Source organism: Monodelphis domestica, chromosome 3 (assembly GCF_027887165.1).
Source record: "Monodelphis domestica isolate mMonDom1 chromosome 3, mMonDom1.pri, whole genome shotgun sequence".
In the NCBI taxonomy this organism is placed as follows: Eukaryota; Metazoa; Chordata; class Mammalia; order Didelphimorphia; family Didelphidae; genus Monodelphis; species Monodelphis domestica.
In genome coordinates, this window is record NC_077229.1 from 166951278 (window position 1) to 167023366 (window position 72089).

Below are 72089 nucleotides of genomic sequence, written 5' to 3' on the forward strand. Positions count from 1 at the left end.
ATACTGTTTCTGGTTTTGGTACCAAAGAATATATCATAGAAATAAGCTTTTTCTATTTCTTTGTTCTTAGAACAAGGAAATTTTCATCCTCAACTCTTTTAGAAAGATAGGAATTTCAAATACCCAATCATTGAACTAGAGAATTTAAACCCTTAGTGGTTTTTCTCTTCCCACACAGTCTGTCTGTTCTCAGGGTATTGGTGGTAATAGGCATTTTCTTTCCAGAAGGTTACTAATTATCTTAAGAGTCAAGCTCTTTGGAATACAGAACAACACTCGCAGTAAACTAATACCTTTAGTCTATAAGCCTTTTTTTTTTTAAACCCTTACCTTCCGTCTTGGAGTCAATACTGTGTATTGGCTCCAAGGCAGAAGAGTGGTAAGGGCTAGACAATGGGGGTCAAGTGACTTGCCCAGGTTCACACAGCTGGGAAGTGTCTGAGACCAGATTTGAACCTAGGACCTCCCATCTCTAGGTCTGGCTCTCAATCCACTGAGCTACCCAGCTGCCCCCTTTAAGCCTATTTTTAACCTTAATTTTCTGTTTACTAAAAGCAGTGTGTTTGCCAGGAGCCTGAATCTGACAGAAATTTCTCATCATTTCTACTCAATATCTGATTCCCAACTATACCAGTCAGTATCAGCTTAGAGGTTATCCTTCCAACAAACTAGTAAGGACTCTACAAGTTTGAGGGCCCCCTATCCCCAGTTTTTCCATTCCTGATTCTTTTTGGTCTCTCATGAAAAGAAATAAGAGAGAGAATCCCTTCCCCCACAAAAGCAGAGCCCAGGGGACAAAATTGTCTTTTTTCCAGCTGGCCAAATTCCTGCCTTTTATGCGCACATAAAGCAACAAGTCCTCATCACCCTACTCAAAGAGACAAAAATATCTTTATTCCTTTCATCTTTCTTCCTTCTAAAACCCCTACACTCCCATTCCCACTAATCATCACCACAGGCCCTTCCATGACCCCTTCTAGAATAATTCGTTCCTTATATGTTGTGGTCAGAAACTGTTCTCTTCACAAGGAACAAAGTTAGGGCCACATTTCCTCTTTAGTTTCTAATACCATTCCTGAAGCTGTCCAGCTGTCTTTAAGGAATTATATACAGATTCTGGTTCAAGATTCTCAGATGATTCAGTCCTAATGGCTTATCTACTTTGGGACATAACAATACAGGGATATTTGAGGAGAATGAACAATTTGGCAATGCCTGGGTTCCTGCTGGAAGTGTCCTATCCTAAGCCTCGTTAGTAAGAGCGGCGCTAATGCAGCAGTTTGAACATTTAGACTGTCTGTGCTCTGGGTTTTTACAGAAGTGGGGCAAGTTCAAATCTTTGGGCTTCTGCTTTGGACTTTCTGCTTAATCAGTAAAAGTGGAGAGAAATGGAGAATATGGCCAGGAATCTCCAACATCACTGACCATATTATTGATCTTCCCAAATGATTGCAAGTTTCCATTTGTACAAAATTCATGCTTCTCAGAAATGGAAGGGGATTCAGAGGTAATGAGTTATTGGGCCAGAATAGACTTCCTGCTACAACAAGCCTGACAAGTAGTCATGCTGCCTTTGCCTGAAGACTTCTAATGAAGGAGAACCCACTTCCTTCAGGGCAACCCATTCCACTTTTGTATTGTTCTAATTTTTAAGGAGATTTTGTGTACATCTACCTGAAATATGCTTCCTTGAAACCCCCATCCCTTGCTTCTAGTTTTGTCTTCAGGGTGCCAAACAGAACAAGTCTAATTTTTCTTTTGCATGATAATTCCTCAAATACTTAAAAGGAGCCACCATGTTTTTCATCCCCCAAGTCTTCTCTCCTTTAAGCTAACTATCCCTATTTCCTTCAACGGATCCCTATAAGACAGTCTCTAGTTTCCTCACTATCCTGTTCTCCTCCAGATACTCTCCAGTTTGTCACTGTCCTTCCTAAAATGTGGTGCTTACAAACTGAACACAATTCTTCAGGTGTGGTCTGATTGGTGCAAAGTACAGAAGAGCCATCTCCTCCCTCTTTTTTGACATTGCCATGCCACCTCGCTAAGTCTAAGACCACATGAGCTTCTTTGGCCAACTTGTAACTCTCGATTCATATTGAGCAGACAATCCACTACAACTCCCAAATCTTATTCAGATGAATTTCTATTTAGCTATGTCTCTTCTATGTTATACAGGCCATTTTAAAGAATTCACATAGAGGGCATTACATAGTAAATGTTATCCTTTTAGATCTTATTCATTTGTAGCAGCTATCAGGTATGGATAAACATCTCAAGAATAATAAAGTAAATAGATGGCATCTGGCACACATCAACTAGTATACCACCTACCCTTTCAATGAACTCATTCTCTTATTTACTTTTAATGTCTTAAGCTTTAAAGTGATCTAGACATCTGTTTGGGAAATTTATTTCTCGTAGATAAACTTGTAATATTTCTCATTAATTAATTAGCTCTAGTTCCCAGTTTACTAAATATTAGTTATTTCATGACCTATAGAAACCTCATTTTCTGTGAGTAATTATTGTTTCTATATAATTAAATATTTAAATGATCAAATATATTAACATAAAATTGATCAAATAAACACAAACATATCATTATATATGTCTGTGCATGTGTATACAAACATTTGTGTTCTGTAAATGCATATGTGTGTTTATGTATACATATATGCATGCATACATATATATTTAAGGAGAGAGATAGTGGAGAAAGAGGAAGAGAAGGAGGGAAGAGAGAGAGAAGAGAGTTAGAAGGAAGGAGAGAGAGAGGAGGAAAAAGAAAGAGAGGAGGAGAGGGGGAGAAAGGGAAGGAGATGGAGAGAGAGGGGAAGAGAGGGAAAGGAGGAGAGAGGGAGAAAGGGGAGGAGATAAAGAGAGGGAGGGAGAGAAGGAGAAAGGAAAGGAGATAGAGGGAGGGAGAGAAGGAGAAAGGGGGAGAGAAAGAGAAGGAGAGAGGGGGGCAAGAGTGAGGGAGAAAGGGAGGCAAGAGAAGGAGTCTGGAAGACCTGACACATACTATTTGGCCACCCTGGGCAAGACTACAAGTTCCAGAGAAGGTGGTGACCTGCATTAGTAGAGGGAGTTTCTCTATTCAGGAGCTCTCTTTACCAATAAAACAGTAGCTCTAGTCCTAGTCCTCTAGAAGGTTTTGTTTTATCTGAAATCTGTGGAGAATAAAGAGGGAGAAAGTAGAAGGTATTGTGAAACTTCTTGCTCATACATGGAATATAGTGACAGGGACTTGCACTGTGATTTCATTGGTATAACAAACTCCTGGGTAAACCACTTCTACCCATACAGGTCAGTACCTTCTCTGCAACTTATAATCAGAGAGAGTAACCTACAGCATTCATAAGGGAAGGGACTTATCCAGTATCATACATCATTATGCCTCAGAGTTGGGACTTGAAACCATGTTGTTAATTTGTTTCAATTACAAATTACAAAGATTGTTTTAAAATTAACTTTGTTATTTTTTACTACCCAGTAGTATTCCATCACAATCACATGCCAGAATTTGTTTTTTGATTCCCTAATGGATGGGGATCCCCTCAATTTCCAGTTCTTTGACACCCCAAAAGAGACCTGCTATAAATGAGAACAAAGAAGTTATTTTCCTTTTTCTCTCATCACCTTTGGAAATAAACCCAATAATGGTATTGCTGGGTCAAAGGGAATACACAGTTTTATAACACAATTCCAGATTGCTCTCCAAAATGGAAAATGGTAGAATAGGATTACCTTACTCCCCAAATTCCCCCACAAATGATTAAAAGTGGTGTCTCTGGTTGAATGTTAAAAGTGGCAAAAATAATTAAGAATATGGAAGAAACAATTATCCAACAGAAGACAACTTGGGAAAGGGCTGGAAAGGCTCTGGGTGGCAGTCTGACAACTTAATCAACAGGCAGCAGGGCCTACAGGCAGTTGTGTAGGCCGCAGCCTCTATTTCTTTATAAGATTTCAATATAATTATATTACTTACAGTTCTGAAGAATAAAAAGTTTCACCTCATCTTCTTCTCTCCGTGTTCTCCCTCCACATGGTCTTCAAAGATCCTTGTAGATCGAAGGAAACACATCCTGCTTCTCCCTGACTCTGGAGGGAGAAGTGCTTCACAGCCAAACATTTCTCAACTGTCAATTTATAATGGACAGTTAATCAGTCAACATGCATTTATACTAAGTCCTGGCACATACAAAGAAAGGCAAAAAAATAGTCCTTGCTTTCAAGAAGCTTAGAGTCTAAACAATCACTCTAGTGCAAATATCAATAATATGGAAATAGGTCTTAATCAATGACACATGTAAAACCCAGTGGAATTGGGTGTCAGCTATGGGAGGGGGGTGGGTGGAGGGGAGGGAAAGAACATGAAATCATGTAACCATGGGAAAATATGCTAAATTAATTAATTTAATTTAATTTCAAAATAATAATAAAATTTAAAAAATAAAATTACTTGTTCAGTCAAAAAAGGAAGCTTAGAGTCTAATGAGGGTGGGTGTATATATAATGAACATAATCAACTATATACAAACAAAATATATGCAAGATAAATTGGAGTTCATCAATAGAGGGAAGCCACTAGCATTAAGGGGATCAGGAAAGATTTTTTATAGAAACATGGATTTTAGCCAACTTGAAGGAAGTCAGGAAACACAGGAAATAGAAATGAGGAGGGGGCTTTCTAGGCACTGGGGACAGTCCATAGAAATGCCTTGAGTCAGGAAATGGAATGCCTTATTCAAAGAACATCAAGAAATCCAGTGTCACTGGGCAGAGGTATAATAAAACTGAAAGGGGGAAGGGTTGAAGTTATGAAGGCCTTTGAATGCCCCAAAGAAGCTTTCCTATTTGATTCTGGAAGTGATAGGGAGCCTCTGGGGTTTTTTGAATGGGTGGGGAAATGATGACATGGTCTGCCCTGTACTTTAAGAAAATTAATTTGACAGTTGAGTGGAGAATGGACTGGAGGAGAGAGTCTTGTGGGGAGATGATTGGGAAGCTATTGTAACAGTCTGGCAGCAAGATGCTGAGAGAGTGTCAGAGAAGAGACATGGGCTTATCAGGGAGATGTTACAAAAAACAGTGAATGGTGGGAGTAATCCAAGGTTGATGCATAGCAGGGCAAAATTGGTGATAGGATAAAGGGGCAAGGGACTCAAGAAAAGAAGACAATGTTTGTTGAACTGATTCACCCACTGGTCAAGAAGGAGAAGGAAGAAAGGAAAGCATAGCCAGTGCAAATGAGATATTCCAGGAATGAACTATAGGGTCAAGGGAATGGAGGTCATCATGATTATGGAAAGCATATATTGGGTTGTAAGGCAAAGAGAGGTGTAGAATGACAACAAATAATGATTGGATAAGGAATTTCAGAATTCATTAAGATTTAAATTTAACAAGCATTTATTAAGAACTTGCCATGTGTCAGGCACTGTCCTAAGTACTTTATAAATATTATCATTTTATCCTAACAACAGCCTTGGGAGGTAGATGATAGATAATTATTTTACAAATAAAGAAACTGAGGCAAACAGATTCAATGACTTGCCTGGGATCACACAGCTAGTGAAACTAATCTAGGACTCAATTTGAACCCTGGTCTACCTCATTCCAAGTCCAGGGCTCTATCCCCTCTGCCATATAGCTGCCTCATTAATGTGGAAATGGATGCATTTATGGGTGATGCTAAGATTAAAGGTGTGGCATCTCTTTATATAGTACAGGTAAGGTGGGGGAGTAGATCCTGGGGAAATTAGAAAGTTGAAAAACTGGCATGTTAAGGTCTTTGAGAGTATCAAAATATGTATATTGGTGGTCAGGAGTTGGAGAGGAAAGAAAGATTACAAGCTAGTTTCTAAAATGTTTTTGTTGTTTTTTAAGATCTTTGATTTTATGTGGCTCTTAAAGCCACAGAAACAATAACTAAAGCCCCTGTGAGATAGGTATTTAAAATAGGGGTGCTACATTGATCTCTTTCATAATTTTTCAGATCTTGACTATTGTACAAAATGTTAGCTAATATTCTGACTTTGTTTCCTCTGCAAATTTAATAAGCATCCTATTTAAGTCTTTATCTAATTCATTCATAAATATGTAGAATAGCCCCCAAAGCAACCTCATATCTTTGGGCATTCCAACAGAAGCCTACCTCCACGTTACCATTGATGTTTCACATTATTATAGTTACTACATTTTACGTCATTTAAAAATCCTTCTATATTATCCATGCTACAATGTTCTCCATCTTGTTTATTAGAGTTATTGGGAAATGTTTGCCACATGCCTTGCTCAAATCCAGGTAGCTATTTTTATAACACTCTCCTGACCTATCAGACCAATAATATAATTTTAAAAGAAAAAAATGCAGTTAGTTTAGGAAAATCTTTTGATGAGTCCATGCCAAAACTTTTAATGATCACTGTTCCCCGTTCTAAAATTTCTCAAACTAGCCCTTTAATCATGCATTCTAGAATTTTTCCAGGAATTAAAATCTTGTCATAGATTCAAAGGATCATATATCTAGAGGACAAAAGGACCTCAAAGATCATCTAGTTCATCCCTTGCATATTATAGATGAAAAAAATGAGAGGTTGTCACTTGTCTAATGTCAAGTATTATAGGAGGCATTTGAACTAAGCTCCATAGCAGAGCCAATGCTTTCTCCACTCTATCTCATCTTCCTCTCTTTCTTTTTCTTTTTTTTTTAACTCTTCCCTTCCATCTTAGAACCAATACTATATATTAGTTCCAAGGCAGAAGAGTGATAAGGGGTAGGCAATGGGGGTTAAGTGACTTGCCCAGGGTCACACAGCTAGGAGGTATCTGAGGTCAGATTTGAACCTGGGACCTCTCATCTCTAGGCCTGGCTCTCAGCCACTGAGTAACCTAGCTGCCTCCCTCTTGTTCTTTTTTTTTTTAATTGTGACAATTGCCTAGCCCTTGCTAGGAATGCTTGGAATAGCTACTTGGTATTGATTCCAAGACAGAAGGTAACAGTTTAAAAATGAAAGAATTAGGAACTTTTATCGATGTGATGACCTACCACAATTTCAGAGGACAATTGAAAAAAACATGCTCCTTCCTCTTGAGAGAGATATCAAGGACTCAAGAGTAGAGAATAAGAATTAAAAAAAAAAGCATGGCCAATGTAGACATTAATTTTTATTACCTATATGCACTTATAATAGGGTTACATGAATCTTTAAAAATTTAGAGGACTGACTATACATGTTTTAACAGAACTTGTTTTTCTTTAGTTCTTAAACTGAGGGTGGGTAGAGTTGGTGGTTGGAAAGTGAGAAGGCAGATTTTCGCTGACTGAAAAAGACAAAGTATAAAAAGAAATAAATCATTGCCAGGAAGGGGGTGTCCATTAACTGGTGAATGACTTGTGCTGAAATGATGAAGGCAATGGTTTCAGAGACTCCTTGGAAGACTTATATGAACTCATGAAGAGTAAAGTGATTGAAATCCTAAGAATGATTTATACAGTAACAAAAACATTGTAAATACAAAGATCTGAAATCAATACAATGACCAACCAAGTTTGATTCCAGAGGACTCAAAATGAAACATATTACCCCTCTCCTGGAAGAGAGGTGAAGGACTGAAGACTGCAAACTGAGACAAGTATTATTTTGGGGACATGGCTAATGAAGATATTAGTTCTGACTGACTGCATATATTTGTTACAAAAAACAGATAAAAAACAAGGACTATTGCCAGTGTCTCAACAGTCATATTTTCCACTATGTTCAGCACTCTGGGATGTAATTTCTCCAATCAATGTAACTGGAATTCATTGAAAGTAATTGATGTCCCCTTTCTCTATTCTGATTTACTTTAGGCTTCAATTGCTTGTTGAAACAAGTAATTTTACTCCTTTCTGCCCAGTCCAAAGATCATTCTCCTCCAGAGAAAAAGAAGCAGGCAAGATAAGAGTTATATAATTGCATTTTCTCTTCATCATTTATTGCTATAAATTCATTCACTTCAGAGACTTCTATCTCTTAGAGTGTACTCTTGTTCCTAACATAACCTGAAAAAAAAAAAAAGGCCCTTTTTGGTGGTTTTTTTTTTTAATTCTTTAGCAGCCTCAATCTGTTTGGAGTTTGAGTGATTCTGTGTTTAATTTGCTGATTGAAGCTAGAAGTTTCTGTATTCATCCTAGAAGGTCAAATGTCTGTTTGCCTCCTGGAATATCTGCAAGTCTTAGACAGAAAAGCCTAATGCAGGGGGGAAAAAATCAAATCAGGAAACAATTAACTGGAATACAATTAATTAGAACTCTCAATTCCATCTTTATGCAGTAAACTTTTAGGAGAAAGAGGTAAATAATGAGCAATTAAGGCTATCTCAGAGATCATTCAACAAAACACTTACCAAAAGGTTTTGATGGCTTCCCATTGCCAACTAAATTCGATTAAGTGAAAATTTATTAAGTGCCTGCTTGTAGAAGGCACTGCAGTGGCACTGGGGATGTAAAAATAAAGCAGTCCTTATCGTGGTGATAATTATATCCTAGTGGAAAGAAATATAAACATATTACAGATAAGTGTAGTATTTGAGGGACTAGATTTGTTGTTTCATCAATATAGGGAATTAATTCTCAGACAAGAAACTCCCCCTACCAATCCAGTTGGCCAAACCAAATGTACTTTTCATTGTATAGTCTTGAGAGGCACATGGAACAGTGACACATAAAATAATTTATCCAAGATCATACAGCCAATAAATATGAGAAACAGAAGTCAGACTCAGGTCTTCCTGACTGTGAGGCCAGCATTCTATCTAGTATACCTATCTGTTTTACAAGTTAAGTCCAATATGAGGTATCAGCATTTAGTCAATCAGCCACCAAACATTTATTAAGAACCAACTATGTTAGACAATATGCTATGTGCTAGGGATACAAAAACATGAAACAGACCTTTGTTTCAAGGAGAACATTCTATATGGAGATAACACATATACATACAAAGAGATACAAATATATTTTTAAAAATACAAAGTCTCTTGAGGACAGAGAAAAGATAGTTGTAACTGGTGGGCATTTGAATAGAACTTTGAAGAAAACTAAAGTTCCCAAGAGATGGAGGTGAGTGTATTCCAGGCATGGCAGGAAGCCTGTGCAAAGGCAAAGAATGGAATGTCATTTGTGAGGCCAGTTTAGCTATAACAAAGAATGTGTAAAGGGATGGAATATATAATAAACTTAGAAAGGTAGGCTGAAAGTAGGTTGTGAAAGGCTTTAAATACCAAATAAGACTTTGTATTTGATTCTAGAGGCCAGAGGGAGCCATTGGAATTTATTGCTCAGGAAAAATCAGACCTGTGCTTTAGAAATGCCACTTCGGCAGCTATATGAAGGATAGATTGGAGAGGGAAGAGACTAGAAGCAAGGAGACTGAAATAATCTTTCTGGGCAAGAAGTAACGATCTGAACTAGGATTGTGATCATTTAAGTGGAGGTGAACAAATCAGATTGAAGAGATATTATCAAAGTAGAATTGACTAGAATTGGTTGGATATATGAAAATTAGTGAGAATGACTCTGAAATTGTGAACCAGAGTAAATGAAAGGATGGTGATACCCTGGATAAAAAGAGGGAAATTTAGAAGATAGGAGGTGGGTGGGGTGAGAAATGAGTTCTGTTTTGATCATGTTGAGTTTGAGATGTTCAAGGAACATATAATTTGAAATGTCCAGTAAGTAGTTGATGATTTGGACATTTCCAAATCATTAAGCTTTGGGACCAAGAAGTCAGAGAGATCCAGAGAGAGAGAGAGAGAGAGAGAGAGAAAGAGAGAGAAAGAGAGAGAGATCCAGAGAGAAAGAGATCCAGAGAGAGAGAGAGAGAGATCCAGAGAGAGAGAGAGAGAGAGAAGAGAGAGAGAGAGAGAGAGAGAGAGAGAGAGAGAGAGAGAGAGAGAGAGATCCAGAGAAACAAAGATAAACAGCCAGAGAAAGACAGTTAGAGAGACATAAATAGAGATAGAGAGAGAAAAAGAGATAGAGAAAAATAGAGAGATAGGGACAGAAACAGAAAAAAAGGGACAAAACGAGGCAGGCAGAGATAGAAAAAGAGATAGGAAAGGAGAGAGAAAAGGTGACAGAGACAGAAAGTCAGACAGGGAAAGAGATAGACAGAGAGAGAGAGAGAGAGTGAGAGAGAGAGAGAGAGAGGGAGGGAGGGAGGGAGGGAGAAAAAAAGAAAAAAAGAAGGCTCAGGACAGAATCTTGGTATATACTCTCAACTGTGGAGAAGGGAGAGTGACTATGAAAGATATGGATAATGGTTCATCAGGAGTGACTGAAGAGTAGATGGGATGGGGCATGGCAGTGTGTGTGACCAGAAAGAAAGTGTTGCCATGAAAAAAAAATCAGAGAAGAAAATAACCAGGAGTGATTAACAGTATCAAATGCTTCAGACAAGTATAAAGTTACTAATGATCTCTTAATTGCCTAGTCTAAAGGCCTTTTCTCAATTCTTATCTTTCTTGACTATTCTACAGCCTTTGACAAGACCAATCACCCTCTTCTCAGATTCTCTCTTCTCTCTAGGTTTTCATTACCCTGCTATCTGGTTTTTTTTTTTTCTACCTATTTCACTGCTCTTTCTCAGTCTCTTTTGTTTGTTCTTCATATGTCATGCCCATTAACTATGGGGGTCTCCCAATACTATCTTGAATCTTCTTCTTTCTCCCTCTATATTATTTCATTTATGACTTTATCATCTCCTATGAATTTAATTATCATCTCTACACGGCTGTTTCTTAAATGTACTTAACCCTAGCCTCTCTGCTGACTTCCAGGCTGCCATATCCAACTGCTTTTTAAAAATCTTGAACTGGATGATCTCAATATGTCCCAAATTGAACTCATCGCTTCTCCCCTTAAATCCTACCCTGTTGCTAACTCTCTTCTTACTGTTGAAGGTACCACTAGTCTTCTAGTCACCCAGGTTCTTAACTTAGGTATCACACTCAACTCTTCACTTTCTCTCACTTTCAATATCCAATCAGCTTCTAAGGTCTGTTGTTTCTACTTTCATAACAACTCTAGTATATGCCCCCTTTTCTTCTCTAACACTGTCACCATCCTGATGCAGGTCCTCACTCATAACCTCATGCCCAGCCAATTGCAATAGCCTTTGACTGGTCTCTCAGCCTCAAGTTTTCCCCACTCCAATCCATCCTTTTTTCATCTGCCAAATTGATCTTTCTAAAGCTTAGGTCTGACCGTATCACTCATCTATTTGATAAATTTTAGTGGCTATCTCCTCTAAGATCAAACAAATTTCTGTGTTCAGAGTTCATTATATCCTTGTTCCTTCCTACCTTTCCAATTTCTTATACCTTACTTTCCTCTATGTACTCTTTGACTTAATGATACCAACCTCTTTGCTTTTAATTGAACAAAACACAGTGTCTTCTGATTCTCCAAAATTTCCCTTATTGTCCTCCATGTTTAGAATGCTCTGCCTACTCATCCCTGCCTTGTAGCTTCCCTGACTCAGATGGAATCCCGCCATCTACAATAAGTCTTTTCTAATTCTTTTTTAAAAATATCTTTACCTTCTGCCTTAGAAACAATAATGTGGTAAGGGATAGGCAATGGAGGTCAAGTGACTTGCCCAGGGTCACACAGTTAGGAATTTTCTGAGGCCAAATTTGAACTCAGGACCTCCCATCTCTGGGCCTGGCTCTCAATCCACTGAGCCATCCAGCTTCCCCTTTTATTCCTTCTTAATCTTAGTGCTTTCCCTCTAGAATTAACCCCAATTTATTCCATCTATACCTTGTTTCTACAGAGTTGCTTGCATGTTTCTCCTCCATTTGATTGTGAGCTACTAGAGAGCAGGGACTGTTTTTGTCTTTTCCTGTATCCCTAGTGTTTAGTAAAATGTCTGCTACATAGTAGATGCTTTAAGAGTCTAGTTGGCTTGAGGGGCAGAGCCAAGATGACAGAGAAGGTACACAAAACCACTCCATTTCTACCAAATAACCCTTCAAACAACTTTGATATAATACTTCAAAACAAATTCTGGCTGTGTGACCCTGGGCAAGTCATTTGACCCCCATTGCCTAGCCCTTACCACTCTTCTGCCCTGGAGCCAATACATAGTATTGACTCCAAAATGGAAGGTGAGGGTTTAAAAAAAAATTCTGGAGCAGTAGAACCCACAAAAAAATGGGGTGAAACAAATTTTCAACCCCAAATAACTTATAAGATCAGCAAGAAAGATGTATTACATTGGGGTGGAAGTGGAGGACAGACCAGCTCACCAAAGCAGGTTGCACCTTGACAATCCAGCACTGGCCTCAGGGGTGCCTGAACCAGCATAGGCTTCTAGAGCTCTCAGCCACAGATACTAAGGGGTGTTGGAAAACTACTCAGAAGGAAATTACAGGAGTCCCTTTGCTGGCTCTAGGTGCAAGACTCTGTCACATTGCCTATATGCAGATCTAGGTCACAATCCTGAGTCTTGGTCCCAGGCCAAGGAGAAGCAACAGCATACATCAGTGCTTATGGCTACAAGGGAGCAAAGGATACTGGTTACAGTTCCAAAGCAGAAAAGAGGGCTTATTGTTGTTCAAAGACCAGAGCATAGACCAGGACAGTATTAAATACACCTCTCCTTAAAGCTTATCTTTCTTACAGGACAGTATTAAATATACCTCTCCTTAAAATCTTAGAAGAACTGAAAGCTTATAGATCCCCAGAGTTAGCTTAAAGAATCTAAAGTTTGAAAGAGCACTCCCTTCACCACAGGAATGGAGAGCCCACTTGTAATAGTTTTGTTTTTTTTTTTTTAAGATAAAAGACAAGGAAAAGACTGGAAAATGAGCAAACAACAACAACAAAAAAAAAACTCACCATAGAAAGTTATTTTGGTGACAGGGAAGAAAAAAACAAAAACTCAGAAGTAGACAACAAAGTCAATATTACTGCATCCAAAGCCTCCAATATGAATTGGTCTCAAGCCCAAAAAGAATTACTGGTGGAGCCCCCAAAATTATTTTAAATCACATAAGGGAGGTAGAAGAAAAATTGGAAAAGAAATGAGAGTGATACAGAAAAACCAGGGGGAAAGAATAGACAGCTTGGTAAAGAAGGAACAAAAAATACTGAAGAAAATAATATCTTAAAAAAACAGAATAGGCAAGTTGGTAGAAGAAGTACAAAAATCCACCAAAGAGAAGAACTTCTTAAAATGCAAAGCTGGCAAATGGAAAAAGAAGTACAAAATTTTGTTCATTAAAGAAAAGAATTTCTTCAAAATTAGAACTGGGCAAGTGGAAGCTAACGACTCCATGAGACATTAAGAAACAATCAAACAAAGTCAAAAGAATTAAAAATTTGATAAAATGTGAACTATCTCATGGAAAAAACAACTGACCTGGAAAATAAATCCAGAAGAGAGAATCTAAGAATTATTGTGCTATCTAGAAGTCATGATCAGAAAAAGAATTTAGACATCATCTTTCAAGAAATCATAAAAAAAAAAAAACCACAAATCTCTAGAACCAGAGACAAAATGGAAATGGAAAGAATTCACCAATCACCTCCTGAGAGATCCCAAAAGGATGCCACCCAGGAATATTATAGCCAAATTCCAAAGCTCATAGAGAAAGTATTACAAATAGCTAAATAGAAAAAATTCAGATATTATGAGGCCACAGTCAGAATAATACAAGATTTAGCACATTCTACATTAAAGTATTAGAGGGTCTGGAATATGATATTCCAGAGAGCAAAGGAGCTAGGACTTCAACCAAAAATCACCTACCCAGCAAAACTGAGCAGAATCCTTCAGGAAAAAAAAAGAGTATTTAATGAAATAGAGGACTTTCAAATATTCCTGATGAAAAGATTAGAGGTGAATAGAAAATTTGACCCTCAAATATAAGATTCAAGAGAAGTATAAAAAGGTAAACAGGAAAGGGAAATCAAAAGACATTCAGTAAGATTTAAACTGTTTATATCCCTTCATAGGAAAATGACTCTTGTAACTCTTACAAATTTTATCATTATTAGTTAAGTTAGAAGGCATATATACACAGACAAAGGGCAAGGGTATGAGTTGAATATGATGGGATCATATATTTTAAAAAATTAAGGAGTGATAAAAAGGAATGTATTGGGAGAAGGAAGAATAGAGAAATAGAATGGGGTACATTATCTTACATAAAAAAGGCATGAAAGCTTTTATAGTGGATATTTTTTTGAAAAAACAGTTCAAATGCCACCTCTTCTATGAAGATTCCTTGATTTTCCCTAATTGGAAAGTCTTTCCTTCTTCAAAACTCCCACACTGCTCTTTAACTGTCTCATGCACTTTATTCTCTACTTTTCATTACAATAGTAATGATAGTAGTCAACATTTAAAATGTCCCTAAAATCTTAGGTACAAATCTAAGCTATTAGATTTTTAAGCTATTGAAATTACAAAAGTTTTAAGCTATTGAGACTACAAAAGTTTAAAACTACACTAAGACTTTGGGGGACACCCTGTATATCACTTTGCATTACAACAGCTAGAGGACAGCTAGGTAACTTAGTGGATAGAGTCTGGAGATGAGAGGTGCTGGGTTCAAATTTGACCGTAGACATTTCCTAAATATGTGACCCTGAACAATGTGACCCCAGTTGCCTAGCCCTTATGCATTTTCTGCCTTGAAACCCATACTTAGTATGAATTTTAAGACAGAAGGTAAGGGCTTAGGAAAAAAAAAAACCTAGTGTTTTCTCTACCATTTCTCATTCAATCCTAGTAATAACCTTATGAGCTAACTACTACACTTGACAGATGAGGAAACTGAGGCTTTAAGTATGTGTCCTTAGTCACATGGCTAGTATCAGAGGCCAGATTCAAATTCTGATGTCTAAAATTCTAAATTGAGTTCCAATGTTCTTTTTCTATCCCACAGTGTTTTGCACTGTATAAGTGTTAAAATTCATTTTGTTAAATTGTAATATACCTAAAATAATATATTACATTATTATATATTATTATATGTAATAATACAACATACCCCAAATACCTAATACACATATAACCCAGATTGAATTGTTTGCCAGCTCTGGGAGGGGGGGGGGAAGGAGGGAGAAAATTTGCATCACATAACTTCTGAAAACTTTTGTGAAAATTTATTACATGTAATGACAAAAAATAAATTAAATATCTAAAACACTGAAGGCCAGAATTACTGAGGCCAGATCTTCCTCAAGAATTGGGGGAGCGGGTGCGGGTGGAGGGGCTGCCTGTCAAAACTGACCTCCTGCAAGCACACTCTAAATGTGTGTACCCCCCAGTCCTAGTGGGGACTCTGCACGCAGATTGGAGCCTAAACCAGCAGATGGAGCCCAGCTCACGGAAACAACCAAGAGGCGGTAGGGATAACGCCTTAGGGAAGAAACAGCGTTTTTTCTCCCCAGCAACACCCGTACAGCCACGCATCCTGGCGAGCAAGAGCTCCTCCAGTCAGAAGGCACTTTCTTGTTGCTTCCCAAAGGGCTCTGGGCTTTCCCTCCCGCCCCCACGCTCCAGGTGCCAGAGAAGCTACTTGGAGGGAAGGTGGGAGGAAATTAGTCTCTGCAGCTTCATCCATCCCTGCATCCCAGCATCTTTTAGCTCGCCTCCCCGACTCCCTAAGGGACTGGCTGGCTAGGTCCAGGGAACTCGGGGAAGATGCCTCTGCTTGAGGGGGAGATTAGTTGAGGATGATGTCAACTGAAAAGAAACGAGGGCCAGCCTACCTACTGCCCCCTCTTCCCCCCACCCTCGTCGGCTGCAGAAAGTACCCCGTCTTTTATGCTTCCATTAGTACCCAGGACCTATAGTCATTCTTACCAGCAGGTGGTGCTGGGTGGTCAACTTCTACGAGCCCTGGAGAGGAAGGCGGGGCTGAGTCAGAGGACTCCCCGCAAAAGGATGTGTGTGAGCGCGCGTGTGTCAGTCAGTCAAAGCACCCCCACGCTCAGACCCACCTGTTCTTGTCTCCTTCCTCTCTGTTCCCCAGGGCTTCAACACTCCTCCACTCAGCAGGGCGCTGCGGGGGTGAGGAGAATAAGTCCTAACACATAGTTTGCAGTGTATCCAGGGGGAAGGGAAGGAAATTAGAGCTTCAAAACATCGGAGAGAGCTGGGGCCAAGGAAGGAGGTACAGCCAGCCCAGCTCACAGGCACATCTGGTGTTCTCCAGGGACCTCCCAAGAAACCAAGGCTAATGGGACGGTGGGAGGCAAAGGTGGCCTCCTCTCACAGCAGATACACAGAGTAGCTGATGCCTAAAGTCCTGACCTTTCAACATGGCTTGCTGAGGGAGAACTCCTAAGGCTTCGAGGGAGAATCAGAGCTTTTTCTTTTTTTTCAATGGGAATATGCCTGGTTTAGATTCTGAGACTGTGATGAGCCAAAATAATTCCAAAGTTGTGGTGGAAAATGGGATACTACGAGAAAGAATTCCAGTTCCCTCATGCTTTACTCTCTCTCCCCTAACTCCAAGGAGTACCCGATTAAGAGGGGTCATTTTCATAGGGCTTTTTCGTTAGAGACTAAAATGTGGTATGTTGGTATTCACATGCCCAACTCTTCATGACCTAATTCGGGGTTTTCTTTGCAGAGATACTGGAGTGGTTTACCATTTCCTTCTCCAGCTAATTTTACAGATGAGGAAACTAAGGCAAACAGGGTTAAGTGATTCACCCAATGTCACACAGTTAATATGTGTCCGAGGTCAGATTTGAACTCAAGAATGAGTCTTCCTGACTCTAGACCTGGTGCTGGGCCCCTAAAATGTAGTGTTGTAATAAGTGGTAAAAGAGCCAGATCTGGAATCAGAGGATAGGGGTTTAAATTCTGTCTTTGCATCTGGTCACTTGGGTGACCTTTTAAGCAAATCATCTTATAACTGGGTATCATCAACTCCTTTATCTGTAATTTTTTTTTCTATTTTCATGTTGCCAGGCGCAGTACTAAGCACTTTACAATATCATCTCATTTGATCCTCATAGAAACCCTGAGAGGTAGGTGCTATTTTATCCCCCATTTTACAGAAGACAAATCTGGAGCAAAAAGAGAATGTGACTTGCCCAGCATCACACCTCTAGTAAGTGTTTGAGAACAGATTTGAACACAGGTCTTTCTGACTCTGCGTAGTATTCTATCCATTGTACCACCCAGATACCAGCTTGAATTAGAACATGTATTAATTATAACATATTTATTGATAATAATAAATTATCACATTTTATTACATGCTAGACACTGGGCTAACTAAGCTGAGTATACAAATAAAAACTAGAAGATGGTCCCTGCCCTCAAGAAGCTTACATACTAATGAAAGAAAGGAGCATCTAACCACATAGGATATGATACTTTTCCCTGCAAAGGGATGGCATGGAGGACAAAGAATAAAAAGAAAGAGATAATAGGAGAGCTGAGGCACAGAGATAGGGTCAGTGACTTTCCCTCAAGTTATTAATAAATCAGTAACAAAAGTATAAATCCCTGCCATTCTCTTTCTAGAATTACTATTCTCACCAGGTCTCATCCTCTGTGGATGAATAAATTAACAAAAGATGGCTATTTCAAACAAAGCAAAATAAAAGAGAAAGTAGAGGAGACAGGACATTAGCATCAATTATAAGCCTTAAAAGACCAAAAGAACAAGGTATATTTGGACAGGAAAACTCAGGTTTCCTCCCTATTATTAGGAGTCCATTAATATATTTGGAGTCCATTAGCATGTATAATAGGGTATGGCAGCACAATGTGGCACCCAACACTTCTTCCTCTGGATTGGCTCACTCACCCCTAACTGCAATCAGGTTGGCAAGTCTGGGGAGTTTTCCTGGAAGCAGAGAGATGGCCACCAGTCCCTACATTTGGCTACTGCTTATTTTTAGAATCCTAGTTAATGGTATGGAGGAAGTGCAAGTATAAAGTTAGGACTGGAGGGCAGCTAAGTGGTTTAGTGGATTGAGAGTCAGGCCCAGAGACAGGAGGTCCTGTGTTCAAATGTGACCTTAGTCACTTCCTAGCTGTGTGACAATGGGCAAGTCACTTAACCCCCATTGCATAGTCCTTATTGCTCTTCTGCCTTGGAACCAATACATGGTATTGATTCTAATTTGGAAGGTAAGGGTTTAAAAAGATAAAAATAAATAAAAATAAAGTTAGGACTATACTTCCTGAGTCCTCACCAGTATGCTTCCATTTACACAAATCAGTCACAGGGACCCCATTAATTCTTCAATATGAAACATTTATAGAACAAGAAGGCAAAAGCAAGATATAACATTTATTAAATAGAAACCAAAATAATCAAACATGATAGCTCACTCATAAACCTTGGTCATACTCTGTCATCACTGTACCCTATCCATGAGGATAAGAAGTCGTACAAGCAGAAACATAGCAGTGAGGTCTGAATGTATAAATAAGGAAGTCAAATCCTTTCTATATATGATGAGCAAGTCATAACATTGTACTATTGGCCTGGATATCTGTGATCTTTTTGGAGAAGAGTCTTACCCCATGTATTACCTGCTAACTAAGAGCTCTACTTTTCTGAGATTCTGCTCTCCTGCTAGATAAAGTCATGTCTCTGCTACTCTTGGGTCACTGAAGAAGGGTTCAATCTCTTAACTGACAGCCTTAAACCTAGAAGCTTCCAGTTCTAATTCCTTACTAGGACAGAGACACTCTTTTGATGAGAATAAATTTCCCTTAGTCCTAGGATCTGAAAAACTATTCAGGTTTTGCTCATTATGGATTTTGAGGAGCTTCTCTTTCTCTCAATATTTAGGGAAAAGGAACTCTCAATATTTAGGAATAAAGAACAAAGATTTTGAGGGGTTTCTCTTCTTTCAAACTACAGATAAAGGTTCTTAAGCTGAAGACCATGGAGTTGCTTTAAAAAACATATCTCTATAACCATGTTTCAATATAATTGAGTTTCCTTTGAATTCTTATATATCTTTTTACATGTGTTTAAGAACATTATTTTGAGGAGTCCATAGGCTTCAGCAGACTATCAAATGGTTCATGATTGGGGCAAATAGGTGGCACAATGGGTACAGTGCCAGGCCTGGACATGGGATGACAGGTTCAAATCTGACCTCAAACACTTCCTAGTTTATGTCATCCTGGCAAGTCACTTAATCCCATTTGCCTAGTCCTTACCTGTCTGTTTTAAGAGTTGTTACAAAGACAGAAAGGAGAGCAAGGATTTAAAAAAAAATGGTCCATGGTACAAGAAAGGTTAAGAATCCCAGCTTTGGATAATGCTAAATAGTGAGTTTACCTTTTCTCAGGCAGCATTTCAATCATAATGTTTTTTTCCTTCTTCTGTCTCCTGACATTTCATTTCTATAAGCAGGTTCTCTTGAAGACTTCTCTGATCTCTCTCCTGTAATAAGCTTTCTTGGTTGCTGATTCCTGATGTTTTGATATAGCTTCAAATGTCTCAAACGAGGGTCACTTCATGTGTAGTGACCAATCTCATCACTATGAGAAGACACAAATAGTTATTATTATATAATATACCACTAATTCTCAAACAATTTTTTGATACTTTCCTAGCAATGAGCTCTAAGATCTTGAAAAAAAGTCACAATCAAATTAGCTGCTAGGAAACAATGTGCTGAAGCCAGCTCTATAATCAATCAGTATTTTGTGCTTTTGATAGGCATGCCTTCTCTCTGGTCCCCTCAGAAATCTCCCCTCAAGCACTTTTGTCAGAGGAGCTGCTTTTTTTTTCTTAGCCTAATCTGTGTTTCTCCTTAAGCAGCTTTTCTCCATGTGTCCCTTTGAGCAAATAAAATTTCTGCATAAGAAAGGGTATATTATGTGCTACTAGCTTGAGCATATACCATGAATAAGGTACATTTGGAGATGAAACTTCTGCATTTTCCTGCTAATGGAGTTCTATTAGGCTTTAGATATAACTTTTAGATATATACCCAACGCCAGTTATTCTTGGGAACCAAACTATTTTCTTAGAAATAAATAATAGGCTCGGTCATCAATTGAAAGCCTGGATAGTCAGTCAAAAGTGTCAGCTCTAAAGGAATATAATTGGAGATTTGCCAAAGTCTCTTTAGAGTTTTTCCTCATCTGGCACTCACAGGATGGAGGCCACTGAGGGCTTGCACCCTTACAAAACGGAGAATATACTTTGGTTGTGGCCCTGATTTCTCACTGTGAATCTAGAGATGATTGATTTGGACTCAAGTAAAGCTGCCCATATTAGCCTCCCTATCAGCTGGTCCTCCCATCTAGTTATTTATTCACAGAACTATCAGACTGGCTGAGTTAGTGAAGTATCCAAGAGAGAACTCACCTCTTAAAGTTTTCTCGGGCTCAGACATTCCCTTCCCATCTCTCCTTCCTCTACAAAAGGCAAAAAGAGAATTTCTGTTTATTTTCATATAAATAAATATTACTCAGAAACGAAAATCACATCTTCCAAACAACACAAAAGTATAACTCTCTATCACTATGTGTTAGGAAGCAATTGTCATTTAGCAGAAGGCTACATTTAGAATCAGAACATATGATTTCAAATACTGACTGGACACTTACCAATCTAAGTGGCCTTGGGCAAATCATTTAACTTTGTAACCTGTGCTTACCCTTTTATGAAATGGGGATAATGACCCTCAGTACACTCACAAGATTATTTTGGAGATCAAATAAGATAATTTTTGTAATGTCCTATGTAAATGACAATTATTATTGTTAAAGTGCAGCCAATTCCTGAGGGAGATGGTTGAATTGCTTGCCTAAATCTCTTTTAATAATAGGACCTGTCAACTTTTTGATTATAAGGAATAGTTCTATATGAGGGAAAAGGGAAGGAAGGAAATCTAACACTGTAAAAAATAAATTATGTCAATAAAAAACTATTTAAAAATAATATTAAAGGTCTAGGAATTGCCTGGTAATTGTGATAATTTGAGTGCCTGGGAAATGATGGGAAGGAGTCTGCAAAGGAGTGGATTTTCTGATGTCAGTTCTGGCTCTGAGACTTAAGTCAATTTTCATGTCCCAGTGTCATCTTTTTTTCCCTTTATTTTATCTTTATTTTATTCTAATAACAAATTTACACATAGTTTTTCCAAAGTTGCATGATTCATATTGTCTCCCTCCCCTCTTCCTTCCCCCCCTCCTGGAGTTGACAAGCAATTCCACTGTATCCCAGGGTCTTCTAGCCACAATCTTGCTACTTGAGTAGATTTTACCTGTCCTCCTACTAAGTCAAAGATTAAATCCTTCTATCCACTTCTATTCTTCGCCTTGTCCAACCACCTTTTTCCCGATAGGGATTCACTATGGTGCCCCAGTAACAGATCAGAGTCCAAGATTAGGGCCAGGGAGCTATGGGAGTGGTGGGTGGGGAAGGTCTCCGCATGGATCACCCTGGGTTTCTCTGCATTAGCTAAATTATGTTGAATTCAGGCCACAGCACTGAGCCAGACTCCCTTAAAGAAGAGCAGGTTTAGCTATGTTTAAAGAAGTCAAGATCCTTGATGCTTTCACGCTTTCACGGAGAACTTGTCCTGTAAAACAGAGGAGGATCGGTCTCATACTCTCCCCTATTCCTGCCACTCCTTCTTAAGAAATCCTAAAGGGAATAACTCCCTCCCCAATACGGAGTCCACTTATGAAAGTAATTATGAGTGGACTGTTCCTCTGATAACTGAACAGACACAATAATTCTCCCGATGAATAAACTCCCAACCCCCTTTCTCTAAAAGGGGTCTAATTGTACTTTCCCCAGACATTCAGTCAAGGTCAAGGGGCCCCAAGAGACCTTGCCTCCCTCCCTGAGCAGCCTGGGGGCCTCCAGTTCTAGGACTTATTTCCTCCTTTTGTTTTCTCAGGGCCTCCTCGGGCTGCTGCTGGGGAGCGGCTGCCCGCCCTACACCCTCCCTTCGTTGACATTTTCTCTAGGAGGTTCTTTGCAGGAAAAGCGACCTGGGAGTGGGGTTGCTGAGGGGGCAGCGGTACTCCTCGGTCCCACATCCCTCAAGTAACCTCTCTTCTCCTTTAGTCTTCCCATCTCCCTGCTCCTGCCCCAGGGCCTGTTCCCCTGACACCCCCACACCCGCAGACAACTCCGAGCCCAGCTTTCTGATGAGTCAGCAGAAACACTGGTGGCTCCTGCCATCTGTTCGGATGACGCACCGTGAGTCACGGTCTACAGAGGAGCCACACCAAGCCCAAACCCCCGCCTGGTTCCCAGAGTCTTTCAGAGGAGAGGAGGGGTGGGGAGCTGGGCCACCGCTTCTCCTCTTCCCCCTCCCCTCCCCACCCTCCGCCCGGTCCCCCTTTCTCCACCCTTCCTCTCTGCGCATTCCCCCACTCCTCCCTCTCCCCTCCTCCTCCACTCCCTGATGGCCAGTCTCCAAACTGACATCAGCCCCTGGCGGCCCATCTGCCCTCTGAGTCAACAGTTTCCGAAGCTCTGCGGGTTGCCAGGGCCTGGGAGAAAGAGCTGCCCGAGGGCCCAGGTGGGGGAGGGCAGGGAGGGCGTGGGCGGCAGGAAGGGCAAAGCTGGGAGCCTTTACCAGAAGTCACGTCGCTAGGGGAAAGGAGGGAGGATGGGTGGACACCACCTGCAGAAACCTAACCTGGCCTGGGCTTGGCAGATGAAAGGGGGAGCGAGAAAGAGGGGGGAAAAACAATCCTTCCCCCTCCCTGCAGCCTCTGCACCATCATTGATCCAGGAGCTCCAACCCTAAGCTCAGGACCACACAATACATCAGTGTCACGAGTGGCAGGGTGGGTGGGAGGGGCAGGCCCCTGGTTGGCTGGAAGGAGGAGACCTCTGAGGTTTGTGGCAGACTCCTAAAGTGGGCGATCCCTAAAGTCAGGATTCTGAAAGGAAAAGGGCTGAAGGACTGGGAATCCCACTGGACTCTAGGGCCCTGATCGGGAACCTATGACATGTGTGTCAGCACTGACACACGTGACCATTTTTTATGACACACGGCCACATGCAACCTCATACAGAGAAGTATGGGGCCTCTTCCCAAGGAGGTTTTTTTTCTCCAAGTGACACACCACCGGAGTTATACTTAGTTTTTTGGCAAATTTTGACAAACCAAGCTCAAAAGGTTGCCCATCATTGCTCTGGGGGATTTGACAGGGTTTAGTTGTTCTTTTCCTCTAGAGACAGCAGCATTGTTTTCTGGCCCTCTTGGAAACTCCACCTAGTATGTCTTGACAGCTGGGAATTCACCCAGCCTGCTTGGTGGTCCTTGGATCAGGAGTAATACCAATGTTTAACTCAAATCACCTTTCTCCAAAAAGCTCAAACTGCTACACTACTGTGCTGGGATTGAGAAGGAGACATCCCATTCTAATAAATAATTCATATCTGGTTGGTTGTCTACAATGCAATCTATTAAAGACTCACTCAAGTGAATTATTAGTCTAGCCTGACATTTGAGGGAGGATTCCAAGGGGTAGAGGACAATGGAAGCCTAGGAGAATGTGAAGAGAGCTGATTCCTGGGTTTGAATCATCTCTGATTCTTCCCTCTCCCTTTCCTCCAATATTCAATAAACTGCCTACTACAGAGATTAAGTCAAAATCCCTTGAGGGAAAATAAGGTGTTGGGGTGTGGCAGCTGGGTGACTCAGTGGATTGAGAGCCAAGTCTGGAGATGGGAGGTCCTAGGTTCAAAACTGGCCTCAGACACTTCCCAGTTGTGTGACCCTGGACAAGTCACTTGACCCCCATTGCCTAGCCCTTACCACTCTTCTGCCTTGGAACCAATACATAGTATTGATTCCAAGATGGAAGATAAGGGTTTAAAAAATAAAAATAAGGTGTTAAGGTGTTAATTCAGCTGAAGAGAATGGAAGGAGAGAGAAAGGAGGAAAGGGAAAGAGGAAGGGAAGGAAAGGAGAGAAAGGAAAGAAGGGAGAAAAGGTAAAAAGGAAAAAGGGAGGGAAAGAAGAAGGAAAAAAGGGAGAAAGGCAGGGAGAAAGGTATGCTTGTCAAGTAAGCCATAATTTCTCTAGACTTTTGTTTCCTCACCTGTAAAATGAGAGATTTGGACTTCTTATTATCTAGGGCAGGAATACTCAGCTTGGGATATGTGTACTCCCAGGGGATATGAAAAGCTTGTCAAGGAAGTGAGAAATATTGATAAATAACTATATCATCCTATTAAAGTATTCTAAAAGATTAGTGAAAAATGTTATGTCCTGAATAAAGTTTTCTTATGAAAAATTAATCTGTTAGATGTATGCATGCATGGTATACTCTAGGACTTTTTTTCCCCCTAGTAAATAGAAAGTAAGGGAAGAATTACCGAAAACTAAGGGCCCTGGGTAATAGGACTGACCTAGGATCACTTTTAGCTACACAATTCTGTAATGCCCCCCAAAACTCTTCATCCTAGAAGCTCACCCTATCCCTGAACACCCTATGCCAGAAGTATTCTCCTCCTTTGCAACTTCTCTCTCCAGTTATCCAATTCTTTCCAGAACTTCTGATTTTTTAAAACCCTTAACTTTTGTCTAAGAATCTCAAGTATCCATTCCAAGTCAGACTAGTGGTAAGAACTAGGCAACTGGACTTAAGTGTCTTGCCCAAGGTCACAAAACTAGGAAGAGTCCAAGGCTAAATTTGAACTCAGGTCCTCCTGATTCTAGGCATGGCATTTATCCACTTGCCCTTAGAACTTCCATTTTAAAGGAGGTTTCATGTCTTCATTCATCTCCAGGATGCATCTCTGACACTCCTGAATGTTCTCCCCTCTTCCTCTCCTTTTCCTCTCCTCTACCTCTGTTCCAGGTACCTTCATGTTTTCCCCCAATTTTTACCTCCTTTTACATGTTGGCTTCCCCCATTATAATAAAAACTCCTAGAAGGTGGGACTTTCTTTTGCTTGAATTTGAGTCCCAAGCACTTAATAAATGCTGCTTAACTTGCCTTAGTAAATATCTTTACTAGTGCTGGGAAGAATCACTAAATGAAACTGTGATCTTGAGAGTATTGGACAGCTACTTACTTAGCTGCTTATTCAATGAAATTCAACAATTATTTAGCAGGTGTATACTGTGTGAAAAGTACCACACTAGAAGCTGAAAGAACATAGACAAAACTGAAACTATGCTTGGACTTAAGGAACTTACATCCTCCTGGAATGATTAATGAGGATTTGTTGTTGTATTCTGTTGTGTTGTTTTTTGTGTTTATACTAGGTCTCTGTATCTCAGTTCATCAGTCACTCACAGACTAAACCCACTACTGATAGGCATGGTCAGTCAGTAAACCCTTGTTTGTTTGTTTGTTTGTTTGTTTGTTTAAACCCTTACCTTCCGTCTTGGAGTCAATACTGTGTATTGGCTCCAAGGCAGAAGAGTGGTAAGGGCTAGGCAATGGGGGTCAAGTGACTTGCCCAGGGTCACATAGCTGGGAAGTGTCTGAGGTCAGATTTGAACCTAGGACCTCCCTTCTCTAGGGCTGGCTCTCAATCCACTGAGCTACCCAGCTGCCCCCTGTAAACACTTGTTTTTAAAAAAATCCTTACCTTCTGTCTTAGAATAGATGCTAAGTATTGGTTCCAAGGCAGAGAGAAGTAAGGGCTAGGCATTTGGGGTTAAATGACCTGCCTAGGGTCATACAGTCAGACCAGATTTGAACTCAGGGTCTCCCAACTTCAGGCCTATTGCTCTGACAATTGAGTCACCTAGATGCCCCTCAATAATATTTATTGGGCATTTACTTTGTGCCAGGAACTGTGCTAAGCAGTTGAGAATACAAACAAAAAAGAAAGACAATCTCTCATATAATAGGAGGACAACATACAAAAGGAAGATATAAAGAGATGGAAGAGGGAAGGTGTTCTGGTATGGAGCATCATGGGGAAATCCAAAAGAATGAAGCCAGATGGAAAATGAAGGGATGGCTGATCTCCGTTCCCTCTTCAAAAGGAGATTTGAAGAATGTAATGGACTTCTCTACTAGCAGCAATGCAATGATTCAGAATGATTCGGAGGGACTTATGAGAAAGAACGCTATCCATATTCAGAGGAAGAACTGTGGGAATAGAAACACAGAAGAAAAACAACTGCTTGATCACATGGTTCAATGGGGATATGATTGGGGATATAGACTCTAAATAATCACTGTAGTGCATATATCAATAATTTGGAAAAAGGTCTTGATCAATGACACATATAAAACTCAGTGGAATTGCTCATTGGCTACGGGATGGGGGTGAGGAGAGAGAAGGGAAAGAACATGATTCTTATAACCATGAAAAAATATTCTAAATTAACTAATTAAATAAAATTTTCCAGAAAAAAAAAGGAGATTTGAGGGGGTATCTAGGTAGTGCCATGGATAGAGATCCAGACTTGGAGTTAAGAGGACTTGGATTCAGATTTGACTTCAGATACTTCTCTGGGCAAATCACTTAATTCCATTGGCCTAGCTCTTGTCACTCTTCTACCTTGGAACCAAAACTTAATATCAATTCTAAGACAGAAGGTAAGGGTTTTTATAAAAAAAAAAGGGGGGGGGAGATTTTTAGAGGAACTCTTCTTTCTATCCTCCAATTAGAATGACAGAACAGAAGGTACTATTGACATGTACCAACCAAGGCTTATGAGATCTTTCAAGACGGTGAGGTTCCTGGGGTCATGAAACATGATGGAATCCAAAGAAGTGAAGGGGGGGGGGGGGAGGGATAGAAGTTTTGACCTTATTCTGTTTCCAATTTGGCCTGATTCAATTCTCCTTAGGAAGCCTGATGCCCCCTCATTCACCTTCTTGGAGCTAGACATAGCATGGATCCCTAAAACTGTTTAACCCATTGTGGCTCAGAACTCACAAGCTCAATTGATCTATCATCTTCAGACTTCCCATTAGCAAGGATTACAGGCATGACCCACCACATTATCTCATTTGAGTCTCCCAACAATCTGATGAGATAGGTAACTACAAGCATTCTTATTCTCATTTTACAAATGAGGAAACCAAGTTGTCCAGGAGGCAAAATAGTATGCTCCCACCATGATCAACTCTGATAAAGTCAAAGAAATTTTTTTGAAGATCTGGAGGTCCTTATCAATAGAGTGCTAAAAGAGGACAACCTGGTAATTCTGAGAAACGTTAATGCTAGAATAGTCACAGATGATCAGACAATTCAGGGAGTCTTTGTGAGGAATGGAGTTGGAAACAGCAACAGCAATGGATATTTAATATTGAAGACTGGTACACCTCATGGTCTTCTCATCACCAATACTGTGTTCCCATTTACCTAAACACAATAAAACTTCATGAATTCACTCTTGCAACAAACTGGTATTTATTGAATATGTCTTTGCAAGGAGAAAAGACAGATAGGATGTGAGAGTAATAAAGACTTTGTGTAGTGCAGAGTGTTGGACAGATCATACACTTATCTTCTCAAAGTTAACATTTACATTCAATGAAAGTGGTGGTCTCAAAGCAATACAACTACCAGAAGACAATGTGAACAAATGAGAGAGTGTCTCCATTCTCAAACAATTTGTGACTTGGAAGGAAAACTGAGTCAACACAAGTATGACAACATTGGAGCAGAAAAGGAAAGGGCAATTTTCAGAAATTTGTTATACAGCCCCACATTTACTCATCTAGGCAAGTATATTCTCAGACATTACAATTGGTTTAATAAAAATAAAGGGAAAATTCAGAAGCTACTAAATGAAAAACAAGAACTCATAGGGTTTGCCAGCAGGATAGTTCATCTGTCTCTAAGAACAAAGCTTAGAAAGATGTAGGATCCTTGGCTCAGTAAGAAGGCAGATGAAATTCAGTCTGATTAACAATCTAGAATGTTTCTATGATGTTCTGAAAGCAATTAACCCTAAACCCTAATCCTAACTCTAACCTTAACCCTAACGTATGGCATATTTCACCTACTCAATGTTAAATGGAGTCACACTGATCAGTGATAAGGATATTAGGCTGAATACTCCCATCGTGTTCTCTATAGGATGTCATCAACCAATATTGAAATCATTGATTGTATACCTCATGTTGAGATCAATCCCTCTGTGGCTGAACTTCAAATATTGAAGTAATTTTGAATTCCATTAGGCTCCTCTTGTGTGGCAAAATACATGGTGATGATTCCATTCCAGCAGAGATTTATAATGCAAGGGATCCATAGTTCATACAAAAGCTAAAAGCTTCCAAGTTATATTGCAAGAGGAGGTTATCTTTCAGGAGATCAAGAATGCCTTCATTTGCCTCTCTCTGTAAAAGAAAAGGAAATAAGTTGTTCTGTGACAATCATGGAGTGGGGAAATCTCTCTCTTAGACATTGTTGACAAGATGCCTTCCAGGTTCATCCTTAATAATTTGATCTTTCACATGGAAAATGGTCACCTACTTGAGAGCCACTGTGGCTTTAGACAGGGCCAAAGAACAGTTGATACTGTGTTTAGTGCCTGTTTCCAGGAGAAATTCCAGAAGCAGAACAGAGGTCTATATACAACATTTGTTGATCTGATAAAGACCTTTTGATATGAGGACTTGTGGAAAATAAAGGTAAAATTTGGTTGCCCACAGTTCATCAACATCATATTCCAGCTCTATGATGGCATGCTTCCTTGGGTTTTGGATAAAGGACCATACTCTCTCACTTTCTCTGTCACCAATGGAATGAATAGGGCTGTGTACTTGCTCTCATACATTTTCGTGCTTTCAGCAATTTTGTCAGATACCTTCAATAGAATGAAAATGGCAACAAGGTCAGCTACTATACTGATGGCAAATTATTTAACTTGATTCTATGGGGATATGATTGAGGATGCTAACTTTAAATGATCAGTCAATTGCAAATATTAATAATATGAAAATAGGTTTTGAACAATGATACATGTAAAACTCAGTGGATTGCTTGTCGGCTCTGATAGAGGGGAAAGAAGAGGGAATGGAAAGAACATGAATCATGTAACCATGGAAAAATATTCTTAATTATTAAATAAAAAAAAATTTAAAAAGACTACAAGTCAAGACTAAAGTAGTGAGAGAGTTGGTATATAACTTTTTACTCATGAATAATTGGACCCTCAATGTAGCCTCTGAGCCTGAGATGTAAGAATATGGGTCAATTCTCTGTTGCTTGTGCTAACTTTGGCCTGACAATTAACAGAAAGAAAAATGAGGATCTCAGATAACACTGCACCAACCGTGTGTAAAATCATCAGTTACAACAAATGGAGAAATTTTGAATGTTGTGGGTAAGTTCACTTACCTTGGCAGCATTCTTTCCAAGGATATCCACATAGATGATGAGGTTGAGGCACACATTGCCAGAGCTAATAGTGTTTGGGAAACTCTGAAGGAAAGTGTGGGGAGAAGAGGCTGCGTACCAAATTGAATGTCTACAGAGCCTTTGTGCTAACCTCATTATTGTATAGCTGTGAAAACTGGCAAGAATGCCAGAACCACGCCAGGAAATTAAATTATTTCCATTTGAATTGTCTTAGGAAGATTCTGAATATCACCTGGCAAAATAAGATACTGGACACTGAGGTCCTTTCTTAAGCTGCATTGCCAGGCTTTCGGATTACTGCAGTGTGCAACTTGAATGGGCTGGCCACATTGTTCAAACACCAAATATACATTCGCCTAAAAGACTATTTTACAAACCTACATAAGGCTAGCACTCACACAGAGGTCAGAAGAAGTGATACAAGGACACTCTCAAGGTCTCTCTGAAGAACTCTGATATCAATTGTGAGACATAGGAGAAACTGGCACAGGACCCATCCTGCATGATGTGCCCAGACCAAAGAAGGCTCAGTGCTCTATGAGCAAATCAGAATTGCAGTAGCTCAAGAGGAGAACCAGGAGAACATTGTACACAGAGACTAATACACTGTGGTATAATCGAACGTAATGGACGTCTCCATTAGTGGCGGTGTAATGTCCCTGAACAATTTGCAGGGATCCAGGAGAAAAAAACACTATTCATAAGCAAAGGATAAACTATGGGAGTGGAAACACCGAGGAAAAGCAACTGCCTGAATACTGCGGTTGAGGGGACATGACAGAGGAGAGACTCTAAATGAACACTCTAATGCAAATATTATCAACAAAGCAATGGGTTCAAATCAAGAAAACATCTAATGCCCAGTGGACTTACGCGTCAGCTATGGGGGGGTGGGGGGGAGGAAAAGAAAATGATCTATGTCTTTAACGAATAATACTTGGAAATGATCAAATAAAATATATTAAAAAAAAAAAAGATTTGCAGTAGCTCAAAAGAAATGTGAAATGTGGGAATAGTCTTCTGAGTGCATGTTGATCTGATCAGTCCCAGTTGGACACATTATACATTGATCATTTTAGTTTTCTTTGGGTACAAAGGATAACCATCACGGTCATCATCCTGCTACAGGTTGAACTACTTATCTATAGAACTAAGGTTCAAACTTAAGCCTTCTATCTCTATGACCAGGCTTCTTTCTACTATACCATACTGCCTCTAGAATGATTTTGAACCATTCTTGAAGGCAGAGGAATGTAGTAAGTAATTCGGGTAATATCTTCCCTCTGATTACCTTCCATCTTATGATATAAATTTTGTCTACTACCTGGGAAGAAGAAAGGTTCCTTTCACTTAACACACTCCTGATCATTCCCCATACACTTCAGGAATTCTGAATCCCTGTGGTTTGTCATCCAAATCCTGTTTCCCATCCTCAACTACCTAGCTCCTTATTCCTGTCCCTCTCAACCCACCCATCCCAAAATCCCAATGAAATACTTACCTACCCTTTTCATTGAGTCCTCTGGAATGCCTAAATCGTAGAAAATAAACTTGATTTCATTGTAAATCTTTTCGCTTCTTACTCTTTCCATCTTCTGGCTATCATGAAGACCTGATTTCTCTCTGATGACACAACCTCCCTGGCTACCCTTTCCAGGACTGGCTGTATACTGTAATAAAATATGTAAGCTGAAAGGAAACTGTTACTGCTTGAAATGGAGAGGTAAACTGTTCTGTGGCTTTTGAGAGGGAACTGCAGAGGGATTCTGAGGCTGCTTATCTTATTTTATGACAATACCTTCATTCCTTCCCCTCAGCTCACTGGTTGAGGTAGAGGAGTTGGAATACTCCGTGTTCTGCATTGCCATCATCACTCAGTAACCTCTGCTCCTTTGGAGGTCCTTATAATCCACATCTTTCACCCAATCAAAATCCTACAAGCTATTTTCTACAGACCTCCTAGACATTCCTCTTCTTCCCTCAATTAGTTCAGTATCTGACTCACAATCTTTTTCTACTCTCCAATTCCTGCCCTCATTCTAGGGGACTTCAACATATATATTCATTTTCCTTCAAAAACCTTAACCTCCCAGTTCCTCAATATACTAATTTCCCATGGCTTATTCATCTATTGTACTTTAGTCACCCACAAAGATGGTCAAACCCTTGATCTTGCCATCACTCATAAAGGTACCACCCTCCATGTTCAGAAACTTTGAAATTCCCTTATCTGATCAACATCTATTGGTTTCCCATTTCTCCCTCTGCCTTAATATACCAGCTCTTGATCCTCAGTTCTCTGCCCAGTCATAGCCTCTGTCCTAGTCACTCAATTTCACTATCTTAACCCCATAGTGAACCAGTTCAAAGGCCTTTTCTGAATCTACTGAGATAATCATATGATTTCTGTTGTTTTTTTTTTAATCGATATTGTCAATTATGCTGATAGTTTTCCTAATATTGAGCCATCCCTTCATTCCTGGTATAAAACCCACCTGGTTGTGGTGTATGATCCTTGTGATATAATGCTATAATCTCCTTGCTAATATTTTATTTATAATTTTTGCATCAATATTCATTAGGGAGATTGAAGTGAACCCTAACTCTACACTATCCTCTTGAGTCCTTTGCCTTTTATCACATCTTTGATTGTGCCATAACAATCTCAGGCTTACATCACTCTGACTAACCACTACTTCTATTCTTACACATATGCTGCTGAATAAAGATGGAGAAAATCATGCAATCATTGATGGTTTTATGTTATACTATTTCAATTAGGTTTTCATTGCTGCTAGATTAATCCTTCTACACCTCCCTTACCAATTTACTATCCAGCTCCACCGCAGCTCTTACAAACATTTTCATTCCTTCAAACATGCCTTGACTTCTCCTCCGCCTCCCTTCTCAGTTAAAAAAATTGCTTCATATTTTGCAGGGAAAAAAAATTGAGGCCATTTGCTGACATCTTCCTCATTTCCTCTCTTCCTTAGTGCATATCACTATGTGCTTTCTGCCACCATTTCCTTCTTCAGCCCTGTCTCACACAGAGAGGTGGCCCTTCTTGCCAAGGCAAATTTCCCCTACCAAGTGTGAATGATCCTGTTTCATCCCATCTGCTCCAGCAGGCTGCCCCCTTTGTCATTTCTACTTTCTAACTTATCTACAATCTCTCCCTGTTTGCTGGCTGTTTCCAGTTGCCTACAAACATGCCCATGTCTCCCTCAGCCTCAAAATCCCTCACTTGATCCTTTCATCTCCACTATGCACTTCCATTTCCTTTCCACCACTTTCTTCTTAACCCCTTATAATCTGGCTTCCAAACTCATCATTCCACTGAAACCACTCTCTCTAAAGTTATGAGTGATCTTCTAATTGCCAACTCTAATGGTCTTTTCTCCATTTTACCCTTTTGCCCTTTCTGCAGCCTTTGATACTATCAATCCCTTGTCCTACTCTAATTTTCAAGACGTGATTTTCTTGAGTAAATTTTTGTACCTTCCTTTGCATTTGGCCAATTCAACTTTGTAAAGAATTCTTTTCCTCAGTGAATTTCTGTACTTCTGTTTCCAAAGAGCCATTTCTGTCTTTCAAGAAAGTTTTCTGTTCAGTGCATTTTTTAAATAACTTTTTCCATTTGGCCAATTCTGCTTTTTAGGAAGTTCTTTTTTTCTTTCAGTTTTTATGCCTCATATACCAATTAGCCTATTTTGTTTTTTAAGATATTAATTTCTTCAGGTGTGTGTGTGTGTGTGTGTGTGTGTGTGTGTGCCTCCCTTACCAATCTGGTAACTCTTTTTTCATGATTTTCCCGTGTCACTCTCATTTCTTTTCCCAATTTTTCTTCTATCTCTCTTATTTAATGTTTAAATCCTTTTTGAGTTCCTCCATTACTTTGGGGGGGGGGACTGGAGAGCAATTCTTATTTTTCTTGGAGGCTTTGGATGCAATTGTATTGACTTTGTTGTCTTCTTCTGAGTTTGAGCCTACACTGTCACAAAAATAGCTTTCTATGGTGAGTTTCTTTTGTTGTTGTTTACTCACTTTCTTGCCTTCTTTTCTTTTAGTTTAAAAGACTGTTAAATTTGGACTTTGTAACTGTGGTAAAAGGAGCACTCTTCCAAGCTTCAAGTTCTTGGTGCACCTACCTTAAGAGCTGGCACTAGGAGTCTATCTGTGTTCAGTTCTTCCAAGGTGGTATGCTATAAGGAGAGGTGTGTTTAATACTTTATTGGCCTGTTCTCTGGTCTGTGAGTAACCCCAAACACTCTTTTACTCCTTGGAACTGTGACCAGGATCCCCTATTCCCCTGTGACTGCAAGTGCTGGTGTATGCTGGTGCTCCTCCTCACTCTGCTACTACCTGGTTCTGTGTATGGGCAATGCAACAAGAGTTTTGCACCCAAAGACAGGGAAATGCCAACTAAACAATGGTACAGGTTTGTGGATTTGGAAATAACTGATTTGCATGATATAAATAATAATCTTAATGTCATTGTCTCCCCTGGAATGCCCCTAGATTTATACCAGTCTCCATCCTGGTTAATATTTTTAACAATGGTTTGGATAACATTATAAATTGAATTATTACTGAATTTACAGAGGATATAAATCTGCAAGTGATAAATGCAAAAAAAAAAAGTCTTGCACCCAGAACCAGCAACAGGACCCCTATGTCTCCTTCTGAGCATCTGTATGGCTGAGAGCTCCAGAAGCCTTGGCTGATGCTTCAGTTGTACACAAGGCCTATTGCCTAGTTGGGGTCTGTCCTGGCTTGCTGTGTTTTATCTCCATCCTGGCTCATGAGATCTCTCTTACTGACCTTCTAAGTTGTTTGTTTTGAGCTGAAAAATTACTTCATCTTGTCTTTTTTTAAGGTTATGCTGCTCCAGAATTCATTTTTAGGCACTATATCATTGTTTTTTGGAGGGTAATTTGGTAGAAATCATATGGGTCCCTGTACCTTCTCTACCATCTTGGCTCTGCCCTTCTCCCCTTCAGACCTCTTGAACCTGATGTCCAGTGGACATTTTAAACTCAGTATGTCCAAAATCAAATTCATTTTTTAAGGCAGCTAGGTGGCCCAGTGGATAGTATAGTCCCTGGCACATAGTAAGTGCTAGATACTGTTAGCTATTAACTACTGTTATTATTTCCCCCTAAAACCTCCCTTATTCCTAACTTCATCAAAGCTGTCAAGGAAATCATCATTCTCCCAGTCTCCTAAGCTCACAACCTAGGTGTCATCCTGAGCCAATCTGTTATGAAGACCTCTAGATTTCACCTTTGGTATATCTCTAGAAAACACCCCCTTCTCTCCTCTAATACTTACCCTGGAGCAGCCCCTCATCTCCTCATGCTCAGTCTATTACAATATAGCCTATTGGTGGATTTATTTGCTTCACATCTCTTCCCACCCCAATCCATCCTCTATTCAGCTGCGAAAGTGATTTTCCTTAATTGTAGTCATGTCATCCCCATATGCAAAAAACTCCAGTGGCTCCTTATCACCCCCAGAATCAAATACAAAATCCTCTATTTGACATTCAAGGTTCTCATAATTTAACTCTCTATCTCCATCTTTTTAGTCTTCTTACACCTTACTCATGGCCATGTATGTGTCACTGGACTGAAGTGTACTGGACATGGCAATCAGTAAAGGTGTAAGAAAACTATTATTAGGAGGCAACTAGGTGACTCAGTGGGACTGAGAACCAGGCTGAGAGATAAATAGGAAAGGAGGATAGACACTAGAATTAAGAAAAAGACTTCCTGTGGAAGTGGGCTTTTAGCAGGGACTTGAAGTAACTTGGGAAGCCAAGAATTGGGGAGAGAGAGCATGTCAGCATGGGAGAAAGTCAGAGGAAATGAATAAAGCTGAGAGATTGTCTTGTTTGGGTATTAATGGTTTTCTTTTCTTTTTTTTAAACCCTTACATTCCATCTTAGAATTCATACTATGTATTGGTGGTTCTAAGGCAGAAGAGGAAAAGGGGCTAGACAATGGCTAGGAAGAGTCTGAGGTTAGATTTGAACCCAGGACCTCCTGTCTTTCAACCCAGGTTATACATGTATTATCATGCAAAATATATTTCCATATTGGTTATTGTCGTAAGAAAAAAATCATATAAAACCAAAACCCCAAAAGAAAATCATTAATGAACTAATGTGGAAAATAGTATGCATCTGCATCTGACTCCAACTCTTCTTTCTCTGGTAGTGGATAGCATTCTTTGTCATAAGTCCTTCAGAATTGTCTTGGATCATTGTAATGCTAAGAGGCTCAGTCTTTCACAGTAGAGCATTGTACAATATTGCTGTTACTGTGTACAATGTTCTCTTGTTTCTGCTTATTTTATTCTGCATCAGTTCATGTAGATCTTTATAACCTTTCTGAAATTATCCTGTTCATCATTTCTTATAAAACAATAGAATTTCATCACCAATATATATCACAACTTATTCAGCTATTTCCTAACTGCTGAACATTCCCTCAATTTCCAATTCACAAAAAGAACTGCTATAAATATTTTTTACAAATAGATTCTCTTCCCCTTTTTTATTATCTCTTTGGGATATAGACCCAGTAGTCATATTACAGGATCAAAGGGTATGGATAGTTTTATAGCCCTTGGCCATAGTTCTAAATTGCCCTCCAGAATGATTGCACCAGTTCACAACTCTACCAACAATGCATTAGTGGTTCAAATTTTCCTACATCTCCTCCAATATTCATCACTTTCCTTTACTGTTATATTGACCCATCTGATAGGTATGAAGTGGTACCCCAGAGTTGTTTTAATTTGAATTTCTCTAATCAAGAATGATTTAAAACTTTTTTATATTATTTTTGAGAGCTTTGATTTCTTCATCTGAAAATTGCTTGTTCATATCCTTTGACCATTTGTCAATTGGGAAATGACTTGAAATCTTATGAATTTGACTTAGTTCTCTATAAATTTGAGAAATTAGACCTTTTTCAGAGAAATTGGTTATAAAATTTTTCCAAGTTTATTGTTTTCCTTCTAATCTTGGTTACATTGGTCTTGTTTGCACAGAAACTTTTTATTTAATTTTATAAAAAATTATTCATTTTACATATTATGATGCTCTCTTATCTCCTGCTTGGTCACAAATTCTTTCCTTCCCCATAGATCTACTAGGAACTAGTCTATGTTCCTCTAGTTTTCTTAAGGTAACCTTTTAATTTCTAAATCATATGCTAATATTGACCTTATCTTGGTATAGGGCCATGTTGGTGAAACTATGGCATGCATATGCCAGAAGGGGCTAATTTCTTCCCCTTCTCCATGCTACCTGGGGATATTTCTCACATCACCCACCCCTCTGCCCAGCAGCCCAGTGAGAGTACTTCTTCACTCCCCTGTCTGGAATAAGGGGGTAGGGCTCACATGCAGCATGAGGGTTGCAGTTTGGGCACTTGGACTCTAAAAGGTTCACCATCACTGGTATAGGGTATGAGATATTGGTGTATACCTAGTTTCTGTTACTCTGTTTTCCAGTTTTTCCAGCAGTTTTTGACAAATAATGAGTTTTTATCCCAAAATCTGGGGTCTTTAGGTTTATCAAAACTAGATTCCTAAGGTCATTTACTCCCATATATTGTATATCTAATCTACTATATTGATCCACTATTCTATTTCTTAGCCAGTACCAGACTAATTTGATGATTGCTGCTTTATAGTAGTTTATAATCTGGTACTGCTAGACCACCTTCCTTAACATTTTTTTTCATTAATTCCCTTAATGTTCTTGAGCTTTTGTTCTTCCACATGAATTTTGTTATTATTTTTTCTAATTCTATGAAACAGTTTTTTGGTGGTTTGATTGATATGGCACTGAATGAGTAAATTAATTTAGGTAAAATCATCATTTTTATTGTATTAGCTTGGCCTACACATGAGCAGTTAACATTCTTCCTATTATTTATGTCTGACTTTATTTGTGTGAAAAGTGTTTTGTAATTGTGTTTACATAATTCCTGTGTTTGTCTCAGCAAGCAGATTCCCAAGTATTTTATATTATTTAGAGTTATTTTAAACAGAATTTCTCTATCTCTTGTTGTGAAATTTTGTTGACAATATCTAGAAAAGCTGGTAATTTATGGGGATTTATTTTGTATCCTGCAACTCTGATAAAGTTGTTAATTATTTCAACTTGTTTTTTAGTTAATTCTCTAAGATTCTCTATACCATCATATCATCTGCAAAGAATGAAAGTTTAGTTTCCTCATTGCCTACTTTAATTCCTTTAATTCCTTTTTCTTCTTATTGCTCAAGCTAACATTTGTAGTACAATATTAAATAATAGTGGTGTTAATGGACTTCCTCGATTCACCCCTGACCTTACTGGGAAGGTTTCTAACTTATACCCATTGTAAATGATACTTGCTGATGGTTTTAGGTAGCTACTAATCATTTTTAGGAACGGCTTTATGCTTTCCATGCTTTCAAGTGTTTTTTAATGGCAATGGCTGTTGTATTTTGTCAAAGGCTTTTTTCTGTATTTATTGAGATAATCGTATGACTTGTCAGAAATATATTTTATTTGTAAGTATTTGTTTGCATGTTATCTCCCCCATTACACTGTGTACTACTTGAGGGGAGAGACTTTCTTTTGCCTCTTTCTGTATGTCTAGCACTTAGCACAGTGCCTAGCACATAGTAGGTACTTATTAATCAATGCTGATCAACTGAGTGACTGATTAAGTGACATCTTAGAAGTTCCTTTCAGCCCTAAATAGGTGTCTATGCTTTTCCAAGGGTAAACCAAGGATGAGAGGAAACAAAGGAAGATTTCAGCAAACAGAGAAGCAAAAAAGGAAAAAAGGAGGAGACTGGCAAAGGACAATTGCTACCTTGGTTATCTTTTCCCCCTTTATTCTATTCTTTTCTTCCCTTCTCCTTCCTTTTCCCCAGTCCTTCAGGGTGTGTAAGACATTGCTGGTCATTTGGTTCATCTGCCAGCTGGAATTAATTTTGACTCTTTTCAGGTTACGTCATATTGTTCTTTCCAAAGCTACTTATACGATGCCTGATGCCAACTATTTTAGGAGTCTAGGCACAAGAAGAAAAACCTTCATCTGGATTTGGGGAGTGTCTTTGTCTGAGCAGACTTGGCTGATAATATGAGTGGTGACTTGTTCCACATAAGCCTTATTTAAACACACACACACACACACACACACACACACACACACACACATCCACATATGCACACGCCCACTGGGTCCAAATCTGCATGTGAAATCTTTTCCCCAAACATGTGGAGGTGGGTGGTTTCATTTCTATAAATTCAGTCTAATCTGGATTATTTTTTTTTGTTTTTAAATCCTTAATCTTCCATCTCAGAATCAATACTGTGCATTGGTTCCAAGGCAGAAAAGTAGTAAGGGCTAGGCAATGGGAGTTAAGTGACTTGCCCAGGGTCACACAGCTAAGAAGTATCTGAGGTCACATTTGAATCCAGGACCTCCCTTCTCTAGGAGTGACCCTCAATCCACTGAGCCACCCAGCTGCCCCAACCCTCATTAGTTTTTTAGGGCAAAGAGTCAAATTTCTAAGAAGAGAATGCTATGTCCTACAGTCTACTTTGTAGTAAAGAGTTAACAAAAGAGTTTAAGGACATCTTATTTACTAAGATATGCAGGGGAAAGATGCAAGATCAAGGCATGGATTAGCAAAAAGCAGGACTTGGAAGTTGATTCTCCTCATGGAAGAGATGATTAATGGTGGAAGAAGCTAGATCTTATATTGGGATCCTATAAGGGAAGAAGTTTTAATGGAGCAACAGAGGTTCACTTATGAGCCTGGGTCTGTCAGAAAAAGATGCCTCAGTACCAAGAAGATAAAGTCAATAGTTGAGTCCTCACTTACATTCTACCCACTTCTTTCTACCTGTAAGCCTGGGATTTAAGGACTTTTTCTGTCCCTTCTGACTCTGACTTTCTGGACAGTTCAGTGGTAGAATTTCCTACTTTGTTGATTTCTGACTCTTGCATTTAATGTTTGTTTGTTTTTTAAAGGAAGCATCATTTGTAAAGGATAGTTCTCTGAACCTGGAGTCAGGAAGACCTGCTTTAAGCCTGCCTCAAGTATTTACTGCATAAGTAACTTAATCTCTTTGTGCCTCAGTTTCCTCATCTGTAAAATAAGGCCTGGGTTGACCTATAAGGTCCCTTCATCTCTAAACCTATGGTCCCCTTCTTCGGAAAAAAGAGATTCTGTTCTCCTATGTTTCTAATTTTGATGCCAGGATTAGTGCAATGAAAAGAACTCTGGCTGTGGGCAAAGTGGCTTGGATTCCAGTTTCAAACTCTAGCCCCTTGCTCTGAGCAATCCATGACAATTCTCTTGGCCTTGGCTATAAAATGTGGGAGTTGGATTAAATGCTCTCTAAGGTCCCTTCTAGTCTAATATTCATAACTCGGACCCCCATGTTCCTCCTCTTGCTTCCTGTTTGCATTAACTGATTCTCCCTAGATTCTGATCTGTTTCCTCCTTTGACTTGATAACCAGACCCCAACTTCTGTTTCCCCTTTTGCTCTACAATTTGACCCATTATTATGACCTTGTGCTAAATCTTAACTGATGGGTCTGATGGTTGTGCCTCAGGAGAAGCTTTTTCCTGATAAGTGTGGGCTAGAGTCCACAATTCAATACAAATGTGACTCATTCTAAGCAAGAATAATGGGAGCAGCTAGCTGGACAGTGGATTGAGTGCTAGACCTGAAGTCACGACTCTTCTTTCCTTTTTTCACAGACTCACTTGGGGATCCAGATGGATTAGAAGGCATGAAGAGAGGATTATAGAACCCAGTCTTCCAGGTACCCCCATACTTGCCCTCTTGAACTTTTATCCTATTTTGAAATTGCCATAAAATGCTCAATAAAGGATTTGTACTTGCTGTCAGTAAAAAAGCAACAATACAATAGCCCTGAGGGAAAATACATTTTTATTTTCTACTTGGGTACACTGTCTGTTTTCTTTGTAAATGCAATACAATAAATACATAAATTATTTAATAACCTAAAAAAAAAAGATTTATCTTTCTGAGTTCTAATATGGCCTCAAACACTAGTTGTGTGACCTTGGACAAGTCATTTGACCCTGTTTGCCTCAGTTTCCTCATTTATAAATATGAGCTGAAGAAGGAATATATATATATATATATATAATATAAATTTGACCCCCCTTATTCTGTCTGAAAACCCACTTTTGGTCTGTGTCAGCATCTCCCTTTTACTGGGCATCTCATGGCTACCTGACTGCTTGGAAGGGGCTGGCTTCTAGCCCCAAGCAACTGGTGGCATGTCAAAAAGACAGAGCTTGGACCTGGACTGAAGTTAAGTCTGTCCAACCAGAGAGTCCAGGAGCATGATCTCTTATTTGGGCCATGGAACTTTCTGCATACAGTGAAAAAATGGAGATTTGAACCCCAGACTTCAATCCCCAGAAGTCCTTGGTACTTCCCAGAATTCCCTATAATCTCACCTGAGTGTGAGAACACAGTTTTTATTTATAGGGCTCTCTGCCTCCCAAGAGTCTCTTCTTCCGCTTCTAAGGACACTGGCATGCAAGATGTAGAGTAAGTGACTGTGAATGGGCTATTCAGCCCTAAGCACGTGCTTTTCTTATTTTGTATTTTCTTATTTCCTTGATTTCTAATAATCTTAATAAACCTCATAAAATATAATACTTGTAGTAGAGAAACTAAATTAACTGTTACACAGTGGCTGAAGACTTACTGGTAGCAACCACTTTTGGTGAACATACTGATATTGCATGACTAACTGAGATTAATTAAACTTAGCTAGGTGATCATATGGTTTTTTTTCTCTCTCCACCTTTAATAAAAAGTAATTATAAATTAATATACAGTCAACACAATTAAATATCTTTGCCAAGAAACACCTCCCCCCTCCACTGTCCAAAAGGGGTCTGAAAAACTCATATGTGACTGAAAATTACTAAACAAGCAAGAACAAGTAATAGAAGGGCCAGTGTGCCCAGTCCTTAGAGCATGTACAATATGCCCTTCTTGGTGTTAACCAAGAACCATAGAGCCTTGTGGAGTCTTCTGGAAATATGTGATGGCAGAATGTTTTCCTTTTGCATTTTAGAGCATGAGCAGGTATCTTCTGACTGTTTCATGCTGGCTGATGAGCTATGATGAAATTGTTTGCTGAAGCAGAATTGATGGAAGTATTCAAGCAGATGAACACGCTTGATCTTTCAGGACTTTGAACCTCTAGGAGGAACAGTGAGACCTCTCTCCCACCTGGCTCCCATGTGGCCGTGAACACAAGGTGCCTTTGTTTCTTTTGCATCTTCTGTGTATTCCTTTTTGATCATAGGTCAATAAGTATCTAGAGAAAGAATAGATCTAGATAAGACATCATGAGATTAGAGATATGAGTAGAACCAAAAGAGGTGTAACACCTGAAGTTGATAGCAGAGATGACTAGTAGACACCACAGTCTTAAGGAGTAACCTGCTTGATCCAGAAAACTAATCCACAAAAGTTGAATTAAATAGTAGAATCCTCTGCCAGCTATGAGCTTTGTGGGGCTCTGAGAAGAGAGAAAAGAATTCTCAGGACCATGAAGCAGTGGGGAGGATGGAGCTGGGGTTTAGTAGGATACCTTAAATTTGAGTCTATTGACCCAAAGGATGAGTGGGTGTATAGCGGAGAGAATGTATCACCCAGTTTGGGTAGAAGTTATCCTACTTTGGCTTTTGCCCCATTTTCTTAGTAAATATCTCTTTATAAAAACTAAGTAACATTAATTTATTCATTGATATTGGGGAGATGTTAACTAGTTAAATGATAAGGGAAATATACTAAATGAGGGTTTGTAGTAGTATCAGAAAACCCCACAATCCTTCAGAGTTACCCTTGGAACCCTAAGGGGAGCAGTAGCCAGATGCCTTCTAGGAAAAGAACTGATAGTGTGAGTAGAAGGAATATATATATATATATATATATATATATATATATAATATAAATTTTACCAGAACTTACATAATACAAATATGAAAAAGTATTGATTTAATAGATAAATTAAGAAATACATTTTCAGTTTACAAAAATATTAAACAGAATTTCTTTAAACATCAAGCCCCTTCAATGAATTTAAAATAGAACTTGATATGGGAAAAAAATAAAAACAAACAAAAAAACATTTATTAAGCAACTACTATGTGCCAGACACTGACAATAAGCAAGGGGCATACAAAGTCAAAGGTGAAACATTCTCTGTTTTGAAAAGGAGTTGGGAGGGGGGGAGCTGGGTGGCTCAGTAGATTGAGAGTCAGGTCCAGAGATGGGAGGTCCTGGGTTCAAATTTGACCTCAACCACTTCCTAGCTGTGTGACCCTGGGCAAGTCACTTAGCCCCATTGCCTATCCCTTACACAGTATTGATTCTAAGCGGGAAAGTAAGGATTTTAAACAAACAAATAAATAAAAGGAGTTTAGAAATTACTCTATTACAAAAATGAATAATATGGAAATGGGTTTTGAGTGATACTACATATATATAACCCAGTGGAATTGCTTGACAACTCAGGGATGGGGGAGAGAAGGGAGACAATATGAATCATGTAACCATGGAAAAATATTTTAAAAAATAAAATTATATTTTAAAAAACCATACATAAATAAAGGAGCTTAGATTCTTTTAAAAAACCCTTTCTTACCTTCTGTCTTTGAATCAATACTAAATATTGGTTCCAAAGTAGAAGAGTGATAAGGTCTAGGAAATTGGGGTTAAAAGTGACTTAGCTAGGATGACAAGACATAGTACCTGAGGTCAGGTTTGAACCTAGGACCTCCTATCTCAAGGACTGGCTCTCTACCAACTGAGCCACATAGCTGCCCCTAAGGAGCTTACATTATAATGGAGGAGACAACCTATACATGTACAAATATATACAAAATAAATTCAAGGTATTTTGAGGAGTAGTTAGAGCAGCAGTACTGATAGGTGGAATCAGGAAGGTGTTTTGTTTTTTTTTTTAAACCCTTACCTTCCGTCTTGGAGTCAATACTGTGTATTGGCTCCAAGGCAGAAGAGTGGTAAGGGCTAGGCAGTAGGGGTCAAGTGACTTGCCCAGGGTCACACAGCTGGGAAGTGTCTGAGGTCAGATTTGAACCTAGGACCTCCCATCTCTAGGCCTGGCTTTCAATCCACTGAGCCACCCAGCTGACCCCAGGAAGGTTTCATATAGAAGGTGGTACTTAATTTGAGTCTTGAAAGATCACAAGGGCTTGCAATCAAGGACCACAAGAGGAAGAAATAAGAGAGAGTTAAGGAGACTATCTCAGGTATAGCATATGCTCACAGTCAGAAAGAAATCAGGTGATGTGAGTAGAAATTCTAGCAAAAAATGTCCCACAACTCTGACCTAATACTTTTTTTGCCCATGTAAGAAAATGTGTTTTTTTCTAATTTAATTGGTTTTCTTCTGAACTTTATAAAAAATAAATAAAATAAGCATTTCTCTCTCTATAAAATATGAAAAAATATGCATCTGAAAATCTTTTCTAAATATAGCACCTGCTCTGGAATTACTACTCCAACTCTCACTAACACTGATGAGCTGGGTCCAAAGAGCCTGGTGACTATGTCCTTATTGGGGATTTTTTCTGTTGGATATCTCATGAACTCCTACCAGGATATTTCTCCTTGTGATCACTGGTTGATATCAATTAGAGAATCAATTTGCTTTTAGGAAGGGGTATTTAATAAGTTGGTGCAGTTGGGACATCTGGGGTGTTCTAGGACTCTGGTGTGAACCCTTTTCAAGGCTGCTCATCCACCTTTGGTGTCTGCCTTTCAGGCAACTCTCATCTGGGGCTCTAAGAAGGTGAGGGTGCTCAGCAGCCAAATGCCAATAAAACTATGCCAGCAGGCAGACCAAACCAGGTTTAGGATAACTGACAGCCTCAAACCCATTAGTGACTTAGGGGTTGTCTGCTCTAAGCATGTGAAAACTTCACCAGCAGGATGGTCAGATGAGAACAATTTGTTCCAGTGGCAGCTCAAGCAGATGCTCTCAAGTGCTCAAAACTTGGTCAGACATCAAAGCCTCCGGGGTCATCAACTATCTTGGGCCATCACCAGTCATCCTGACTTTTGCCCCGATCCTGGATTTCAATGATTCTGGAAGAGAGACCGAGGCTGGTCACTTAGTGTGTCTCTGCCTCCTTTAAATCCAATTCACAGCAAACCCTGTGATGTCACTGGTCCTCTGCAAAGAAAGAATGATGAAGGAAGCAGCTGGGTAACTCAGTGGATTGAGAGCCAAGCCTAGAGATGGGAGGTCCTGGGTTAAAATCTGGCCTCAGACACTTCCCAGCTGTGTGACCCTGGGCAAGTCACTTGACCCCCATTGCCTAGCCCTTAGCAGTCTTCTGCCTTGAAACCAATACACAGTATTGATTCCAACACAGAAGGGAAGAGTTTAAAAAAGTAAAAATAAAGGATGAACCACAAAAAGAACTGGTATGATTGTTATAAATGTTCCCACCAAAAATCTGTGTCATTTTCACAATCGGTATGTACAAAAGTTCAGAGTAAAATGGGCTCAAGCTTAGCCTATGCAGTAAATGGATGACTCACAACTCCTGACACATAGTAGGCATTTAAGAAATGTTTATTGATCAAGTGACTGAAAGACCTTTTGCCAAATCCTCAAGATATTTCCCTTAGATATGGTGTTGATTTTCCTTGGGGCTCTTTGTAGAGCCTGCCCTGTATCTGCTCTCTCAAGTCTAGCCTGCTTTGATTTTCAACGCAGACACTTTCATCAGCCTTTCAGGAGATGTTACAAGGAAGGAAGGAAGGAAGGAAGGAAGGAAGGAAGGAAGGAAGGAAGGAAGGAAGGAAGGAAGGAAGGAAGGAAGGAAGGAAGGAAGGAAGGAAGGAAGGAAGGAAGGAAGGAAGGAAGGAAGGAAGGAAGGAAGGAAGGAAGAGCATCCTGTATATTACTTTTAATGGTGTATCTATATTTCCTCTTGATCTTTTTGGTGCATTTTGGTGCAAAGGAAAAGATCCTTTGGGTCTTTTCGGTGCATTTACAAAAATACTTCAATGGCTCTCTTTTTCTTCCTTTTGGGGGAGGAAAGAGTACAACCCTATTGCTAACTCCCCTCTCCCTCCTAAATGATCTTCCCATTGTAATAAATATTCATAGTCAAGCAAAACAAAATCCTATATTGACCATGTCAAAAGATGTATATCCTGTCCTGTATCCTGAGTACATCTTCTTTCTGACAGGCGATGCCAGGAAGTATTAAAAGAATCTAATAACCATTTCTGGATTAAGATTAGAAGTCACAATCTTTGTAGGAAAATGCAAACAAGGCACACGCTTAAAAATGTCTTCCTATAATAATAAAGTGGAGAAGTTCCATGGAGACTGGAACAACCTCCAGGAAGTGATGCAGAGCGAAAGGAGCAGAACCAGGAAAACATTGTACACAGAGACTGATACATTGTGGTACAATTGAAGGTGATGGACTTCTCCATTAGTATCAATGCAATCCCTGAACAATCTGCAGGGATCTAAAAAAAAAATACTACCCACAAGCAGAGGATAAACTGTGGGAGTAAAAACACCGCTGAAAAGCAACTGCTTGACTACAGGGTTGGAGGAGATAAGACTGAGGAGAGACTCTAAATGAACACTATAATGCAAACTCCAACAACAGGGAAATGGGTTCGAGAAAAAAAAAATGTCTTCCTATATTTCACATGCATAAATATGACCCTGAGGAAAATACTAATTAAGATCATTGGCTTAGTGGATGGCATGTCTTGACCTAAAAATCAGAAACCCTAGAGCTTTGTACTGGCCTCAACTGATTCTTGCTGTGCTCCTGAGTGTATTACTATCCTCTTTCTTATGCCAATAAACAAGAGATTAAGGTTATCCTGGCCACCTTCAGGGAAGTATCCTGGCCACCTTCAGGGAACTCATACACTCTTATATCTACTACAATTTAAGTCTTCAACTATTTTAACTATTACAGTTCATGGCTCCCACTCTTTTAAATCTTACTATATACATATATATGTATATATATATATATATGTATATGTATATACATATATATATATATATATAAAGTTCCAACTTCTATCTGTATTCCTCCATTCCCTTTCCTAATCCATTAAGAAGTCAAGAAATGTTTTTTAAAAAGGCATAGGTCTAAAATCTTACTCATTGGTTCAAAAAATAAATTGTACAAGGACAGAATGAGATGTGTAACTAGAAAACAGTTGATATGAAAATGACCTGAGGATTCTGGTGAATCGTAGTTAATAAGGTTTTAGACAGTATATTAATAGAAGTATAAGATCCAGGCAGGAAAAATGATAGCTCTGCTGTACTCTGTCCCAATAAGACTCAAACTCTAGCACTGCTTACAGTTCTGGGCATCACATTTTAGAAGGGATGTTGATAAGCTGAGAGTTGTAAAGGGTAATTTTAGCGTTGTGACCTAAACTATATTAATTATTGGCTGCCATGAATATCCCAAATAACAAAAAAAAATTTACCCAACTTAGTCTGGAAATTTATGGTGATTTAATTAATATGGTGGAAAGAAATTTAAGAAGAAGGGAGAAGGAAAAGGGTGTAGGATTTCTCAAGCCAGGCAGGAAGATTAGAGGCTCTAGAAGGTAAGGTTTTGGAGAGAAAAAGAGGAAGGAATCAGCCTGAACTCCAAGAGGGCTCAGCCAAGATGCCTGAACCTGAATTAGCTCAAGGGCAAACTCACTGCCAAAATCCAAACGAAATAGCTGCCACCACACCAAGATGTTGGAAAGCTTAGCAGGCTACCAGCCAGAGACGCCTCTCAGGGAAAAGTGGCCGAAGAGAGCAAGTGACTTGCCCTATATAGACACTTTTACGTCACTTTCCTGTGTCTCATCTGTACCAATGGTAGCTTAGCTTGACTTAGGACAGTCCAGAGGTCTGTCTGCTATTTCTGCACATGTCTGTAGAAGGCCATTTTCTCAAATACTTAATCCTTGAGTATGGTGCAGACATTCCTGACCTTGTTAAACTAAGTAGGGTAGAGAAATGTAGAGTTCCCAAGACTTGATTCTGTTAAACCAAGTATCTCCAATCTCCAATCAGGAGATAACTAAGTCAGATCTTCTAAAGTATGGTCTGAGTAGGGTAAAGTAGTTTTAAAATTCACAGTATACAGAATAGGGAGAATAGGAGGGTAAATAGACTTAAAATGATGTCATATGAAGTTTCATCAGAAAAACTGTAATGATTTGCAAACAAATCAGACTATAGGGATTTGGTTGCTATTTTCCAGTATATTTGAAGGATTATCTTATGAAAGATGTAGCAGAGAGTGGAACTAGGTAGGACCAATGGATGGGAATTATTAGGGCACATATTTCAGAAGTATTACAAAATAGAATGGACTACCCAATAATAATTCCATCAAACAGGGATAATCTTAGTGGGATTCTGAGTTTGGATGAAAAATCCTCTGAGATCCTTTCCAATTGTTTCCTGTCTTCTCACACTTTTTCTCCTGGCCGTAGCTCTTTTATCTCCAACTGACAGGAAGTTATATGAACCCTAGTAGATCTCTCATCATGTCATTTGAACTGAGTTCAGGAATATTCTTGCTGGGAATTGAGTAGTGGTTTTACTCTAATCTATAGGTATTGGTTCTAAGCCAGACCCTACTTGGACTAGTCCATTGAGTCAAGCTTGAGAATATTGCTCAATGAGACACATGTAAGCCCTATAACATTTTACAAAAGGAAGCTTACTTAACAAAAACATGGGGAAAATGGAATGAGCATTAATGTAGTGCTTACTATATATCAGATACAAATATTCTCTCATTTGCTCTTTACAATAGCCTTACAATATAGATGCTATAATTACTTTCATTTTACAGTTGAGGAAACTGAGGCATTCACTACATCCCAGGTCAACACCAGTCATGCCAACTTTTGTCTCCCACTGGACTTATAAGACTCTAGAAGAGAAAGTGATGCTGACAGCTATGTGTCATTTTGCTTCACTTAAATCCAGTTTATCCACAAGTCAAAAGACATCACCAGTGATGTCATTTTGATCTTCTTCAGACATGAAGGACAATAACCAACTTGTATCCACAGTACTTAACATAGTGTCTGATGAATAGTAAGTACATAATAAATGATTATTGTTTGCTTTGTTGCTTGCCTGCCTGGTTCCTTTGGAGATTGCTCCTCTAGTCTCCTATGGAGACACTTGTCCAGTCATGTTGGTACTCTGGGGCAGGAAGAGTGAGGGCTCTTCAAGAAACTTGCATTCTAAAGAGGGAAGACAACAATGTAAATCCATTTAGTAATGAGCAACCTTGGACAGAGTAAAATGATTAAATTTATTGGCATACATAATAAACCTTTTAATATTTTACAACTTTAATACACAACATGTCCTTCTTTTGTTGCAATCACTTGTTGTACATAATCTGGTACTGAGTTTACAAGATCTTGGCACATACTTTAATTCTTTATCATGTTATCCCCCCACTAAAATAAAGGTTTCCTGAGAGAAAAAAAAAAGTGAGGGCTCTTTAGTCTTGATGGATTCCTTACTCCCTTGGGGGCTTTTTATTCCTTAAGCAACCAGAAAACCATTTCAGTGGATCAAGTCTTGGTCCCCTGGACCAATTAAATCTTAGGCAGTTTCATTGCTTTTGAACCAGTCTAGCCTATGCAATAGGGTCTTGCTAGTCTTAGTAGATGTTGCTCCTAACATGGGATTTGCTCTCAATCCCAATGTGTTCTGGTCACATACACTTTGTAAGTTATGCACAAGCAGTATGATACCCTTGCCTAGTTACTTTACTAACTCCTGGTCCTCTGGGGTGAGTTTATTTACTCTAGGCATTTATATCTTTATGCATATCACCCTATTCTCTAACCTACACTTTTCTGTCTCCTTTTCCTTTAGATATAATAGTCTCCAAGTCTTCATCTTTGGCTTGATCCTCTCTTTCTTTGAAACTTTGACTGGAACTGGAGATTATTAGGACTATTACTATGTAGGCATGGAGTTGGGCTATCTCCCCTCCCCAGAGATCATGGTGGTATAATCTAAAGTGATTAGTCTAGATCTGTATTGAAGAACCTATGATACATGTGCCAGTGTGTGCCAAAAGGAATTGCTGCCTTCCCCTTATCCATGAATGAGGACATTTCTCACATGACCCGCCCCTCTCCTCAGCCACCCAATGGGAACACTTCCCTCCTCCCCTGTCTGGAGTAAGGTGGGGACTTATATGCAGTGTGAGGGTTGCAGTTTATGCATTTGGCCTCTAAGGTTTCTAAAAGGTTTGCCACCACTGGTCTAGAGAGTCTCCCTTGCTAATCTCATTAATTCCTAAAGTATCCTATGATCTCGGTTTAAATAAGTCCCAAATTTGTATCTCCAATGCTTACTTTCCAGATTCACATCTCCAACTACATACAAGAAAATATGTCTAGTTGAATTTGTTACCACTATCTCAAACTCAGCTTATTAAACAAAACAAAGTCAATATCTTTCCCCTTCAGCCTGTCTACTCTGACAACTGTTTCTTTTGGGAGTATCACTAATGACCCCATTTCTTATATTTATATCCTCTGAAAATAATTTCACATATATTTGAGGTAATGGAGGCTTAATGTACACCTAAACCACCTAAAATGACTCTCTTGTAAGGAGATGTCGTGGGATTTGCTTCTGGGAGACAGGCGAACTGGTGTATTCGTGGACATTCTGTGTTGGACTGCACACATGGTTGGGAGCACTTTAGATTGTCCCAAGAAATAGACTTGGGATTTTTACTCTTTCCCCCTTCCCCCCTCTTTTCAGTTCTAGGCAAGAGGAATAGAGTCCATGACTTGGGACCTCCAGCCACAGGAAACCAGCAGTTCACTAATCCAGGTAGGATATTGCAACTAGTAGGTCAGGGAAGCCTTGAAGAGCAAGGGTCCAGAATAATCAAACAATGTGACTTTGGACTGGAGACTGGTGAGATTATTACTATATAGGAACTGAGTTGGGCTGTGAACATTTGTATATTTTTTCTTGCTATATCTTCAAAGTAAATATTCCTTGATAAAAGATAAACTGATGTTAAATGGTTTTAAAAAAAGCAACAATTTGGATACTAATCTCTGGCCCCTAAAAATAGGGAGGAAGATACAATTGGTGAGGACTTAAGCTAATGACAGAAGAATAGAGATTCCTCAGGTCCCAGGGCTACTGGTAAACTCTAGAGGAAGGGGCAATGAACAGACTTGGCTAGAAGACAGAGGGGATGGAGTCAACACATTATACTTATATTTAATTTTCTATATATCTGTTTTTCCCTTTAATAGAATGTAAACTCCTTGAGGGCAGGAACTATTGACATTTTTGTCTGTGAAGATGTAGTGGCCAACATAATGTTTGACACATGATAGGAGCTTGCTAAGTGCTTACTGAATTAAATTAAAGCTCTAACTTACCCAGTAAGTCCCAGATGAAAAGTTTTTTCTTCCATAAATACCCAGACCTCAGTCCTCACCTACCACTTCCTTCTATAACTTTCTAATGCCTTCATCATGTAATGTTACTTATTATAACCATCTCTACCAGTGTCCTTCATGAGTATGGGGACCACATCTGACCTAAATTTGATGTCTCCTCTAATACCTAGCATATTGCTCTGCACCCAGTAGGTGCCTTTAAAAATGTCCTCTTACAAGCACTGCTTGATGGTTCTTTGAAGATTGCTGTTACCATAAAGCCAGCTTTCAGATTGTACCATCTTGAAACATTGGAGTATGGATAGACAACTAGGTGATGTAGTGGATAGAACATTGGACCTAGAATCAGGAAGACCTAAGTACAATTTTAGCCTCAGAATCTTATTAGTGGTATTACCTTAGGCAAGTCAACCTCAGTTTTTGCAGTAAAATGAAGGATTATAATACCATTGACCTAAAATAATTTTGATTACATCAAATTAAAAAGGTTTTATACAAACAAAACCAATGCAACCAAAATTAGAAGGGAAGCAACAAATTGGGAAACAATCTTCATAACAAAAACCTCTGACAGAGGTCTAATTACTCAAATTTATAAAGAGCTAAATCAATTGTACAAAAAAATTAAGCCATTCTCCAATTGATAAATGGGCAAGGGTCATGAATAGGCAATTTTCAGTTAAAGAAATCAAAACTATTAATAAGCACATGAAAAAGTGTTCTAAATCTCTTATAATCAGAGAGATGCAAATCAAAACAACTCTGAGGTATCACTTCACACCTAGCAGATTGGCTAACATGACAGCAATAGAAAGTAATGAATGCTGGAGGGGATATGGCAAAGTTGGGACATTAATTCATTGCTGGTGGAGTTGTGAATTGATCCTCCAACCATTCTGGAAGGCAATTTGGAACCATGCCCAAAGGGTGCTAAAAGACTGTCTGCCCTTTGATCCAGCCCTAGCACTACTGGGTTTGTACCCCAAAGAGATAATAAGGAAAAAGACTTGTACTAGAATATCCATAGCTGCACTCTTTGTGGTGGTAAAAAATTGGAAAATGAGGGGATGCCCTTCAATTGGGGAATGGCTGAACCAATTGTGGCATATGTTGGTGATGGAATACTATTGTGCTCAAAGGAATAATGAACTGGAGGAATTCCATGGAAACTGGAATAACCTCCAGGAAGTGATGCAGAGCAAAGGGAGCAGAACCAGGAAAACAATGTACACAGAGACTGATACACTGTGGTACAATCAAATGTAATGGACTTCTCCATTAGTAGCAATATATTGATCCTGAACAACTTGGAGGGATCTATGAGAAAAAACACTATCCACATTCAGAGGAAAAACTGTGGGAATAGAAACACAGAAGAAAACAATTGCTTGATTACATGGTCGAGGGGATATGATTGGGGATGTAGATGCTAAATGAACATCCTAGTGCAAACACCAATAACATGGAAATAGGTTTTGATCAAGGACACATGTAATACCCAGTGAAATTGTGCTTCAGCTGGAGGGGGGTAGGGGTAGGGGAGGAGGGAAGTAATATGATTCTTGTAACCAAGGAATAATGCTCTAAATTGACTAAATAAAATTAATTTAAATTTTAAAAAATACCATTGACCTCACAGGGTTATTGTAAGGATTAAATTTAAAAAAACATTCACAGTGTTTGACCCAATTCTTGGCACATGTTATTGTTTAGTCATGTCCAACTCTTCATGAACCCATTTGTGGTTCTCTTGAGAAAGGCACTGGAGTAGTTTGCCATTTCCTTCTCATTTTACAGATGCGGAAACTGAGGTGAATAGGGGTTAACTGACTTACCCAGGTAACATAGCTAGTAAGTGTCTGAGGCTGAATTTGTCTCATATCCTCCTGATCCCTAGCTCAGGCCCCTATCCATTGTGCCACCTAGCTCCCAGGCTCACAGTAGGCACTCAATATTTATTCTCTTCTCCTTCCACAATTGAGCAGATACACCCAGGAGGTTCATTGCTGCACTTTTTTGTGGAAGCAAGTTCAATTCATATTCAATTCAACAAGTTTTTATTAAATGTTTGCTGTGTTCCAGGCATTGTCCTAGGAGCTGGGAAAAACAAAGTAGGTGAAGACTATTAAGGCACAATTTTCTATATGTTGCCAGGAATGGTCACTGTTCTAGATGTCTTACAAAAGGGGGGAAAATCCTTTTTCAGGGCACTACTTCCAGAAATGACTGGGATATAATAAATAATAAATACAACTTTTTTTTTTAATTTAAAAAAGTTCTAGGGAACAAAAATCTAAGGTTAGTAAATTCTTCACACAAAGACATGGTCTTGCTTTGACCCAGAGACTTGGACCAGAAGAACTTTCCTCTCCTAGGAGCCAGTGGTTAAACAAGGCTATAAGGGAGTTGTAACATGCTCTATGAAGGCTTAACAGCTGTGTAATTAGCTAACACATTAGTAGGTGAAATTCAATCCTGGGAAGAGGTGATGATTCAAGGTGTTGGTCTGCACTTGTTGGGCCCAGGGTTGGTCATAACCTCTTGAAAGGAAAGATGAAGCATCAGTAGAATGAAATACCTGCCCAAATATGTCAGAGTGATCCAAAATGACCTATGACAATCTTGCAGCTTGCATTGGGCTTCCCCTTCCATAAGTATGTAAGCTTCTTCTCCCACCATCTTTCAGCTGAAAAACCTTTTCTTTGATCTTTTTCTTTCTCCTATCTCCTTTTCTTAGTCTCTTTCTGTTTCTCTTTCTCCCATTTTCCTTCCCTCCTTCCTCCTCCCTGATCCCTCTCTCTCCTCTCTCTCTATCTCTCTCTCCCTTCCGCTCTCTTCCCTTCCCTCTGTCTTTGTCTCTTTGTCTTTTCTCCCTCTTTTGTCTCTGTCTCCTTTATTTCTCTACCTCTATTTCCTTTCCTCCTTTTTTCTCCTTCACCCTCTGTCTTTCTGTCTGTCTCTGCCTCCGTCTCTTTCTCCTACCTTCAGCCCTCCTCCATTTCTATCTCTCCCTCTCCTCTAAAAGTAGGAGAGTGAGAGGAGGAGATATGCTCCAAAGAGACAACATGCTTAGCACTTAAAATAGCACCTTTCATTGTGATGCTCCCAGAACCCTTCTTTGCCTTGTCATAATCACCACAGAATCCTGGTGAAGCTGTTCATTATGAGGAGCTGAACTTCCTGGTGGAGGGAAATGAGGTCCCCAGAGTCTGTATTCTGCCTCAAGGCCCTGGGAAAGGTGGAGGGCAAGGGTGCAAGCTGGGGCTCTGAGACAGAGCTGGAGCAAAAACCAGCCTTGAGCAGCTGAAGCTCCTGAGGTTCCCTCCTCCCTCCCTTTGCAGCCAAGCCTCCCTTCCTCAACATCCCCAGAACCCAAGGGAGGAGCAGCTTCTGAAAGCAAATGAAACGCAGTGGGCTTAAAACCCACCACCACCACCCCCCAATGGAAAAAGGGGGAGTGGTTTGGGGTAGGTGGTGGAAAGCACGAAAATGAATTTCTGTATTCTTTCATACAACCTGTAATTAACTCTAAGCAGAAGATGCCATGGATTCATAACGAAAGCAGACAGTGGGGGAGGAAAGACTCTGACAAGCATTCAATTTCTTATTTATTTCTCTAGCCATCTATTCATTAGTTTATTCATTCATTCGTCTATCTATCTGTTTATTTATTTGGCACTCAAAGCATTCTCATTGAATTCAGCACCTTCAGTGATTTAAAACCACACCAGCAAACCCCCTTCAGGACACATATCCGATTAGAGTTGGAATTGGAGTCGTGGATTCCAAATTCAAATTCTGGCTCTGTGAGGCATTTCAGTGGTTTGAGAGCCAAGGCTAGAGGTTCAGGGATCAAGTTTGGCCCCAGATACTTGTGACCCTGGGCAAATCACTTAATCCCAGTTGCCTACAACCAATACCTAGATCTACGGTGGACCGTAAAGTTTAAAAAAAAAGTTCCGGTTCCGCCGCGGACTAGCTGTGTGGCCTCAAGCGAGTTCATTTATCTCTCTGGGTCGTAGAGTCTTCACCTATAAAATGCTGCGAGCTGACCCAGATGACCAGCAAGGTCCCTTTCTTCTATGGTTCCCTTTTCCCAATTCCACCTAGCTCCTCTCCTCAGCTCCTGCAGCTTCCCCCGTCCTCCAGAAAGGCAGCTCTTGTACCTAGTGCAGGACAGCCTGGCAGTCCCTAATCAGCTCATCCCCTCCTGCCTGCAGCAACTCGTTAGCCTGGGCCTCCGGATCCCTTTCCTTCTCCATGACAACGGTCTTCAGAGACACCCACTTCTCTGCATCAGTTACCTCCCAGGGTCATGTTTTCTGGCAAAGGAAAGCCTGTTTCCTGAGCTCTCTGCCCTCTGTGGGGGCCGTCTGCATCCTGAAGAGGAAAAGTGGGGCGGTGGTTGTGGGAGGAAAGGTGGAGAGCCCTGGGCTGGAATGATTGGTAGCTCCCGGAGGTGGTCAGGTGAGCAGAAGCTGGGCATCCGGCCAGAGCAAACGGGCAAACCTGAGGCAAGGCACAAAGGGCCCTGTGTGCAGCGAGACTCCTAGCCCCAAATCCAGGTCAGCTCAGATTTCCTAACACAAAAGGGACCGATTCTCAGGCCAAGCTGGGTGTGGTTTGTGGGCTGGACCCAACTGGGAAAGCCAGACATGGGACTGGGAGCTTGGACTCCGGGTGACCCAGCTCTTTGGACTCAGCTCTCTCTGGAATTTCTCCTCAGTTGGGAAGAGGGTTGGGTGGGCAGGCTCCACCCTACAGGGAATGCTTTTTTTTTTTTTTGGCTGCTTCTTGATCCCTCTTTTTCCTGTGAGAAAAAAGACTTTCCCCAGCCCTCAATTACAAATTAATTCAGGCTCAGTCTGAGATAAACTCTTCTAGGCCTCAAATCAATCAAGAGGCAAAGGAAATATAATTTAAAAAGAGACCCTAAATATTGTTATTAAGATTCTTCAGGGCATACTGCTGAAATATAATCAATCAGTATTTATTATCTACTACACACTGTGTACTATGCAAGGAGTAAGGATATGAAGATACAGATGAAGCAGGCATTTTCCTCAAGGGTTAAATTCTATTAGCTGAGACCCCATGGAAAAAGAGAAGTACAAAATAGAGACAAGGTAACTATAGGGCAGGTAGGAAACAGAATGGGTAGGACACTGGACTTGGAGTCAGAAAGACTCATTTTCCTGAGTTCAAATCTGGCCTCAGATACTTCCAACTGGGTGACCCTGGGTAAGTCACTTAACCCCATTTGCCTAGCCCTTGCCTTTCTGTCTTCAAGTCATTGCTAGGATAGAAAGGAAGAGTTTAAAAACTAGGGTACCAAAAAGACCTGTTATATATCAGGCACAGTGCTAAATTTTGAGTTCATAAAGAAAGGCAAAAATAGCCCCACCATCAAAGAGCTTACATTCTAATGGAGGAAGACAGTATGAAAACAACTACCCAGAGAAGATGGCAGGTAATCTCAGGGGGAAGACACTGGAAAGAGGGAGGGAAGGAAAAGTCTTATCTAGAACGTATGATTTAAACTGATACTTGAAGGAAGCCAAGAAACAGAAATTTGGAAGGAGGACATTTCAGGTGTGGGGGGACAGCCAGTGGAAAAGCACCGAATCAGGAGTATCTCCTAGTTCCCTCACCTGAAAAGGGAGGAAGTTAAACTAGAAAATCTCTAGATTGATGTTTGAAGATCTTTTCTTCTCTGCTTTTGAAGTGGTCCTTTCTGTAAGAGCTGTCCCTTCTTACAGAGATGTGTGGGGTGTCCCTAATGGACTTCCCTGACCAGCAGGGTCCCACAAGGGAAGGGGCTCACCTTTGTGATGGGACCCGAGGAGAGATAGGGAACCTAGAACCAGGTTGAAGAATGAAAGACAGGACAAGTTAGTGTTTGAATAGGCAGGCAAACCTATGATATTCTCCTTGATAGGAAAATATGAGTACAAAGGAACACGAGGTGGATAAGGAGATTAAGATAAGGAATACAAGCTGAGATGGTCACAGCTTCTGGAAGGAGAAGGTTTAGAGAGGGAGAGAGACAGAGAGATTGCTAGGGAAGATTGAAGATCCAAGAGGAATATTTATGGTCACCGCCTCTGTATTTATTGCCTTTGACTGTTTAGGGAAGTATTCTCAAACGCGTAGTAACCACATTACAAAGCATGGACAATATGGATTGGATGGTGAGGTGAGAGTAACACCTTTTTGGGCATGTAGATTACAAACCCACGCTTTCTCGTTTTCCGGGGCAAAGGAGGCTCTGATCATGTTAATGAGTTTGCCCCGTGGGAAGGGCCGCATGGCCATTTCAAGGTTACATTCACAAACCTTTGGTAAAACCTAGTGTTTGGAGATACAGTAGCCGCACAGTCACACAGTCATTTATGATTCATAGGTGTGAATATGCTTGGGATGCTACAAGATGCACTCAACAGTGGTCTACAGCTGTCTCACCACTGTTCCTCATTCCTTTAATGAGGTTACCACTTTCTTTGGAAGCTATTTTTCCAAGAGTTAGCCTATGCTGTTCTCCCTGTTGAGGACGTTGACTCAATTCTCCCATTTTATAAATGAGCAAAATGAAGCCCAGAGAGATTGAATGATTTATCCAAGGTTACACAGGTAATATGTGTTTGGATCTTAACTCAGATCCTCTGGCTGCAAATCTAGTCTTCTTTATAATAGCATCACATCTAGGCTCCATCCCTTTTATTTTTCTTCTCTTTAATCTGTAATTGTCAAAGTAATTTTTTGTAGTACCCATGGGTTTATTCTCCTAACTCACACTGGCACTGACAAGTTGGATCTTGTGAGGGATAGCTGCTACCTTGGAGATAATCCAGTTGTCTAGCTTCCTGTCTATAGTTTATGAGCCCCTATCAGTGTGTGTCTCCTAAATCACCCAGTATAATTGATATTTTTAGAAAAGGCATTTACTATAGACAAGCAAGATATCTTTGAAAGTTACATATTGAATTTATTATATACTTAAAAAGAAAAGCAAACTCTACATAATAAATATTGGTAGTTTCATATATAATCTCATTTTATTTGGTGCTCGTTAAATTCAGAATTTTTTTTAAATGGAGAAAAGAAGGCAGCTGCTCAAATAAATTTTTATCTAAAAAAGGGATTAATTTAAATGTGACCATAAGAACTTATTAAAGAGAATTTCCAATGAAAACCCAGGGCATATTCTCCCACTGATATACAAAGAGCCTGTGGAAGACAGAATGGGCATGAGCTTAAAGGACAACAGGAATGAGACACAAATGTGGGGGTGCACATATGGCTAGACTTGCCACCCTGGAAGAGCAGAGCTTCACTGTCTTTTCTTCAGAAAGTCTTAACAAAATTAACTAGGGGAGCCAGGGAGGTGGGAGAGTTGATGTTGGGGATGAATGAGTCACTCTGTGGTCTGGCTGGACTAGCTCTTCAGAGGGAATAATGTCTCAATGAGATGGATAAACCCATTGTTGGGCTGGATCAAGTAGATTGCTCAGCTACACCAGATCTGATTTCTCCATTAGGTTTAGCTGCTGTTTAGCTGGACTAGATGGATCAGGTTGCTTTATCCAGATTGAAACCAAGACAGGAATGGGCCAGACAGGTCATATTGCTGCTGGGTGACTACAGTATGCAGATAGGTTACTTGGCTGTTGGGTTGCTGCTGTTGGTCAGAGCAGGCCACCACTGGGTTTTTTAGAGTAGTGTCTTTTCTGGGTGGGTTGATTTGCTGGGCTCCCTGACCTCGTTTTGATGGACGACTGCAGCCTTCTCTAACTTATTATAGTTCTCTCTTAGAGTGAGGTGTAAAGTGCCCTTCTCAGCAAAGGTTTAACTTAGAATTGGCAGAAGCCTTTTCCCTTTGAATCCTTCAGACCTCAAAACTTAATCACCTCTAGGAAGGATATGGGAGAGATCTTACCTACTTGGTTTGACAGTTCTTTCCAGTTCAGAGTAAGTTCCCTCTGGGAGGGATCCAATCCTTACTTCAGATAATCTGTTAGCTAAATTTTCCAGGTTTCTGATATGCTGTTATACTTTTGAATGATTGGAGACCAAGGTAGTCTGGGCCCTTGGGAAAAGATGATTGTCTCTGCTATCCTTGTGATAAACATTTGTGATATTCTAGCCCCAAATAATTTCTGAAGTGTGTAGTTCTTCCTTTGCTAAAGAAAGAATTCCCTTTAAATTTTAATATCTGTGACTTTTGACTCCAGATCTTCAACTTACTGAAAGTACCTCCTTATACTTCCCAATTTATAAGCCTGTTAATGATGTTCCCTGCTTATAGATCTTTGGTGGTTCTTCTGTCTAATGTCCATGGTTTACTGTCTTTTAAAAATATAGAGTATAAAATGTAAATTCCTTATGTTTGCATTCCAGACCTTCCATAACCTAGCTTAAACTTATTTATATGTAATTCCCCTTCACTCATTCTACTCCCTGTACTTGTCCAGCTCTCTGAAATCTCCATGCAATTAGGCTGTCTCCTCCATATATAAAGTACATTCTCTCTTCATCTCTCCTTCATTCAAGATCTAGCTCTAGTTGCCAATTCTTCTATGAAGCCCTTTTCCATTTCTCCAGCTACAACTGATCCCTTTATTTCTAATCTCTCATTTGATTCCTCCTAGCACATGTTTAATTGAGAAAAATAGCAATTTGTCAAGAGGTCTTATTAGCTTATAAAGTCAGAGAAAGAGAGAGAGAGAGAGAGAGAGAGAGAGAGAGAGAGAGAGAGAGAGAGAGAGAGAGAGAGATTGAGAGAGAGAGAGAGAGAGAGAGAGAGAGAGAGAGAGAGAGAGAGAGAGAGGAGAGAGAGAGGGAGGGAGGGAGGGAGAGAGTCTATTTTTCATGTTTGAATTCCCAGCTTATCAGGAGGCAGCGAACATAATAGGTGCTTTAAAAATGTGTATTAAATGGAATTGAATTATGGTGGGAACATAAGCAAAAGCATAGAGGTCAACAAGTGGAACAGGGCTCCACTGAGATAATCTGATTAAATAAATATAAGAGTTCAACCTGTTAGGCAGTAGAACAAAATATTGGATAGTCAAAGAATGCTCAAATTAAAAAGTCCCTACATATCAAGATGAGATTTCATACTTTTTTTCACTTAAGTACCCAAGTCTAAATATTAGGCTAATTTTTAAGTTATTAAAGTTAGAGGATCAGTTAGGTGGCTCAGTGAATAGAGTTCCAGATCTGGAAACAGGTCTTTGGTTCAGATCTGGTCTCAGACAATTCCTCAATTGTTTAGTCCTTACCATTCTTCTGCCTTGGAATCAATACTTAATATTGATTCTATGAAAGAGAAGGTAAGGAATTAAAAAAAAAAACATCTAAACAGGTTATTAAAAATATAAATGAATTCAACATTAGTTAGTGTTTCCAGGCTGCTTTCAAAGGAATCTAAATAGGTACCATTCCTTATCCTACCTACTACTTGTGAGAACTTGGGCAAGTCACCTACTAGTGACTTGGGCTTCATTTTTCTCATCTATGAAACGAAGTGATGGATTTGATGGTCTCTGAGGGCCCTTCAAGTTACTAGACTAATTCCTTGATATTTTCTTTCTGTCCTAGTATACTGATGGACTTTATATGAAATAAACACTCAGTAAATATTTTTGACTATCTAAAGAAAGACTAGAGATCAAAGCCAGATATGGGAGGAAAAATATTCTTGCTAGCCAGCATTTTGGGAAGGCTAAATGGGCAATCCATTTGAGGGTCGGGGGTTGGGGGTGATGTAAAATTTCACACTGAGCAGTTACCCCAGTAGCCAGCATTCATAGCCATCAGGGTGTGGCAGAAGCAGGAAACCAGCTCTAACCAGGCAGAGTTCAAACAGACCTGGGGGTGGGGAGATGGGGGAGAATTGAAATGGGAGAGATGTAGAAAGAGAGGAGAGCACAGGCCTGGGACATCACATCTGGGGACCAGCAAGGGGAAGAAGGAAGGACTTCTGGTTCAAGCTGTGAGAATTAGACATCAGAAGACTGGCTTCCTGAATGATAGAACTCTCCACTGGGTTGAGCAGGCAGAGTCCCCTGCAAAGGAAGGGAGTGTCTTGAAGATTGGTCTGTAGCCAAGAATATATAATTAAAGCCAATTCCAAAGAGCTTCGGGTCTTGGTTGTTTGGTAGGTTCTTCCATTACAGGGTTAGCTAATAGGGCATATGTAGGACAAGAATAAAAGCTGTATAAGAGGGGACATGCCAGTGTCTACGACATTGCCCCACTCTACACATGGGGATACAGGGCTGGCTTTGATATTTTTTCATACATCTCCTATAGCCAAGGTGTGACCAGACCCACAGAAAGAGCCTGCCTGCTACAAGGGCAGCCAGGTGGCTCAGTTGATAAAAAGCCAGGCCTAGAGATGGGAGGTCCTGGGTTCAAATTTGACCTTAGACTTCAGAACAATGTGATTCTTGGCAAATCACTTTAACCCATTGTTAAGCTCTTACTGCTCTTCTGTCTTGGAATTGATATTCAGTATTGAATCTAAAACAAAAAGTAAGGGTTTATTTATTTATTTGTTTGTTTATTTTTAAAGAACCTTGAAGGTCAATTTGCCTCCATCTTTCCAATCTACCCCTCACAAGATTCTTGTTAAATGACAATCCTGAAATAGAGATCTAATCATGTCACCCTTCTAATTCAAAACATCTTCAGTGACTGCCAATGTAATATTTCTAGGACAAAATACAAACACCTCCTCTTGGCATTTAAAGAACTTTGTAATCTGCCTCCCATTTACCTCTCTAGCCTTTTTTTCAATGTTACTTCCTTTCATGCACTTTCTATTCCAGTCAGACTGGCTTGTTAGCTGCCCTCTTGCATAGGACATTCCGTCTCTTACCCCCATGCCTTTGTTCAAATGGTCCTTCATGTCTAGAATGTACTCCCTCCTCACTTCCCATGCCCTGACACCCCTAGCTTCCTTCAAGGCACAGCTCAGGCACCATCTCCCACATGTGGTTTTCTTGATCCTCCAGTTATTAACATTCCTTCCCTCTTGAAGTTACTTTTTGTAGTTTTGTATGTACCTTGTATTTACTTCTCTAAGTACATATTGTGGCTCTGCTACAGAATGTAAGCTTCCTGAGGAAAGGGCTATTTCATTTTTTGACTTGGTATCATTAGTACCTGACCATTCACATAATAGGCACTTAATAAATGCTTGTTGAATTGAAGTAAATTGAGGCAGAGATGGGAGGTCCTGGGTTCAAATTTGACCTCAGTGACTTCCTAGCTATACGACCCCAGGTAAGTCATTTTGCCCCCACTGCCTAGCCCTTACCCCTCTTCTGCCTTAGAAGCTATACATAGTATTGATTCCCAGACAGAAGGTAAGGACTTTACAAAAAAAAAATAATATATATATATATGTATATATATATGTATATATATATATATATATATATATATGAGAGAGAGAGAGAAGTGGCCAGGTTGCTCAGTGGATGGAGAGCCAGGACTAGAGTTGGGAGGTCCTGGCTTCAAATCTGACCTTAGAAACTTTCTTTCTGTGTGATCTTGGTACAGTTATTTAACCCAATTACCTAGCCATGACAACTTTTCTGCCTTGGAACTGATAACAACAAATTTTATGGTATCTATATGCAAGGCTCTAGACATAGCATCCTATCCTAGTTAAGATGAAGAAGACTGTCACTGCTTTTCTTATTCCTCTCAGTGAGGCTAGGGATTTCTTTTGGGAGGAATGAAAAAGAGAAGCAGTGCAGAGGTCACTAGCAATCTCTCTCTGTCTCTCTATCTCTGTCTCTCTCTCCATACTTCAATGTTGCCATACTCCCATGTGGAATGTGGAAAGCCTCATATAGGGCACATGGTCTCCCAGGGACACATTCTGTCATATGGTAACTACATTTGGAAGTGTTGCCCATGGGCACCATATCTTCTGAAAACCAGTGTATAATTTCCACAAAGCTCTGTGGACCAGGTGTGTCTGTTTTCCTCCAACGCCTGCAAGCTTCTCTTTAAGATGGCTGTAATTCAACAAAGACTTCCTCAAAAAAAGGGAGGGGTGTGTGTAGGGGGATGTGTGTGTGTGTAATTATGACCAAAAAAATTTAAGAAAAAGAAAGGGATGGTTTCCTATGCACCATTTCAGGAAGAATTAAGACTGAAAGCTCCTCTAGGGCAAAAGATGCTTCATTTCTGTCCTTATAGCCTTACACCAAAGTAACGTTCTTGGGGCATAGTAGAAGATTAATAACTACTTGTTGAATGAATGACTTAACTGGTCCTAAATAAGATGTCAAAATGTTTTTATTCACCATATATTTATTAAATACCTGCTATGTGCCAAAACTGTACTGGTTTTGTAGGAGATTAGAGCAGGGATAAGATATGTCCCTACTTTTGTGAACTTATGAGCTAGGAGAGAGCATAGGACATGGATACAAACAACTTTATTAGAAAGCAGTATATACAAAAGATGAATGAACCCAAGAAAAGATAGGCTGGTAATGTGTCTAGAGAAAGGAATAACATTTTTTTTAAAAAAGGATAGTTGCTGTGCTACATTGGCATCTTAAAAATGTCAAGAAAAGGGAAGTGTGAGGGAGTTGGTCTCTGAAATCCCTGGCAGACATGTCTTCACTGCCATATGGTCACAGCTGGATGGGAGAAGGGCATCAGCTTTCTCCCTCAACCCCTCCAGGGAGTGACTTGCCATGCATCCTGGACAGTAAAAGTTAGAGAGAGACAGAGGGCATAGTGACCCTCCCGTTAATGTCCACTGAGTGGCCCAATCCTTTTCATTTCATAACCAATACCATATGACAAAGAATCCTTAATGCCTCCCCTCCACCCGTTAAGTCATCATGGTAGGAGGGACCAAGGCACAAATTTAGAAACCTGTGTCATCCTAGAACAAGTCCTTCATCAGTGAGAACATGTTTCCCTGGAAGTGAGCAGGGTACCTTAGCACACCCTCATGTGTTACACATTCCTCATTATACAAAGAAAGCCACCAACATGTTGGGTGGGTCCCCCTCCTCTAGGAGGGTGTGGGTACCAGTTTTATAAGCTAGGCAGAGATGCAATCTTCATGGTAGAGAGAGCATCCATATCACTGAGATCACAGCTACTGGAGTGCATGATAAAGGCAAAGCGAATGAGAGAGAGAGAGCTGCCTTCTGGAGGGAATCACTAGGGAGGGTTTCACTGAGGGGTTGGCATTTGGCCTTGAAGTTTGGGTAAGGATTTCTATAACTTGAGATGACAGAGAAGACATTCCACATGGAGTTAGGAGAGCTTGTTCACAGAAGATCAAGCCTTCTAGTTTGACTGGAGTATAGGTTTTGTGTAGGGGCACTCTGCAAAATAAGTATAGAGAGGTAGGTTGGTGCCAGATGATGGAGGGCATCAGATATAGGGGCAGTTAGGTGGTACAATGGACCTGGAGTCAGGAAGACCCAAATTCAAATCCAGTCTCAAACACTTACTAATCTTGTAATTCTAGGCAAATCACTTGATCTTTTTATCTCTGCTTTCTCAACTATAAAATGGGGATAACAAGAATACAGTATCTCCCAGGGTTGTTGTCAGGTTCAAGTGAGATAACTATAAACTGTATAGCACAATGCCTGGCACATGGTAAATGCCTAGTTATTCTTACTTAGGTTTAAGGATCATCCATTCTTTTTCTTTCTTTCTTTCTTTTTTTAAATGCTTAGTATCAATTCTAAGACAGAAGAGCTTTAAGGATTAGACAATTGGAGTTAAGTGACTTGTCTAGGATCACACAGCTAGAAAATGTCTGAGGTCATATTTGAACCCAGGTCCTCCTGACTCCAGGCCTGACACTCAATCCACTATACTATCTAGCTGCCTCTAGGATATTATATTCTTAATTTATTAAAGAATACATATTTATTCTTTATTATATTATATAGTATAATTTATTATATTAAAGAATATATTTAGTTTGATATAAATATATAAAATTATAATGAAGAATACTATATTTCATATTTTAAAAATAATAATTCCTTAAAATATTGTTATATTCTAATGGAGGAAATAATATGTAAAAGAAAATTGAAAAGGGAGAGGGAGAGAATACTATATACAGGTACATGATGGAGATGTTCACAATGTGACCTGGAGAGAAATGAAGAAATGGCTGCCTGAGGACCCCCTTTAAATGGAGGTTCTGAGAGTAGCCATTCAATCAGAGGGAGGGCTTCCAAGGGCAAAGGGTACTTTCAAGGTGTGAATTCCAGGGTTTAGGCAATTTTCCAAGATAAAGCAGTTTCTGAGGCATGATGGAAAAAGTCTAGACTGCTGAGGAACTTAGAATCCTTGAGAGTTACCTAGAACCCTGAGTAAATCAGTGGCAAAGGAAGGACTTAAAACCAGGGCTTTGAGATTTTTCTCTATCCAATAGATCATATTTTCTTTGATACAAGATATCAGTGGAGCACATAGCACTTAAAAATAAATATACTTCACAAAAATAAAAAGGAATTCTAGAAAAATTCTAAGCCTGGAAGAGGGGAATTCCCAGAAGAGGGGGTAAATGAGATGAGGTCCCATATTTGTCATAATAGCAGGAAGAAAATTCAAACAAAGATAGGGATGGGGGCATCTAAGTGGCCCAGGGGATTGAAAGCCAGGTGGGAGTTCAAATCTGGCCTGAGACACTTCCTAGACTGTGTAACTCGAGACAAGTCCTTTAACCCTATCTGCCTAGCCCTTGCCCTTCTGTCTTAGAGTTTTAACTAGGACAGAAAGTAAGGGCTTAAAAAACAAAACAAATAAGGGGGTGGGCTGCTAAATGGAAACCTAGAAAATGTTTTCTTGTTGTCTAGTGCCTGGCAGAATCCAGCAAAGCCCAGAGGAGGCAAATACTCTGGGAAGCTCCTTCACTGCTGAACCAGCCTGGGGAAAAATCACAAACTCCCAGTGCTTCTCTTTCCTGGGAGAGAAGAGGTCTGGCAGGGCTCAGAGGTTGTCAGGAGGAACAGCTGTGCTAATGAATCACACAAAGCCAGCTGAAGACACTCACTGCAGGTTTCCTTACTGCTGCCATCAAATACTCGAGAACCCATTGATCAGTCATGCAAGCCCCAAATACCACCGAGCGGGCTAAGCCCTCATCATGAGCCTTTCTCCTGAGCCCAAGCTCAGGCTTGTCTAGCCTCCTTCAAGCCTGAGGCTCTGAGGTTAATAATAAACATCCCAATATTCCCCAGACCACTCCCCTGTAAAATTCCCAATGGACTGCCAGACCTTCTCTTGGGGACTAGCTATGTTATGTCAGCCCTGCCTTGGTGCAGAATTCCCTCCACATTCCCGAGAGCCTGAGATCACCAAAGATCCCCTGGCATTTCCTGTAAGCCCAGAGGTGCTAATCCCAGGACTGTGGCCATTGTCCAACTAGGTAAGTGCGCACTGCCCCAAAGTTCTGGTAAGGGGAGGTACTGGGTGGTTGCTACCCAGTAAGAAGAACTGGGAAAAGGCCACTGAGATCAAATGCAATTGTTCTTACCCATTGTTTCTTCTAAGAGAAGGGATAAACACCTAAGAAACAGGTTTTCTAGGCATTGTTATCTTCCTCTTACAAGTGAGGAAACCCAGGTTATTTACATGTAAACAGAAGTACAACAAATGTAATTGGTTATGTTGCTATATTGTATTAAGTTTATAATCACTCTCTTTAAAAATCTACTTTGGGGGCAGCTGGTTAGTTTAGTGGATTGAGAGCCAGGTCTGAGAGGAGAGGTCCTGGGTTCAAATTTGACCTCAGATACTTCCTAGCTGTGTGACCCTAGGCAAGTCACTTAACCCCTATTGCCTAGCCCTTACCACTCTTCTGCCTTGGAACCAGTACACAGTATAGATTCCAAGATGGAAGGTAAGGGTTTATTAAAAAAACAAACAAATAATTACATTGGATTGGCAATAGAAGACTTGAGTTCTAGTTTTACCTCTGCTGTTTCGCCACTATGTGATCTCATGCCATTTTATCTCTCTCTGGCTCAGTTTCCTCCCCAAGAAATGAGGCTAATAATAACTGTCTTCCTACTTGAGAGGGTGCTTGGGAGGATAAATTGGTTCCGTTCATAGGAAATATTAAAGTCATTGTTCAAACATAAGTTGTTATTGAAAACAACACTTTACTTTCAAACTTGGCTAGTTTTTTATGGCCTTGATGTAATAAAAGGTGATAGGATATAATGGAAAGAACTCTGAATTTATCGTTAGAGAACCTCGATTTAAATCCCTGTTCTGACCCCTGACCTTCTGTGTGGCCTTGGGCAAGATACTTTTTCTGTCTGAAACTCATTTTCCTCACCTCTTAAATGAAGGAGTGGAACTAAATCACCTCTGAGGTCCCTGCTAGGTTTGGTTCTTATTGTAATGAGGGCACTGACCCATGAGGATCCAGTCTTTAGAACCTACCCCAAAGACTCTGCCTTTTACTGACCCGAGTAGAAGTTTGGTGAGCCTGTTTTAGGGTATTCATAATGGAAGGACCTTACCTCCCTGCTTTAGAATAAATGCAGGTATTTTCTGATTAGTAACTTGATTAATCCCTTTCAACTCAGTGCTGAGTCAGAACCTTCAAGATAAAAGGTAGCAAGTGTAACGATTAAGCTTGATATACAAAAATGAAATTTTAAAAGTTTTATTAATAATAACTAAAGTAAAAGAACTACCTAAGCCCAGCCCAGTCACAAGAGAAGAGAATGATAGGGAGGAGCTACAGCACTTCTAAAACAATAACGTGACCATGCAAACGTGCACAGAGGGAAAAGCATTCTGGGTAATGTAGTTTTAGGGGTTCAAGATTTTCTAACTATACAAAAGGAAGGAACTTAATCTTTCTTAGCAAGGCAAGAATTGCTATGAGCCTCTAGGTGAGGAGGGGATCTCTCTCCCCACATGGCACCGCTTTCTTCTATCTATGTTGCATTTTTTCATAGTCTTAGGGGATAGAGTGTCAGAGATAGAGTGGACCATTGACCATTTTGTAGGGGTCAAAAGGTAGGGAAAGCCACCCCAATTCTCAGCCAAGGGAGTTGGTAGCAGCAACATGGGAGTTTAGTGAGAAACCAGTCCAGGGGAGCAACCTGATTAACCTTGTCCAGCAGCAAGTTGACCCCAGGGCTGAGCTGTAAGCAGTGGAGTGACTCATCTGTTGGCTATGCCATACTCTGAAGGAAACTTGTTAAAGGAATGTTTTGTAGCAACCACTGAAAATGTGAGCCCACCAACCCCAGGGACCAGGGCATACAGAGGCAAGAGGGTGCTTTCAGTTCCGAAGAATGTATTTTGATCCTTGATATACCTTCACAGTAAATATGCCTCTGTAAAAGCTTATTTATAATAATTGGTTAAATACTAAAAAAGAAGATTTTTACCTGACAATTGATATTGGGGGAAATACACCAGATGGGGACTTCTGTTGCACAAAACAGATAATCACCTCAAGATTACCTCTAATATTCTGAGAGGACAGGTTGCAGCTATAATCTGGGGATCCAATCTAATACTAGTAGCTAACATTTATATAGCACTTACTATATGCCAGTTACTGTGCTTAACTTGACAATTATTATCCTCTCAACAACTCTGGGAGGGAAGTGCTATTATTATACCCATCTTACTGCTGAGGAAATTAAGGCAAACAGAGAATAAATGACTTCCCCAGGATCACCTAGCTAGTGTGAAACCAGCTTAAATCTGAGATCAGATTCAAAGTCAGGTCTTCCTGACTCCAGGCCTGGCACTCTTTCTACTTTGCCATCTAGCTCCCTACTAGTCCAAGTATGGGTTATGAGAATGAGCCCAGAGCATATAGGCTAGCTAGATCCTATAATCTTGGGTTTTTCCATCTCTAAACTACCGTCCTTTGATTCTAATGTGAAGAGCACCGTTGTATCTGGGGATTAAATAGAATTTCCATCACAAATCATTTTCTCAGCCCAGGAGAAGGTTGGCTGCTCCCAAAGGAGATTTGTCCAGTGGGCTGAGGTGGAACAGAGCATGTTGCACCTTTGCAGGGGAGGGAGTAGAGGAAGCAGAGACAGTGACCAACAGACACCTGGAAACAGCAGAATGGATAATTTGTTCCACCTGCTTTGAGGAAGTCCTTCAACTTTGGCTCCGTGGAAGAAAAAAATTCCTGTTTCTCTTTTCTTTACTGTTCCCCTGTTCCCTAGAGCCAACTGGTGACGTGAGAGAGGCGTTTCAACTAGAAAATAATGATGAGAAAGAACATCTGTACTTCCCTCTCTCTGTGCCAGGAACTCTATTCCCCAGGGCTCCTGGCTCTCCTCTCCCTTTAGGGCAGGGCTCAATAATAGCTGAGGAGACCAGGTTGCAGCTTTTTAAGGCTGCCTGAAAATTGAACCACAGCTCTCAGATGTTTCTCTTTTAGTTTTCACTGAGAAGCCCTTGTAAACTGGACTCCTGCCTGCTTGGTTTCATCAATTCAGTTGCCATCAAATCTTACCATCTATGCGATTGGTAGATTCTTAGGTGTTAAACCATGTGTTCTCCAGATTCCTCTTGCTTTTCCCCTTCCTCTTTTAATCCTGGTCTGGAACAGAGTGGGGAGAACACATGCAAACACTCACAATTCCTGACTCCCGGTGGCACCAGCCTTGTAGCCCTGACTGCTCAACCCTCCTTTGGTGGTCTCTCACCAGAGTGTTCCCACTGACCAAAAGGAGGAGCAAAGATTCCATCGAGCATCTGGCATTTGCTACCAGTGGAACTCTGGGCAAGGCAACCTCCTGGATCCCATTTCCCTCATTGGGAACAGGAGAGGGTTGGACTAAATGGTCTTGTTCAGCCTCTGAGGTTCCTTCCAGCTCTAGAGCTGTAACCCTATGAATCAATACTGTTCTGTAAAGGGTGGCATGGAAAAAAAGATAGAAGAAGTAATGGAGCAAGAGGGGTGAGACAGAAGGGCTTCATTTTTTTTAAGTTTATTTAATTAATTGATTTAGAATATTTTTCCATGGTTACATGATTCATGTTCTTTCCTTCCCCTTCTCTTACCCCCCTCCATTAGCCAATGAGCAATTTTAAATGTTTTAAATGTATCATTGATCAAGATTTATTTCCATATTATTAATATTTGCACTAGGGTGGTTGCTTAGTCTACATCCCCAATCATATCCCCATCAAACCATGTGATCAAGCAGTTGTTTTTCTTCTGTGTTTCTACTCCCACAGTTCTTCCTCTGGATGTGGATGGTGTCCTTTCTCATAAGTCCTTCAGAATTGTCCTGGCTCATTGCATTGCTGCTAGTAGAGAAGTCCATTACATTCGATTGTACTACAATGTATCAGTCTTTGTGTACAATGTTCTCCTGGTTCTGCTCTTCTCACTCTGCATCAATTCCTGGAGGTCAGGTCATTCTAGTTCCCATGGAATTCCTCCCCTTCATTTTTCCTTTGAGAACAATAGTATTATTCCATCACCAACAGATACCACAGTTTGTTCAGCCATTCCCCAATCAAACGGCATCCCCTAATTTTCCAATTTTTTGCCACCACAAGGAGCGCAGCTATAAATTTTTTTTTGTACAAGTCTTTTTTCTTATTATCTCTTTGGGGTACAAATTCAGCAGTGGTATGGCTAGATCAAAGGGCAGGCAGTCATTTAAAGCCCTTTGGGCATAGTTCCAAATTGCCTTCCAAAATGGTTGGATCAATTCACAATTCCAAGAGCAATTCATTAATGTCCCAATTTTGCCACATCTAAGGGCTTTATCTTAATGCCTTATTGTTTTGGCAGCCACATCTGTGCAGTGTGCAAGCCATATTCCTACTATATATAAGGCATTGGTCTAGACTACAAAAGAGTGTATGTAAATCATGCTCTTTGCCCAGGAATATGGAAGTTTTACACTATTAAAGCTTAACATGACACAAGACACCAGGTATATGAGTGTAGGACAGATGTTGAGAGCAAGTCTGGAGCCCATATCTTTAGTTAATGCTCAGTGTCTGAATGGGTTATGGGAGACTGTACTAGGGGTACAGTCCAGCTTATGAAAGCTAAGGGCAGCCAAAGAGGAGATGGATTGGGGAAGGGGGAGGAAGATGGGGCTTGCCCTAGAAATGGAAATATTAGAGCTGTGATTTAGAAGAAAATTTCTAAGGAGGGAATTGTGCATGGAGGAGGAAGGGAGGGAGAAGGGAAAACAGAGAAAGTCAGAGATGGAGAGAGAGAGTCAGAGAGAGAGAGAGACAAAAACAGAAAGAGACTAGGGAGGAAGAGTGGAAATGAGAAGAGGAGACAAAAAGAGAGAGACACTGGAAGATGGGGGATGAGGACACTACCAGGGATAAACTGTCATTGAGCAGAAAATAGAAATTCAGAATTGCCCTCCCTTTATTCTAAAGTCAGGAAAGTTTTGTGTGGCCTCAAAGGTCACAGACTTCTCCCACCTACCATATTACTGAGTAAAGAATAGCATTATGATGTTCTCCATAGAGCATAAGACACTGGACTTGGAGTTAAGAAGCTGTAGATTTTAGTCCTATCAAGTTGATGCATTTTGTGACCTTGGGCAAGACATTTAACCTCTCTGCCTCAGTTTCTTCATCTAAAAAATGTAGATAATGATAATACGTCTACTTCATAGGGTTGTGAAGACTGAATGAAAAAGGGATTTCAATTTGGTTTTTCCCACCCTAAAGTATTATACTATATAAATAATACAAACTTTTAAATGCAAGGGTTAGGTGCAGAGGAAACAGTGTTCCACCTCAGGAGGTGGACAGTGGGTAGTGATGAAAAACAATAAGAAACAGTCTCTCTCCAACCCTGGGAGACAATGTGGAAAATGAGTATCTATTTCCCACCGGAGTTCATTTTGGGGGCCTGAGCAATTCTAAGCTAATAGATCACCATATGCAGACCACCACCAGAGACAGGGAAGAAATAAAAGCTTCCCTGGTCTGGCTCAAGCATCCAGGAAGCACTCCCAACCCCTCTCCTCCCACACCTATGAACACCTGCATGTTTCCTCAAGGGACCACACTAAGAGTTCCTCCTTCCCCAATAGCTTTTCCATATCTGATACCAAAGAAAGAAAGGGACTGCTGTTAAATGTTTACAATTGGTTCTAAGAGAAAAAAATGGACCCTGGACACACTTTTAAGTTTATTCTGCATTTTTAACATTTTTCT

General features: G+C 40.0%; 1 long non-coding RNA gene across 1 annotated transcript; it reads right to left on the bottom strand.

Annotated features, from left to right (window-relative positions):
* Positions 1–19335: 19335 nt before the first annotated feature.
* LOC103099862 (uncharacterized) lies at positions 19336–22330 on the bottom strand. The gene is made up of 3 exons (XR_465296.3): positions 21269–22330; positions 20368–20417; positions 19336–19532 (listed from the first exon to the last, which is right to left on the bottom strand). It is a non-coding gene; the product is annotated as an uncharacterized LOC103099862 (long non-coding RNA).
* Positions 22331–72089: the final 49759 nt, after the last annotated feature.